At 41.3% G+C, this 72,089-nt stretch overlaps 1 protein-coding gene across 1 annotated transcript; it reads right to left on the bottom strand.

Annotated features, from left to right (window-relative positions):
- Positions 1 to 24,896: 24,896 nt before the first annotated feature.
- Positions 24,897 to 28,603, bottom strand: POU4F2 (POU class 4 homeobox 2). The gene is made up of 2 exons (XM_040331748.1): positions 27,428 to 28,603; positions 24,897 to 27,069 (listed from the first exon to the last, which is right to left on the bottom strand). Exons 1-2 carry the CDS (start codon positions 27,662 to 27,664, stop codon positions 26,146 to 26,148), a joined length of 1,161 nt encoding a protein of 386 aa, XP_040187682.1. The 5' UTR covers positions 27,665 to 28,603; the 3' UTR covers positions 24,897 to 26,145.
- Between the last annotated feature and the right edge of the window lie 43,486 nt (positions 28,604 to 72,089).

The raw sequence follows: 72,089 nt of genomic DNA, 5'->3' as shown, positions 1-72,089 counted from the left end.
GGAAGAAAGAAGCCTTCTTCCTCACATCAAAGCAGCTTCTCACCCAGATTCTCGACCACTGGGCTGGAGAATCTGGGACAGATATATTGGTGTCCTTTTATGAAACTGAGATCAGCTGCAATCCTGAGTCTCACCGCTGATCTCAGGTCATAAACAGTTTATGAAGCTTAGGTAATCAGCTGAGAACATGTTCTCCACTGATTATCTCAGCACAGTGAGAATCTGTAACTCACTGTCACAGAAACGGCCAGTTTATGAAGGTGCGATCTCAGCACCTCACTGGCGATCTGTGACAGAATTCTCACTTTCTGATTCACCATCTCAGAGGTAGAGAATCAGAGAGAGAGAAGCCGAAGCTGGCTGAGTATTGTGGAGGAAGAAGGAAGTGTTTTGACTTCCATGCTTCACACACAAGCAGCCCTGCAGTCAGAACACATCTTCCCCACTAATACACACCCCCAAATGAGCAGGTTAGGAATTTATAGTGTATATATATATATATATATATATATATATATATATATATATATATAGTTACATAGTTAGTCAGGTTGAAAAAAGACACAAGTCCATCCAGTTAAACCACAAAAAATAAACAAACAAAATAAAAAACACAGTACAATCCCATACACCCAACTCCATACCCACAGTTCATCCAGAGGAAGGCAAAAAACCCCAGCAGAGCATGAGCTCCAATTTGCTACAGCAGGGGAAAAAATTCCTTCCTGATCCCCCGAGAGGCAATCAGATTTTCCCTAGATCAACTTTACCTACAAATCTTAGGGCCAGATTCACATAGCCCGGGCGCAGTGTAACGTAACCGATTTAGGTTACACCGCCGCAAATTTTCTGTCTAAGTGCCCGATCCACAAAGCACTTACCTGGAAATTTGCGGCGGTGTATCCTAAATCCGTTGGGCGGGCCAATTCAAATGGGGCGGCTACCATTTAAATTAGGCGCGCTCCCGCGCCGGACGTACTGCGCATGCTCCCGATGCAAATTTCCCGACGTGCTTTGCGCGAAATTACGACGCGCCGACGTTTTGTGAATCGCGACGTGAAAAAAAGACTTGCACCGGGAAAAAAAAAAAATGTAAAACAAATTCAAAAGCGACGCGGGAAAGACGGGTATACTTTTACATGGTGTAGTAAGTTTACACTTTGTAAAAGGTGCGCTATCTTTGCGACGGCAAACTAACACTTGCGGCGACGTAACGACGGGAAAAAGTTCCGTGGATCGCTGTAACTGCTAATTTGCATACCCGACGCTGGTTTACGACGCGAACTCCCCCCAGCGGCGGCCGCGGTACTGCATCCTAAGATCCGACAGTGTAAAACTATTACACCTGTCGGATCTTAGGGATATCTATGCGTAACTGATTCTATGAATCAGTCACATAGATAGAAACAGGGATACAACGGCGTATCAGCAGATACGCCGTCGTATCCCTTTTGTGAATCTGGCCCTTAGTACTCAGTTATATTCTGTCATTTAGGAAAGTATCCAGGCTTTTCTTAAAGCAATCTACTGAGCTGGCCAGAACCACATCTGGAGGGAGTCTATTCCACATTTTCACAGCTCTTACTGTGAAGAAACCTTTCCGTATTTGGAGATGAAATCTCTTTTCCTCTAGACGTAAAGAGTGCCCCCTTGTCCTCAGTGTTGACCGTAAAGTGAATAATTCAACACCAAGTTCACTATATGGACCCCTTATATATTTGTACATGTTGATCATATCCCCCCTTATTCTCCTCTTCTCAAGAGTGAATACATTTAGTTCTTCTAATCTTTCTATACACATCATTATATAGCATATATATGTGTGTTTGCTTTATTTCTATGTGTATCTATCTCTCTCTCTCTCTCTATATATATATATATATATATATATATATATATATATATATATATATACACACATATATATATTATTTTACCTGCTTTCAAATGCTATTATTAAAGTCATTTTTATTTGATTTTTAATTTAAAATGTAAACCCTAAAATATGGTTTTACCCATGGACTGTTGTATTACAGTTATACGGGTTTATATTTGTATACTTTATTAAAAAAAAATTAATGATTATAAATGTATTTTTCATTTATATGAATGGTGTATAGCTGCATTACATATGTGGGATTCCATTCATTTACTATACACCATTCACATTTAAATAGGCACATGTATGAGCTTTAAATATTGATAAAAAGAATGTTTTTTAATAATTAGGTTAATGTATATTGTTTGGTGGGAATGTAACTTTATTATTTTATTAATATGTGGTGTATAATGTGTGCTGATTCGTGTTCAACTTTTGTATTTTTCTCTTCCTCATACTGTAATCCCGCTACATCACGCAAGATTACAGTGAGAGAAGCAGTTCTCAGGAGTTTCCAGCCGTTTGTAGATCGCTTCTAATCTCAACATGAGAACCGATCTACAAAGCTTGATAAACAGGCACTCAGAGGAGAGCGATCTCCCCTGAGAATGCCTGAGAACTGAATAGCGGTATTTTACTGCACTTTCATAAAAGGACACCTAGGTACAGAGATGGGCAGTGAGATCCTCAGATCTCGCCTTCATAAACTGGCCATCTGTGTAAAAGTGAATGACAGAAGGGTGTGTCCTGTGATGAGAAGTGAAGAACAAGTTCTCCACTCCTCATCTCAGCTTCATAAACTGGCACACCTAAGAGATCAGCTGGGTCAGGATTTCAGCTTTTCTCTGTTTCATAAATGGATACCTATATATGCCCCTTTGCCGCTGAAGAAGTCCCTGCCCATAGAGGACGTAACGCGTACGGAGGTAGGCTTGTGGCGTCACCCGCGGCTATGACTTTGCTCAATATACACACTGTACAAATCGGCACCGATCGTGGTGCCTTCATTGTGAGTGTTTTTTTACCTTTATTACGATTAAATCGTTTATCCAAACGGAGAGCACTATGTTTTGGCATTTGTTTATTACATGACCTGGGATGACCGGTTTCTCTGTGACGTCTCTACTACTGCTGGATTTGCTGATATTTACACATAAAGCGCATTTGACCCTCCATAATCAAAGGGTCCAGGTGGTGAGGTGAGAGGCCATTTCATGTGGTGGTGGATGTGTGTCTATCACGTGTGAAGTTACCTACACAGTCATCTGTCTGTCTACATTGGCACTCACTGGAGGTGTACTGCGATTTTATGGACTTTCTATTTATCTTTTATTATTTTATTTGAGCGCTGCACCACCTGTATTTATGCCCCTTTGTGGTCCGCATTGGAGCCTTTCAATTAAAGTGCCCCAATTGGAGAAGAGGGGTTTGGCTCTCTATTGGAGGAGTTGTCCATTATCTGTAAGAATACATGTCTGGTGGTCACTTGGTGGCCGAGTAGTTCTGGTGAGCGCATATTGAATTGTTGCACTTTGGGTGGAGAACCTTTATGAAGATTGGAGCACTTTTATATACCGTATTTGCCGGCGTATAAGACGACTGGGCGTATAAGACGACCCCCTAATTTTCCAGCCAAAATGTTGGTTTTGGAATATACTCGCCGTATAAGACTACCCCTTCCTACTAGTCATGCCTCGCCTCACAGTGCCACCATTACATGGCAGACTGTGCCACTACATGCCAGACTGTGCCCCATTACATGCCAGACTGTGCCCCATTACATGCCAGACTGTGCCCCATTACATGCCAGACTCGCTGAGCAGACGTGGGGGGTTTTCTGCCCTTGGAAATCAGTTATTCCACTGTTCGGTAAAGTATATCTAAAGCCCTTACCTTATCCTAAGACATGCAGACATGCAGAATCGCGGCCGTACGTTTTTTCAAATGCCGCGCCTAATACGTCTTCTGTGATAGGCGGAACACTCAGCTTCCCAGGAGGCACTGTGTTCAGTGTTCACCTATCACGGAGGCCCTCTCGTCCGAGGACGAGAGGGCCTCCGTGATAGGCGGACACTAAACACAGGACAAGAGGGCCTCCGTGATAGGCGGACACTAAACACAGTGCCTCCTGGGAAGCTGAGTGTTCCGCCTATCACGGAACAGAAGACGTATGAGGCGCGGCTTTTGAAAAAACGTACGGCCGCGATTCTGCATGTCTTAGGATAAGGTAAGACGACCCCCGACTTTTAAGAAGATTTTAAGAGGTTAAAAAGTCGTCTTATACGCTGGAAAATACGGTATTTTATTTCTTAGGAACACAGGGGGTAATCCACAAAAGAGATACGATGGCGTATCTACTGATACGCCGTCGTATCCCTGTTTCTATCTTTGGAACTGATCCACAGAATCAGTTTCCAAGAGATAGACAGAAGATCCGACATGTGTAATTGAATTACACTGTCGGATCTTAAGGATGCAATTCTAGGCTGGCCGCTAGGTGGCGAGGCCATTGCGGCCAGCCTAGAATATGCAAATGAACACTTACGGCGATCCACGAACGTTCCGACGGGCCCGTCGCGCTAATTCTACGTCGTTTACGTCGAGTTACGCCGTGTAAAAATAGGGCTGAGTCCTATTTGACTAAGCCCTATTAAGTATGGCCGTCGTTCCCGCGTCGAAAATTCAAACTCTACGTCGTTCGCGTAAGACGTCCGTGAATGGCGCTGGACGCCATTTACGTTACCATCTAAGCAAATGACGTCGGAGCGACGTCTGTTAGCGCAATGCACGTTGGGTAATTTACCCGACGGAGCATGCGCAGTACGTCCGGCGCGGGAGCGCGCCTAATTTAAATGGGAATCGCCCATTTGTATTAGGAACGCCTTGCGCCGGACGGAGTTAAGTTACACAGCCGAAAATTTCCAGGTAAGTGCTTTGTGGATCGGCACCTAACTTGGGAGATTTGCGGCAGTGTAACTTAACTCTGAAAAGTTACGTTGCGCTCGGCGGCTGTGGATCTGGCCCACAGTGATTTTGGACACTCATTTTGGACACTCATTTTTGTTTTTTTCCTTTTTGTTTTCTTTTTATGGACTCGCTTTATCTACATGGACCTTTGTATATGATATATTGTATTGATTCGTGTGCACTTATTTTTCACTAAATTCTGTTGCAATTTGCAGGTAGTGCCCTTTTTCATTTTCTAGTAATAGTACACAGATGTAAAAAAACAAAACGTACATGGGTTATAACCCTCCCTTACTCTATCCAAGGTAAAAAAAAAAATACCTTTAGATCTACTTATAACTGAACTTGAGGAAAACTATTTTGCCTGCTATAACATGTTGAACTCTTTTCAGCCAGTCTTGTGATTTAGGAATCCCTGCCAGACAGTACAGTCTGTTTCTGCACTCCTTGAGACCTTTCTACAGACCACACTGCAGCCGAACACCACAGCCTGGTCTACAACTATGCCAGCCTCTGAATGAACAAGTCGGTGCTCTGCTTTCTCCTCCTTTTAAGAGGTTATTAGATGTCAGTGTTACTTTCTAAGGCAGAAGAGCCCAATTGTCTTACTGTCTTGCCCCTTCTTCTCCAATTGCTATTGTGCAGAGAATTACATTATATCAGTTAATAAGGATTGCTCCACCTAAAAAAAAAAAAAAAATTCTATGAATCCATAACTTGATTAAATGGTGGGTCCTCTACTAGTCTGCAGTTCAACCTTTAAGATAACCTATTCCATCCCTCACCTTCATTATTTTATGGCACAATTGGAGTAGCCAGAATCTGGAGCAACTGTGTATTGAAACCAATCAGCTTCTATATTTCATTTTTAAGGTTTAAAGTGGATGTAAACCCGATTTTTTTTTTATTTATTTTTTTGCTGTCACAATGTAGAGTATAAGATTTCCTATTATCTGTGCCCAGTCTTGCCACAAATAGTTAATCCAGCTCTGAGCAATCCTCTTTATATTGTTCAGTGAGATAAACGGACAAACAGGAGAAAACTTTTGTCCGTTCTTCCCCCTTGCTGTGAATGTTGACAAGGGGCGTGTAGAGGTGGTCAGGGAGTCTACTGACATCATGACTCCACCTACCGAGCTCCAGACAACAGATCCACCCACAGAATCTGCAGTTTTTCAGTTCTTATAACAGACAGAGGGGAGACATTTGACAGGTAGGGATACATGCAGGAGGCATCTATATCCTTATAGATCAGCACTATGGCAGTAGAAAGGATGAGAGTGGCTTTACATCCACTTTAAACTGGCTAAGCTGAAGAAAGAAGCTGTGCCATGCACAGCTGCTCCAGATTCTGTTTGCTTCTGTTTTGATAAATTCCCCCCATGATCTCAACCCTGTCCTCCAGAACCCCCAACAGGCCATGTTTGCAGGTTTTTCTTTATCTTAAACAGGTGCTTTAAATCAAAGACAATGGCTTGGTATTTTGTACAGCTATTTTATTTAAGAGAAATTCCCAAAACATGGCCTGCTGGGGGTACTTGAGGACAGGGTTGAGGACCACTGATCTATTTGGTTTCCACAAGCTAGTGCAGGCATTTAAATTGTACTTCCACTTTTGCAGTCAAATGTGAGAAGCCTCCAATATTTGTTAGTTATGTTTTCCTATTTAAACAGCATACCTAAAAATAATATAAAAAAAAAAAAAAATCTTACCTTTCTATTTGTTTCTTTGAAGCAGGATTACACACAGGAGTCAGTTTTGTCTTATTAACGTACAATGCATGATGCAAGCCAGTGCCAGATTAGCACTCCTATGGGTCCCATGCTGTTTAAAGGCCCCACGACAACAAATTCAATTATATTTGATCTCAAAACAAAAATTACAATGTAGCTTTTTTAAATTGTTTACAAAAGATAGAAAATAGAATCGGCTCAATGAAATGAAAATATTCATTAAAGACTCTATAGAGAAAATTATCTATTAAAGTAATGTACTCAACAACAACTTAAAGCGGGAGTTCACCCAATTCCTTTTTTTTTTTTTTTTTTCCCCTTAGATTCCTGCTCGTTTTGTCTAGGGGAATCGGCTATTTGTTTGAAAATATGATCCGTACTTACCCGTTTTCGAGATGCATCTTCTTCCGTCGCTTCCGGGTATGGGTCTTCGGGAGCGGGCGTTCCTTCTTGATTGACAGTCTTCCGAGAGGCTTCCGACGGTCGCATCCATCGCGTCACTCGTAGCCGAAAGAAGCCGAACGTCGGTGCGGCTCTATACTGCGCCTGCGCACCGACGTTCGGCTTCTTTCGGAAAATCGTGACGCGATGGATGCGACCGTCGGAAGCCTCTCGGAAGACTGTCAATCAAGAAGGAACGCCCATTCCCGCAGCCCATACCCGGAAGCGACGGAGAGGATGCATCTCGTAAACGGGTAAGTACGGATCATATTTTAAAACAAATAGCCGATTCCCCTAGACAAAACGAGCATGAAGCGAAGGGGAAAATGTGTAAGGTATGGGTGAACCTCCGCTTTAAAGTACGTAAACCATAGACATCAGGTTCACATTGCAATAAGATCTTCTTTCAGTTGTCAGTTTATAAAAATGTTTGGGGCAACCTATGTATTTGTAACGTACAATAATGATGGTCATCTCTATCTGGTGTTCAATGTCCACACTACTTAGTTCAATGTTATCCCACTAGAACTTGAGCACGATAAACCTCCAGAAACCTGCGAGGGGGCCCCAAAGTTTTGACTGCCTAGGGGCTTCCACAGAGTTTGCTTTGATATCTTTTATGCCTTTTTGAGTCAGGCAGTGTTGAAATCTAGTTTACAACTGATAATGAAGATCTGCTAGCACAGTACAAGAAGTTAGGCACTATTATGGTAAACATTAACTCCACAGCACTCTCCTTAACCTAGGGGGAAGATAGATGGCTGATTAAGGCAAGTAAAAAGTACTTACAAATGTAATCAGCTAATAATAAACACTTTTTTTTAATGTATGCTATGTGAATGGAAGAAAATAGAGATGTTATCTCAGCTTGCCTGCAAAAGTGGTAATCCAGTGTAAGGTAATCTGATGAAGCCATGTGATGGGGCATAACCGGTAAGGATCTGATGGACCAGGAAGAGCCTGAACACTGCTGTCACTGCTGCTTTGTTTTTATTTGGATGTAAGTTTCTACAGCTTTATTTATTAAAAATCCCTTGCTGTACTTCACGATGGAGTGTCTCTTTTGATTTTACTGGGGCTCAAATCAAGGAGAGAACTTGTGAGGCTATCTGTGCCCGTGGAGACAGACAGTAGCTGGGAATCTATGTGGAGGAACCATCCCTGGACCTAGCCACACTCATACAAGTCTGCATATACCTGCCTTATTTTCTGTTCACTTATGTTTGCACTTTGGGACTATTAGCATTTATTGCACATTATTGTCACTTATCACTTACTTTGTTATACATTATATTATTATCTATATTATTTATTTATTGAACTGTATGCGCTGATCACTCTTTTATCAATTATTTTGTTCCATAAGATATGTTCTCATTTTAGGTTTTCTGGTGTTAGTAACAGTTTCAAATGGAATGCGTACACAGAGCTAGTTTTCTGCATTTTAATTGGACACCACTGTTCTTGTCAGGAAAAACCCGTCGTTTTCCCTGATGAGATTCTTGGCAAGAATCTTATCCCGCCGGAGTGTACAGACTTTCGTTTCAAAAGAACCGCGGTTCTCTTGAAAGGAAAGAACGCGGTGATGTTATCGCGGACGACGAGCATGCGCTTGTCACATTCGATGCCGTCGCCGCCATCTTGCTTCACCCTACCTATGCCGTGGAAGCTACCGCGCATGCGTCAAAGTCATTTCGAGCATGCGCGGGTTTTCATGGCAACAGTTAAGTATACACACTCTCGGGTTTCTCGTCGGGAAACAGGCCGACAAGAATCTCGACGAGAAAAAGAGAGCAGGTTTTCCTTTTTTCTCGTCGAGATTCTGGCCAGATTTCCTGACGAGAAACCTAAATGCCTTGTACACACGAATGATCTCGGCAAGTAGCCGTTTTCTTGCTGGTTTTTGCCGAGAAAACCGGTCGTGTGTACGAGGCTTAACATTGAGAACCTGTACAAGTACAAAGGTTTATGCTCGATAGTAAAAACATTTTTCAGGATTTATAGAATGCAGAAAAATGGGGTAAGGATTTAGAGCTTATTCACATGAGTGTGTTGTGGTAACACATGCTTGTTTAAAGTGCACTATTGCACAGTGAGATTTGTGATAAGCAGCACATTTATGTGTAATTAGCTGACAATTTGTAATTTGTACCCAAACCTACAACATTTTTTTAATGCAATGCACCACAACAAATTAATCATACTGGAGTTGAGTTACTAAAAATAGAGAGTACAAAATCTGGTGTAGCTGTACATGGTAGCCAATCAGCTTCTTTCTTCAGCTTCTTCAATTAAGCTTTGACAAAAAAAAATGAAAACTGATTAATTACTTTGCACAGCTGCACCATATTTTGCACTCTCCAGTTTTAGTAAATCAACCCCACTGTGTTTGATGCATTACTGTTTATTGCAGTATTGTGTGGTACAAATGCATATTTTAAATGCTCATTACCACATTGTACTGGTCTGAACTGGTCCTTAACCACTTAACCCCCGGACCATATTGCTGGTCAGAGACCAGAGCACTTTTTGCGATTCGACACTGCATCGCTTTAACTGACAATTGCGTTGTGCGACGTGGCTCCCAAACAAAATTGGGGTCCTTTTTTCCCCACAAATAGAGCTTTCTTTTGGTGGTATTTGATCACCTCTGCGGTTTTTATTTTTTGCGCTATAAACAAAAATAGAGCGACAATTTTGAAAAAAATGAATATTTTTTTACTTTTTGCTATAATAAATATCCCCCAAAAATATATAAAAAAAACATATTTTTTCCTCAGTTTAGGCCAATACGTATTCTTCTACATATTTTTCGTTAAAAAAATCGCAATAAGCGTTTATTGATTGGTTTGCGCAAAAGTTATAGCGTTTACAAAATAGGGGGTATTTTTTATGGCATTTGTATTAATAATTTTTTTTTACTAGTAATGGCGGCGATCAGCGATTTTTTTTTCGGTACTGCGACATTATGGACACTTTTTTTTTTTTTTTTTTTAATTTTGTGCGTGTACTCGAGAGAGGAGCCAGACTGCAGGAGTTGGGAGTAGGCCCAGAGGCAATCTGCCACCTTTCTCCATGCCCCGGGTGGCAATGGTGGGTGTGTGGGGGGTCCTCCCACACAGCCCGCCCTACCTGCTCCGCTTTGAAGCCCAACGGGGCAGAGGGACTCCCTATAAGAGAGTGAGAGGATCTAGCCCGCTCAACCAGCCCCGTTAGTCCTTCGCCTCTCTTTTTAGAGACCGCATGGTCAAAGTGCATGCATGTTAACCCAATTTCGAGTGCGTGTAAGTGTGGTGGATTTTTTGGGAGGGGGGTGGGCGTACTAAGCACAGGCTTACCTCGCATAGCACACCCACCGGGAGCCGGGCTGAGACCACCAAACTCAATTCACATGTAGCTGAGACCAGGATCCGAACCCCTAGCTGCAGAGGTGAATGGCTTGTCAGCGCAGTGCCAATCGCGTTGAGCCACCGCAGCTCCTAAAACACTTTTGACACATTTTTGGGACCATTGGCATTTTTATAGCGATCCGTGCTATAAAAATGTATTGGATTACTATAAAAATGCCACTGGCAGTGAAGGGGTTAACACTAGGGGCGGGGAAGTATGTTCCCTGGGTGTGTTCTAACTGTAGGGGGGGGGTGGCCTCACTAGGGGAAATGACCTGACAGGACCGGGAGCTGTGTGTTTACACACACAGCTCCCGGTCCCCGCTCTGTAACGAGCGATCACGTGTGCCCGGCGGCGATCCGGGGTCGAACGGGGGGCGTGCATGCACCCCTAGTGGCCTGCACGAGAGCCGACGTATAGCTACGGGCTCTCGCGCAGGGGAGCCAACCTGCCGCCGTAATACGACGGCGGCTGGTCGGCAAGTTGTTAACCTCCCTGGCGGTATGATTATGTCTGGAACTTTGTACCAAAAGCGGTACAATTTTTTGCATGAAAATTTGGTGATATGTATTGTAGGCCTGTAATTCTTAAATCTGTCCAAACAAGAGTTTAGTAGACATCCCGGGTATGATAAAGTTTGAAACACAAAATCATAAATTATAATATAATAAATAACTATAAATAATTATAACAAATAATAATGTAACTATAATAAAAAATTATTCAATAATGTAATCAAATCAAAATCACTGAAATGTGCTCAGTTGTATAATTGTCGCTGTCATTACTTTCAGTGTCTGAAGATGAATTTCCCCACAAATCACTATCGCTCAATTCTGCAAGTGATTCTAATTTATTATCGCTGTTTTCTAGCTGCTCTAAAAGCACTTTTGACATAAAGGGACACTTTTTGGTTTCTATGGACAATCTACAGTTTCCAGGGAGAAAAAAGTCTTTATTATATAATACTGCATGCAGGACACTGGACAGACCACTAGGGACAAAGGGGATGTGTAATTATTTCATACAGTACTGTAATCTGTAAGATTACAGTATACTGTATGTGTATTATGTGTTTCACTTTTTGAATTTGTCGCCGAACTCCGTCCCCATGCGTCGTAACGTCGCAGGGAACAGAGCTCGGCACTGTGAATCAAGCGAGGAGACACATCGGAGGAGCCCGCACACACAGCAGGGACGCATCGCAGGATCCAGGGGACAAGGTAAGTAACTTCCCCCTGTATCCTGCAATGCAATCCCGAGTCTGGCTCAGGGATACTGCTTTTGGTATGAAAAACTTGGGAATACCGCTAAGGAGGTTAAAAGCTAGTTCCACCCAACACACATTTCATTTTGGATGGACACCAGTACCGCAAATCAGCTGCTACCTTTCCTCTTGAGGACTCAACTTTGTATTGCAGTAGAGTTTTTAACATTGTAGAAAATCAGTTGTGGGGACCTGGTACTGCAATTTACAGGGAATGGGCAATCAAACAGAACTAAAAACTGGTTTGGCTGAAGTTGGCAGACTGCAGGTGATGGCGCAGAGGGGGTAAGACTCTATAGGTCTGGTAAGATTCTATTTAGATTTTTTTCCCCTTATGATTACAGTAAAACCTTGGTTTGAGAGTAACTTGGTTTGAGAGCGTTTTGCAAGACAAGCAAAATTTGTTAATAAATTCTGACTTGATATACAAGCGGTGTCTTGATATAAGAGTAGAGTTATGTCACAACTGAGTATAAAAGCCTTTTAGTGTAGCAATATGGTTACATTTAATGAAGGTACAAAATTTAGAAACTCACCCGGTTGATGATTAAAACTGGCACATCTAAGTATGCAGGCATCCGAGGTAAAGCTGTCCACATAGACCGTTCTCCTCCCTGCCATTGATGTCGTCCCTTTCACGAGTGGTTCAAGCCTTGCTTTCAGATCGCTCTACTGCAGGGTAGTCTTCCCGATCACTATTGCAGACTAAAATCAGTGAGAGTCGGCGGTGAGGAGGACGGTCTCTGTGGATCACTTTACCCCAGATGCCTGCATACTTAGATGTGCCTCAACCATGTGGGTTGCTAAATGTTGTACCTTCTTTATATGTAACAATATTGCTACACTTAGAGGCGCCTCTCTTATCTTTTATTATCTGTAGCTCCTGCTGGATTTTGCGTCTAATCCCCTTGTGAAGGCTTTCATTTGTGGATGGACATTTTATGGTTACACAACCTATATGCTATATTCTTTTCATCTGGACTATAAACTGAAGGACCTATGAATAAATGGTTGTGGAACAAATCATTTGAGTTCCCATTATTTCTTATGGGAAAATTTGCTTTGATATACAACTGATTTTGATTACAAGCATGCTTCCGGAACGAATTATGCTTGCAATCCAAGGTTTTACTGTAATTCTATTTTTTTTGGCAACTGCTGGTAAACAAATGGGAAATTACTTCACTCTGACTGTAGCCTCCCTAAAACAACTGGAAGCACTGAAAATTGAATAAAATTGTTTCAGCCAAGAAAATTAATATCCACAAAATCGTAACCACAACAGTTCTACTTAATACCTGCTAGCGTGTTAGAGCTCAGTTTTCACTAAACTTATTTCACTGACTCCAGCACACATATAAACCCACTGCCAACATGTTTCTAGTGTAAATACTTGTTAGCCTGGCAGACTGGTTCCCACTTCTTACCTATTCATTACTGCAGAAATAAGCAGGCAGTCAGAAACAGTCCCTATTCTATATATCTGAGCTGCAGTCACATCCCAGTGCTGCTGGAGGGAAGGCTGGGGGGGGGTTAAATCAATAGGGGTAAACAACAGATGTTTAGAAATACAAAATACAAATAGATAGTAGTGAGATAGATACAATAAGATAGACATCAATACAAATTGATAGATAATAGCTAGATACAAAAATACAATTAAATAGATATAAATAAATGCAACTAGACAGATAATAGCAAGGTAGATTAGATAGATACTGCATACAGTAGAAAGATAGATAGAATAATAAGAAAAAAAAAAAGAAAGAGAGAAAGAAAGAAAATGCAATAATAGATTGATAGATAGATAGATAGATAGATAGATAGATAGATAGATAGATAGATAGATAGATAGATAGATAGATAGATAGATAGATAGATAGATAGATAGATAGATATGAATGGATGGATGAACAGATGGAGGGATGGAGACAGGACCAGGTCAATTGATACAGTAGATAAATAGACTGATACAAATAGTGATATTTAGATGATAGATAGATAGATAGATAGATAGATAGATAGATAGATAGATAGATAGATAGATAGATACTGTAGATAGATATGAGTGGATGGATGAACAGATGGATTGAGAAAGGAGCAGGTCAATAGATAAAGTAGATAAATAGACTGATACAAATGGAGATATTTAGACGATAAATAGATAGATAGATAGATAGATAGATAGATAGATAGATAGATAGATAGATAGATAGATAGATAGATATGAATGGATGGATGAACAGATGGAGGGATGGAGACAGGACCAGGTCAATTGATACAGTAGATAAATAGACTGATACAAATAGTGATATTTAGATGATAGATAGATAGATAGATAGATAGATAGATAGATAGATAGATAGATACTGTAGATAGATATGAGTGGATGGATGAACAGATGGATTGAGAAAGGAGCAGGTCAATAGATAAAGTAGATAAATAGACTGATACAAATGGAGATATTTAGACGATAAATAGATAGATAGATAGATAGATAGATAGATAGATAGATAAGAATGGAGGGATGGAGACAGGAACAGACCAATAGATACAGTAGATAAATAGACTGATACGAATAGAGATATTTAGATGATAAATAGACAGATATATGGATAAATATATAGATAGATATGAATGATGAGAAATAGATCATCTAAAACATCTAGAAAAACAGATAGATATTGAATAGATAGTAATCCATTTCCTTTAATAAAACAAATGGACACAAAGTGCAATAGAAACACATTCTCAATCAGCTTGCACTGTATGTGCTGTCCCTATGGAAAAGCGGCGCAGCTCCAGTTATTAACCCCTGGTGTACTGTCACAGGCATGCTTCCTGAGTGAGCATATATATTTAATAATAAAGCCAGTAAAGAACAGAGAGAGAGGAGATGAGCAGTGTATGGAGCCCCCTGCCCCAGGCCACCCCATCAGTGATCTGACTCCTCTCCAGCCAGGGATGGCCGTGTACAGATCACACACAGGGGATGGGCATACACACATAGAAATGGTTAAAGATGGAATTCATTCCAGCAATGGTTAAAGGAATACATTCCTGGCAAGGATTACATTTATATAGAAATCATATATGCTGTACAAATCCTTTTGGTGGAGAGCACATATTGTATTGTGTTTTGATAAATTAAGACTGGTATACAAAAGGCATTCTCTTACCATAGCCTACTTTTGCTTTAAATACCCTATACTATCAGTTTCATGTGATTTTTTATTTTTCCCTAAAGCATTATTAAACCCAAAAGAAATGTTTTACTATATATCAGTTTAGCAGTTTTTAGATGTGATGGCTGTATTAGTTTACGTTTTTAGGGTTCTGTCTTCTATTTTCATCTGGTGAGCTGACCAGTAAAGCCCCGTACACACGATCGGAATTTCCGATGGAAAACGTCAGACGGACTTTTTCCATTGGAAATTCCAACAGTGTGCATGCCCCATCGGACTTTTTTCCATCGGAAATTCAGAGGAATTCCGTTGGAGTTTAGATAGAAAACATGTTCTCTTTTACTCCGATGGAATTCCGTCGGAATTCCAATGTGATTTTGGTCAGTCAAAAGTCCGACCATGTGTATGGGGCTGAAGTGTGTGTTGTTTTTCAAAAGAACAAGCTCTCTTGCCAGATGTATCAGTTATGAGGATGACACAACCCATTTAACACTGAAGCCTCGTACACACGACCGAGAAACTCGACAGAATCCATCAAGAAACTTGGTGGCAGAGCTTTTTTGCCGAGGAAAACGGTCGTGTGTAAGTTTTTCATTGAGGAAACTGTCGGGGAACTCGACGAGAAAAAAAGAGAACAAGTTCTCTTTTTCCTCGACGGGAGTCTCAATTTCCTCATCGTGTTCCTCGTCAGGCTGGTTTTTGCTGAGAAACTCGAGCGTGTGTATGCTAAGAAACCCGCGCATGCTCAGGATAAAGTATGAGATGGGAGTAAAAGTAGCATTTGTAATGGAGATAACACATTTTTCACGCTGTAACAGACTGAAAAGCGTGAATCGTCTCTTACCAAACTTTTACTTAACACGCAAACACATGAGATTAGCAAAAGCAGCCCCAAGGGTTGTGCCAGTGAAATCGAACTTCCCCTGCCATTGTATGTGCTGTAGTCACCGTGTTTGAGAATGAGGAGATTTTGTCTTGACAGTGTGTACGCAAAGCAAGCTTGTCGAGTTCCTCGACAAGCCTAACAAGGAACTCGACGAGGAAAACGATGTGTCTTTTCCGACAAGTTCCTCGGTCGTGTGTACGAGGCCTGACAGTGGCACTTACAATGATTAGTTTTATTGTAAAATCTTTATCCTAAAAGGAAAAAAAAAAAGATTTGTTGTAACTGCTTATAAAGTGTTAGCTGGAGCTTCACTTAAGTTTGTTGGTGTATCTACATTTGCTGGTACATCTAACATGCTGCCCTAAGATGCTCCCTGTGCTCGTTCATCCAGAGTGTGGACACTGTAATACAGGGGGTGTGTTACTGGCCAGATCACCAGGTGAAAACAGAAGGAAAAAATAAAACTGATGCAGCCACAATATCTAATGATTGGTGAGCTGCAATATATTACATTTTTATGTTGCATTTAATACTTCTTTAACCACTTCCCTACCGCCTCATTGTGAAATGACGGCGGCAGGAACCCCTTCCTGATCCGGGTGGACGTCATATGACGTCCTGCGTTCCCGGCAATCTAGGGCGCGCGCACCCGCGGCGACGCTCGTGACCCGGTGTGGGTGCCCGGCAGCCGCGATTGGCGGTAATCACGGCAGGAGTGTGGATGTGTGTGTGTAAACACACAGATCCACCTCCTGTCAGCGGTGAGGAGACCAATGTGTGTTCCCAGTACAGAGGAACACACATCGGTCTCCTCCCCTTGAGAGTCCCCTCCCCCCTACAGTTATAACACATCTTAGGACACATATTAACCCCTTCCTTGCCCCCTAGTGGTTAACCCCTTCCCTGCCAGTCACATTTACACAGTAATCAATGCATATTTATAGCATTAATCGCTGTATAAATGTGAATGGTCCCAAAAACGTGTCAAAAGTGTCCGATGTGTTCGCCGCAATGTCACGGTGACAGTAAAAAAAAATGCAAATCGCCGTCAATACTAGTAAAAAAATTAATAAAATAAAAATGCCATAAATCTATCACCTATTTTGTAGACGCTATAACTTTTGCGCAAACCAATCAATATATGATTATTGCGATTTTTTTTACCAAAAATATGTAGAAGAATACGTATCGGCCTAAACTGAGGGAAAAAAATGTTTTTTTTTTTAAAAATTTTGATATTTATTAAAATTAAAAGTAAAAAATATTGTGTTTTTTTTTAAATTGTCGCTCTTCTTTTGTTTATAGCGCAAAAAATAAAAACCGCAGAGATGATCAAATACCACCAAAAGAAAGCTCTATTTGTGGGAACAAAATGATAAAAAAATTGTTTGGGTACAGTGTAGCACGACCGCGCAATTGTCATTCAAAGTGTGACAGTGCTGAAAGCTGAAAATTGGCTTGGGCAGGAAGGTGTGTAAGTGCCCGGTATGGAAGCGGTTAAACTGTATTGGCTGTTTGTAAAGGGAACATGTTCATTACTTTTGGCCAATCAATCCACCCCTTTATATAAATATAAAATATTGCAAAATTATTAATTCTACCTATTCAGTCAGGCAGGGGGCAGGTGATCTGACGATATGGTTCCGGCTATCGAGATGATTCCTGTAAGGACTGCGCAGGAGCAATGCTTGCCGACGGAAATCACTGAACCTCCAGGGCGACGTGGAATTTGAGGTAAGTGGCCAGTTGGCCTCACGTCCTCGCTTCGCTCGGCCTCCTGACTCTTTTTTTAACATCCTCCAATCCAAGGGGATGTTAAGGAATGAGCCTGGATGCCGGCCGAGGCTCGGAGATTTCCGTCGGCAAGGATTGCGCCTGCGCAGTCCTTACAGGAACCATCTCGATAGAGGAACCATACCGACAAGTCACCGGCAAGGTATCCATAAAAAAAAGTCTGTTCTCTTGGGAGTAAAAAACGTTCATATAGAGCATATTTTTCACAAAGTTTAGACAAGTTTAGAAGAGTTTTACATTTTTTCTGCCAGTGACCTCCAATCAGAAACGTGAACCAGAAGGGCTTTTTTTTTTTTTTTCCAGCCTTTAAATGTTGATCTCAAAATATGCCTGTAATTGTCATTTATTTCATATTTCAGCAATGTACATGGACACCTAGGATAACATTCAGCTGCTCCTACAGGCAGAACACAAAACTCCTGTAGAAGCCATGTTTTTTTAAGCCAGTGTGAATGGAGCCTAAATATGAGCAACCATCATAATTGGTCTCTGAGTGTACAACAGTAAACTGAAATATGATTGGCTCCTGCAAGGTAATAGATACATAATTGCTGCATTTTGAACTGCTTTGCTGAGATTGTAATACATTGTAATTGCAGATTTCAATATGTTTGGTGTTTTTGTAACTTCATATTCACAGCAACCATCCCCTTTAATGAGACCTGCCTATTGCTCAGTCTTGCTCCTCCTGCATAGCTGCAGACACCACTAGTGGGGCTACCTAGTATTACCTATAGACAGAAACAAGGGGGCTACCTAGTATTACCTATAGACAGAAACAAGGGGGCTACCTAGTACTCACCTGCAGACACCACTAGTAGTGTGACTACCTAGTATTACCTATAGACAGAAACAAGGGGGCTACCTAGTATTCACCTGCAGACACCACTAGTGGGGCTACCTAGTATTACCTATAGACAGAAACAAGAGGGCTACCTAGTATTCACCTGCAGACACCACTAGTGGGGCTACCTAGTATTACCTATAGACAGAAACAAGGGGGCTACCTAGTACTCACCTACAGACACCACTAGTAGTGCGACTACCTAGTATTACCTATAGACAGAAACAAGGGGGCTACCTAGTACTCACCTGCAGACACCACTAGTAGTGTGACTACCTAGTATTACCTATAGACAGAAACAAGGGGGCTACCTAGTATTCACCTGCAGACACCACTAGTGGGGCTACCTAGTATTACCTATAGACAGAAACAAGAGGGCTACCTAGTATTCACCTGCAGACACCACTAGTGGGGCTACCTAGTATTACCTATAGACAGAAACAAGGGGGCTGCCTAGTACTCACCTACAGACACCACTAGTAGTGCGACTACCTAGTATTACCTATAGACAGAAACAAGGGGGCTACCTAGTACTCACCTGCAGACACCACTAGTAGTGCGACTACCTAGTATTACCTATAGACAGAAACAAGAGGACTACCTAGTATTCACCTGCAGACACCAGCAATGGGACTACCCCGTGCTTACCTGCAGACATCAGCAATGGGTCTACCCAGTGCTCACCTGCAGACATCAGCAATGGGTCTACCCAGTGCTCACCTGCAGACATCAGTAATGGGTCTACCTAGTGCTCACCTGCAGACAACAGCAATGGGACTGCCCAGTACTCACCTGCAGACATCAGCAATGGGACTGACCAGTACTCACCTGCAGACATCGGCAATGGGTCTACCCAGTACTCACCTCCAGACATCAGCAATGGGACTACCCAGTGCTCACCTGCAGACATCAGCAATGGGTCTACCCAGTGCTCATCTGCAGACACCAGCAATGGGTCTACCCAGTACTCACCTGCAGACATCAGCAATGGGTCTACCCACTACTCACCTGCAGACATCAGCAATGGGACTACCCAGTACTCATCTGCAGACATCGGCAATGGGTCTACCCAGTACTCACCTGCAGACATCAGCAATGGGACTACCCAGTACTCACCTGCAGACATCAGCAATGGGTCTACCCAGTACTCACCTGCAGACATCAGCAATGGGACTACCTAGTACTCACCTGCAGTAATCAGCAATAGGACTACCCAGTGCTCACCTGCAGACATATCCAAACCTCGTCGATAGTTTGTGCAATATAGTCGGTTTTATAGGCATACGACCAATTAATATTACATTCGTCCTCTTTTACACAAAAAAAAAAAAAAATCTAAAAGCAAATCCTTGCTGCATACTATCAGGGCTATGCATTATTAACGAATTTCTAATTAGAAGCCGTCGAATGACTTGCTGTATCTTATGCACACATGTGTTCAATATAACATAACACAACACAACAACATTGCCATCCGATACACAAAAAAGACACTGAGGAGTCTCGGGTGTCACTTTATGACTGTGCTTTCCTAATTCTAGATTAAAAGCAAAGGCTGCTTTTCACAGGGTGTAAATGTACAGTTAAAAATATTCCTTCCTGGGGTCCCCAGACGATGCTCAGCCAACCCCAAGCTTCATTAATTTTTTATCAACATCCCAGACTGTGAGGGGGGGGGGGGGGAATGGGGGTGGGGTGGGGGGGGGCAGAGGGGAGCGTGTTTTTCTAATTGTAAATGAAAATCTTATACTGCCTTTCCAGTATAGATTATCACTGGGTGAACGATTATATAAATCATACCAGATTTACCTAGGAATACATAGCTACTATGCATTTCCTATTAACAAAAATAATTATAAAAAATATTATTATTATTATTATAATATTAATAATAATAATATTAATGCCAACTATAGTATTGACGATGCTAATAATAGTAATAATAATACATTCATGATCAAAACGATTTAAAATAATAGATAATAATAATGATGATAGATATTAATAGATATTATTAGTAATAGATAATAATAAATAATAATTATAATAAACAGTGCATAAATTATAAATACAAATTGAATGAATAAAAATAATAAAATTACTACTACTACTACTAATAATAATAGTAAAGTAATGATAACAAATCATTTAAAAATAGTATAAATAATTATGAATATGATACTACTATCACCGATAATAATAATAATAATAATAATAATAATAATAATAATAATAATAATAATACTAACAGCAACATATTATACAAAAAAAAATATTCGAAAACGTAATAATAGCAATAATAATAAAAACAATTATCAATAATTAAATGTAAAAATAGAAAGAAAGACGTCCACACGATATTAATCACTCCTTTTTGCATTCCAAAGGAAAGCTAAGGTGAAGGGGCCGTTCCTGGTTTGCCTGTATTTATTGGAATGAAATGCCCAGCTTTGAAGGCAAAGTGCCCAGTGTGTGCCTTCCTCCATCTCTACTCCCCGTTATCACACACCACCTAATTGTATGTGCAGCCTGTGAACATAAATTGGAAGCTGTCCCACCAGGGAGCTGCCATGTGCCTCTAGACTGGAGATGTCAAGCAGAGAAAACTCACTCTGCAAAGTTAATTTCTATTCCCGAGGAGGATTTCACACTCCAGCTCATTGTGACCCGCACTAATTAGTAGAGATAACTAATGATTACTTACTTATTCTCTGTAATTATCTGGATTTCATAATTCACTGTGTAATTTATTAATTCGCTCGTAAAAGTGTTTTAGCGTCTTATTCATCTACAGGGAGAAGGTAGGATTGCCTGACATTGCACAGGAGGATCATCTGCAGGGAGCACAGGGACAGCGACACTGCACAGGAGGATCATCTGCAGGGAGCACAGGGCAGCGCCATCCCAGCATTTGTTCAAAACAGAAGGATTTTTATTTAATGAATAAACAAGAAACAACTGTGTGTATATAAAAACAAAAATTCGTTATAAAAACATGAAATGTGTACCTAATAAATCTGCCTGTTATTTCACTAACTATTGCAAAAGTATTGGATCAACAGGTGTTGTGGGATAAGGCACCTGTAACTGAAATTATCTGGAGGGCAATTGGATGGTAATTCATTTCCTATCCAACCCTGACAAATATAAACCACCCAGCACCGTCTGTGGGAGGGAGAAAATGGTGTGTTACAATCGCTTATTATAATAACAATAATAATAATAATAATAATAATAATAATAATAATAATAATAATAATAATAATGCTACCCTGGGTACACAGGCTCTCTAAAGGAAACAGGATATTGATAAATCACGTTAACCTTTCCTGGCCCAGTTTGTAGTCACAACCCTTTAATTAACATAACGCCCCTCCTTCCACCCAATCTGTAGCTCCTATTACTAAACGGCTCACAGGCAATAACCTGGGCACGATTTATAAAATATATAAACGTGTGCAGGGAAACAAGTCTGTATATATGTATGCAACAACTTCATATGTCTCTAGGAAAAATTATATATATACATATATATGTGTGTGTATGCAACATTCTTCATATCTCTCTAGGAAATATATATATATATATGCAATAACTTCATATCTCTCTAGGGAAAAAAATATATATATGTATGCAACATTCTTCATATCTCTCTAGGAAATAAATATAAATATATATATATATATATATGTATGTATATATATGCAATAACTTCATATCTCTCTAGGAAAATATATATATACACACACACACACATATATATATATATATATATATATATGCAACAACTTCATATCTCCCTAGGAATATATATATATATATATATATATATATATATACACAATAATTAGATTATGTTTGTATGTGTATATTTATATGTATAATATGCATATTCCTAGATAAATATAAAGTTATATTATATATATATATATAAAAAAATAAACACACATATATATGTATATATATATATATATATATATATATATATATATATATATATATATATATATATATATATATTATACATATATACATAGATAAACTTTATGTCTCTCTACATATCTAATCTTTCTATCTATCTATCTATATACATACATACACATTATCTTTATCTTTACCTTTATCTCTCTCTCTCTCTCTCTCTCTCTCTCTCTCTCTCTCTCTCTCTCTCTCTCTCTCTCTCTCTCTCTCTCTCTCTCTCTCTCTCTCTCTCTCTCTCTCTCTCTCTCTCTCTATATATATATATATATATATATATATATATATATATATACAGATGTACACTATTTTTCTTCTTTCTTTCTATGGATAAATACAAAAGCATACAAGTATAGATGTATAGATGAATACAAGTATGTGTGTTGGAAAATGCAGCTTTTGTGTCTACACAAAAGCCAACACGTGTATAGTCAATATATGGCAGTGACAGGCTCCTGATGATAAGGCCGCCATCCCCAGGCCGGCAATTGTAATGAAAGCTGTAGGCACACAGACTATCCTACACACAGACTATTATTCTACATTCCATCATAGGCTCTCATCACATTATACAGTCGGATGCAGGCAGAGCCATGGACAGCAACCACTGGGCAGCTATAGAGAAGTACGGAGCTGTCCTTGGTGCTGAACAGCCACCGGCTCCCTGCTCCAGCCCATTGCCATACCTATACTTTCTTAGATCATCTGTCAAACCAATCAATTCCTTCAATTATAACAGAATATTTAGTAATTAAAACGCTCAATGAGCAATTAAAAAATAAATTTAAAAAAAATTCTAATTTACTATCATACACATACTGTGTATGATAGTAAATTAGAATTTATTTTTTATTTTTTTTAATATAAGATAACGAAATCATGTTAAGATTTTTCCACAGCACCTTCCTTGCAAATTAGTTCTGACAAACAATTTCGTTTCGGTAAGGCTGTCGTATAGCAGGATCACCCAAGAGACTGTCTTCCTCTACAGGCAAATGTTTTACTATGTGCTTCTTCTTCATTTTATTATTATTATGTTAAATCTGATTCAGCAATGAACTGACATCACCATCGCAATGCACTGATAAGTCCCACTAGTGACCTGACCACAAGTGATAGGGAGATCGATATGTCTACAATATAGTTCTGGAATAGCTTGTATAATTGTATTATAGGAGTACAGTGGGCTGTATGCAGGGAATAAGCCCCCAGTGATGGGAAATAGGTCAGTGGGGGTCTCAAACACCAATCAATAAAATAGTGCGATTAAACTTTCAGCTTGGGGACTGTTTAATACCCCTGGGACCCCATCATCACCATCAGTATGATTCACATTCTTTGGAATAACAGCCCATCGATCCAGCAATTAGTTATTTACAGTATTTTGACTACATAATGACATTTCTATTTACATCTAGTATTTGAAAGCAACTATAGTACCGACTTAAAAAATACAATCGCATATTTGTTTCAAAAGAAAATCAAACTGTCTACAATGTACAATTAAAAAAAAAATGCAATACACTAGTCAATTCAAATCAGCTCATTTACTAAAGAAACCTAGACTTCATCTCACACACAAAAAATGATTGAGGGATGTTTAAGAAAAATGCACATTTCTCCAATTTGGGTACGTTTAAGAAAATGTACATTTCTTTAATTTGGAGTAAGTTTAAGAAAATGTCAATTTCTTTAATTTTGAGTAAGTTTAAAAAAAATGTACATTTCTTTAATTTTGAGTAAGTTCAAGAAAATGAAAATTTCTTTAATTTTGAGTAAGTTTAAGAAAATGTACATTTCTTCAATTTGTAAGTTTAAGAAAATTTACATTTCCCCAATTTGGGTAAGTTTAAGAAAATGCACATTTCTCAAAATTTGAGTAAGTTTGAGAAAATGTACATTTCTTTAATTTGAGTAAGTTTAAGAAAATGTACATTTCTTTAATTTGGGTAAGTTTAAGAAAATGTACATTTCTTTAATTTGAGTAAGTTTAAGAAAATGCAAATTTCTTTCATTTTGAGTAAGGTTAAGAAAATGCAAATGTCTTTAATTTTGAGTAAGTTTAAGAAAATGTACATTTCTTCAATTTGTAGGTTTAAGAAAATGTACATTTCTCCAATTTGAGTAAGTTTAAGAAAATGCACATTTCTTTAATTTTGAGTAAGTTTAAGAAAATTTACATTTCTTCAATTTGTAAGTTTAAGAAAATGTACATTTCTCCAATTTGAGTAAGTCTAAGAAAATTCACATTTCTTTAATTTGGGTAAGTTTAAAAAAATGCAATTTTTTTCCGAAATAATTTGGATTTCTCCAAATTTGAGTAAGCTTAGGAAAAGGCACCCTTCTTTAATTTGGGTAAGTTTAAGAAAATGCAAATTTCTCAAAATTTGGGTAAAGTTGAAGAAAATGCAAATTTCTCAAAATTTGAGCAAGCTAATTTCTTTAGTAAATCAATCCCCGTTACATTACAACTGTTAAAACATATATTTTTTTTTTATACAAAATCAAGAAAGAACTATTTGCCAAGCAGCTGTCAAAACCTTGTATTTTAATGAAAGACTTTTTTTCCACAACATTTGGAATAACTTAATACATTACCATAATAAATAAAATAAAAACGTCTATTAGCAAAACAACTAAAACCAACCTTTTTTTTACGGGACAGAAGACCTGAAATAATCTCAGAACAGCAATACAGCAAAAAACCTGTCAGAACATATTTATAGATGTGTTGGTGTGTGTGTGAGTAAGTTCACTATTTACACTACGGATACTTGGAGTGTGTGGATAGGTGTAGCCCCCCAATAATGGTTGGGGGGGTTTAACCAGAATTAGGCAGACCTATACTTCCATGACAAAGAGGATAAGAGGCTCTATGGCTGCCTGAGTTGTGTCTAGGGATGCCCATTAAATATGTAAGGCCATCTAGCTTCATTCCAAGATCAAGGTCCTCATATAGGAGCCAGACAAAGCTTTGTGTCTATTAGCGGTCGTTATTGTCACCAGCTATGGAGAGATCTGTCTATGGAAATGTACAGATGTTTTTTTTATATGTATGGGTAATGGATCGAATTGTGGAACTTTTGTTTATTAAACAACGACGTGCGTTCAAACTTTGGGAAACACATTAGTGAACCTCATTTTTTATTTTTTTTTTAAACAGGAGCAAGAAGGTACTTGCTATTTAAAACAACACAGAATAATAAACCCATTGAACTTCTGCTAGTAAGTATTTTGATTGTAAAAAAAATAAAGAAAATAAAATAAAGAAAAAAAGAAAAAGCAAAAGTGACACATCGGGGGCGATCAGATCGAAAGCCAGCATCACAACAGGAACAGATATACTTATCACGTTAAAAATATAATATGTGTGTATATATATTTCTATGTACCATCTGAAGGAGACGCTGCCAGGGAATGGCATGGCTGTCAGCGCCCTTGGAACAATCAAGTCCCCAGCATTTTTTCAGCAGTCACTTATTCTTGTGATCCTTAAAAATATTTGTCATTTAAAGGAGGGGGGGGGGGGGGGGCAAAGAATAAAACATTTCTTACTTGTGTAGTCCTGATCCTTTAAAACTGATCTGGAGTCACCAAGAGTTTATTGTTCTTGACAAAGACGTGGGGGGCATTAGGATGGCAAAAAAAGTGAGCCCCCCATTTTTTTTTTACATATTAGACATATATCTATTTATATATTTAAAAACATTAAAATCTGTTCTTTTGTTTTTGTTTTTTGTTTGTTTTTTTATAAAATTGCAGTGAAATCCCAAGCAAAGTCTATATTCCAGCTGAGTATTTCATGCGTTTCTGTTTTTGCCTCTGGTTGCAGAACCAGACTCGGACCACGTTCTTTTTGAGGTCCAGTTTCTCGGCGATGGCGGCGATCTTCTCGGAGGAAGGACGAGGTTGGATGGAGAAGTAGGCTTCCAAGGAGCGCTTCTCGGGGGCGGCGATGGACGTCCGTTTGCGCTTCTTCTCGGCACCGTTGAAGAGCTCGGGCTTGGTGAGCTTGTCCCGGTGAGACTTCTCAGCCTCTTCCAGCCAGGCTTGCAGAATGGGCTTGAGGGCGATCATGTTGTTGTGGGACAAAGTGAGGGACTCAAAGCGGCAGATGGTGCTCTGGCTGAGGGAACCTACACCAGGGATCTTGAGGTTGGCAAGGGCAGACCCTACGTCCGCCTGGGTCACCCCGAGCTTGATCCTTCTCTGCTTGAACCTTTCAGCAAAGGCTTCCAAGTCCCTGGGATCGGCGTCCACGTCGCTCATGCATCCCATGTGGGAGGGTAGCCCATGGGCATGTGCCATGCTGAGCGCCGCCTGGTGCATGGGGTTCATGCCAGACATGTGTGGGTGAGCTGGAGTGGACACCACCGAGCCATCAGGTCCTGTAATGGCCCCTAGTGTCAGTCCTGGGGTGATGTGGTCTAGAAGTTCTCCTTCCAGTGGCTGGTGGTGGTGATGGTGGTGGTGGTGGTGATGGGAGCCAGAAGGGTGGGAGATGGGCACTGAGGAGGAAGAAGAGGCAGATGTGCAGGGGATGGTGTTCATGGTGTGGTAGGTAGCGTCCGGCTTGTAGGGGCTGTGGTGGGGTGTGTGGTGGTGGTGGTGGTGTTGGCTCTTGCACTGAGACACTATATCCACAGCTGCCAAAGCTTCAGCACGGGCCAGCAAACTCTCATCCAGACCTCCAAATATATTGCTCTGCAATGTCAAATAGAAAGCACACATTACTGTCTGCTGGGAATTCAGCGATTAAAACTTTTCTAGAATGTTAAAAAAGCCCCTGCTACAGAGAGTGGAAGAAAGGGAGAACACACGCCTAGGCACACGCTACACAAGATACATGCAACATCCCAGGTCATAAAAATTAATATGAAAGGCAAGACCGGCTGAATACATAAGTTGAGGCAAAAGAGAGAGAGAGAGAGAGAGAGAGAGGGAAGGGGGGGAAACATTGCATGTGTTGGGTGATTTGCTGTGCAGACATGAAAAAAACATCAAGCAGATAAAGGGGGCTGTCAAGATGTGCCTTAGAGCGGTGATTATGCAGAGTACATACCGGTGGGGTTGGGAGACAGGCTCTTCTCATCGCCTCCGAGCTGCTGCTACTGCTGCTGTTGGCGCTACCACCTCCTCCCCCGGCGCTGCTTCTCACACTGCTGATGCTGGGGGAGCTGGTGGCCGAGGAGGACGAGTGTGGGGAAGAGGAGTGCAGGGCAGAATATTTCGCCTCATCCTGCAGGCTGCTGTGAACCATGCTGAAGTGCTGCTTGCTGTTCAGAGACATCATCATCATGATGGCTGATGATGGGGGGTTCTGGACCAAAGGGCTGCTGGGGGTCCAGATACCCTCTGGATAACGGACAGCTTGAGCTGGCTTCTTCCAATATGCCACGGTTATGGAGCCCCAGAGCTGGTAGCAGCTTCCCTTCCTTGCTCCTGCTCCCCCAGTTTTGTCTCTGTCCCTAGGAGTAGCGTGCCTTTGCCTATCCCCCTCCTCCCCCCTAGAGAGTAAATACAAGATCTTCTAAGATTTTTTTTTTTCCTTCCCTTACTCCTCCCATCCAGGGGCTCCCTCACTCCTGGTGTCAATGTTTGATAACGGAATCTGTGGAGCTCTTCTTCCTAACCTCCTAGAAGACTAGGACTGCTGCAGCCATGTGTCCCAGGCCAGCTGGTGCCCTCACAGGTTGTGCCATGTCTCCTTTAAGTCCAGTGTGCATCTAGTGCCATGGGCTCCCTAACCTAAGCTTGTCCCTACGCCTCCCAGGAGCCTGGTCTTCTCTTGTGCTGCACCGATGCTGCTCCAGCTGTACACCTTGGCCTGCCAGGTAGTCTGTGAGTGGAGGAGGTATCAGTGTGGATTGGATTCCAAGCACATCCAGCCTCTCTCTTCTATGGCTTCAGAGCTCATCTGTGATTGGATAGCCTTGTGTGTGTGTGTGTGTGTGTGTGTGTGTGATGGATAGACACTGTAGAGTCTCTGTGTGTCTCACAATAGATGTGTATGTTCTCCACCCCTTGTCATTGTTTTGTCTCCCCTATTACCTTTTTCATTCTATGTTCTCAATCAGACTTCTGTAGAATATTTTTGATGTATTTGTGCTCAGTCCTATCACAGAAAAGGGAGGGGGGGCTAGAAATGTTCTCATTTTAGCAACACACTTCTTGGTGACTAATGTCATGGTCCCCTGCCTGATTTCTATAGCCTGGGGTCACATATGGTGGAGTCTCAACACGAAGGGAAGTACTGGGCGCATGAGCACTCACTCCACACTCCTGTCTTTAAATAGCTGCTCACACCTGATCTTTTTTTTTTTTTTTGCCCCCCCACATCCATCCAATTTGCTATTTTTAGATCATGCATTTAACGTCACAAGGAATTTTTTTTTTTAGCCCCCCCACATCCATCCAATTTGCTATTTTTAGATCATGCATTTAAAGTCACAAGGAATCCAGTGCAGCAATTCCAGTGATCACAAAGTACAAGATGACCCCATGAATGGGTCACCAGTAACAGCTCCTGCCTTACCCACCCAACTACAGTTAATGCAGCCCCCCTAATTTATAGATTTATAGATGGGCGTCTTTTCTATTTAAATCGTACCAGAAAAAAATTATCTTTTTTTTTTTTTTAGCCCCCCCACATCCATCCAATTTGCTATTTTTAGATCATGCATTTAACGTCACAAGGAATCCTGTGCAGCAAATCCAGTGATCACAATGTACAAGATGATTCCATGAATGGGTCACCAGTGACAGCTCCTGCCTTACCCACCCAACTACAGTTAATGTAGCCCCCCTAATTTATAGATGGGCGTCTTTTCTATTTAAATCGAACCAGAAGAAATTATCCTTCTTTTTTTTTTTAGCCCCCCCCCCCCCCACATCCTTCCAATTTGCTATTTTTAGATCATGCATTTAACGTCGCAAGGAATCCAGTGCAGCAATTCCAGTGATCACAAAGTAAAAGATGATCCCATGAATGGGTCGCCAGTGAGAGCTCCTGCCTTTGCCCCCCACTTACAGTTAATGTAGCCCCCCTAATTTATAGATGGGCGTCTTTTCTATTTAAATCGTACCAGAAAAATTGATTTTTTTTTGTTGTTTAAGGAAATCCCCAAATTGCATTGTGTAGCCTTCACTGTCGCCACCTCGTCGCAATGAAATAAATCAAAGTTAAGAGCTTGAGGATCATTTAATTATGGTGCGAATAGCGCTGTGCACCACCTCCAACAACATCTCTAAGCAAATTATGGCCGGGCCAGGAAGGAATTATTAGATTGAAATTTCATTTAGGCTGGGGAGACACAGCACTTCAATATGTAATCTGTTATGCCTCATCTGATTTGTATGCTTAATTCGCTTTGACGAATTTATTAGTTTTCATAATAGTGCTGGAAAATGAGAGACACTCCAGTCTGTAATACACTGCCTGTGCCATAAATTCCATGTCAGCACTCAGGATCTTTTATTAATCACTGCCAGCCTAGTCCATCATACACCAGCTCTTTAAGTTGATAAAACCCCTCTGTTGCTCTTGTAAGAAGCAGATTAACACAGTCGTGTTAATTAGACTGCATTGTCAGTGATAATGGTTGCAACTTGAAATTATGTTCTAATTAACAAGGTTTGTGTAATTTGCCTTCTCTTCAAGGGACATTCTCTGCTGTAATTATTATATAATGTGCAGTATTTAGTGTGACTGTAATAAATCTGATTTGCTGAGCACACACAGGGTATTGCATAGGACTCAGTATACTCAGAGTATACTCAGCACCTCTCTATGCTTTCCATCAGAGCTGGAGGCTCATTTGTGGCTGGGTGATGTATCTACAGCACCAGGACTGGATGGACCTAAAAGATGTAGAGGAAGGATCCTTGCACTGATGGGCCCTCTAGTGTTGTTTGTCTAGTTGGTGTACTTTCCCAACTCTACACAGGTAAGATCAGCACTGTGTTTCTGTATTTTAATGACATCTATTTTGGTAATCATAAGCATACTGTATGCAAACTCATTAGGTTAGACAATTAAATCACCAATTATTCTGCTACTGCTGTCACTTGATATTTTTTTACAATTAACTTATTTTTTTAATTTATATATAAAAAAAAAACATACATATGTCTAATGGTGGCCATACACGCTTCGATTTTATTATCCAATCGATGTGCAATTCGATCGAAACACCTGAATAGGTATAACTTCCCTTCTGATCGATTTAGATCTGATTTGATCGAACAGAGACGATCAGCCACATTATTGATCATTTTGCATCGATTGGCAGCAATGAAATAATGAAATTGATCATATTTCAATCAGTCAGATTATTAGATGTGCGATCGATAGCTTGCAATCGTGTCTTGACTATAGGTTATTAGATTGCATGGTGAAATCAGAAGTGCGATCGATAACTTGCAATCGTGTCTTTCGAAACGATTGATCGAAAGTCAAAGCGCTGCGCAAACTGTTGGCGCTATATAAATCCTGTATAATAATAATAATAATTCCTGGTGTGTGACGTATGAATGAGTTGCCCACTGTAGATTAATTATACCCATTGGGAGAGATCAATTGGAAAAAAATCGATCACTTATCGAAGCATGTATGGTTTCGATTGGATTCGATCAAACTGAGAGAGTAAGCCAGGGCAGAATATTATCGATTTTTTTTGGCATTGATAGGCAGCACTAAAATGCTTTGGTCATGAATTTGATCATATTTTAATCAGTCATATTATTAGATTGCATGGTGAAATCAGAGTAGCGATCGATAACTTGCAATCGTATCTTCCAACTATTGATCGAAATCCAATTTTTGGTGTTTGGCATATCAACTGAATGGGTTATATGCTATAGATTAATTATATTTATCAAGAGAGATCCATTGGAAATTAAATCAATTGTTGATCAAAGCATGTGTGGTCAACATTCGACTCGATAAAGATTGGATTCGATCAAACTGAGTGAATAAGCCAAGACAGAATATCATTAATTGATTTGAAGGGCAGCACTGAGATGTTTTGATCATGAATTTGATCATATTTCAATCAATCACATTATTAGATTGCATGGTGAAATCAGAGAATCGATAACTTGCAATCATATCTTCAAACTATTGATCGAAATCCAATTTCTGGTGTGTGGAATATCAACTGAATTGGTTGTGTGCTATAGATTAATTATATTTATCGGGAGAGGTCCATTGGAAATGCAATCGATCACTTATCGAAGCATGTATGGTCAATATTAGACTGGATTTAGATCAGATTTGATCAGTGAATAAGCCAGGGCAGAACATTATTGATTGTTTTGCATTGATGGGCAGCACTGAGATGCTTTGGTCTTGAATTTGATCATATTTCAATTAATCAGATTATGAGATTGCATGGTGAAAACAGAAATATAACTTGCAATCGTATTGATCAAAGTCCAATTGCTTATGTGTGTGGCATATCGATCGAAAGAGTTGTACATTATAGATCGATTATTCCTATTGGGAGAGGTTGATTGGGAAAAAAAACCTATAACCTATAAATTATTGAAGAGTGTATGGCCACCATGGTGTATTATCTAATTAGACAATTTATTTCAATCCTTCACTCTATTAGGTTAGAGATTGGTTGTCTTTGGAAGACATCTTAAGTTGGCCATACATTATACAATTTTCTTATTCAATCTCCTTTATATTTACCTCCAATTATGAAGTGCAAGGGCCTGCCCTGCACACAAATTAAAAACATTTAGGTTTGACCTATGATGCTGAAGTTGGCTCCTTATTCTGCTATATGATTGACCTCATAGTATATGGTTCTGGCAAATCAAAAGAAAAATAAAACAAGAAAACTGTATAATGTATGGCCAGCATTTTACCCATTCTTCAAAGTTCTGAAAAGAAATGTGAAACTGCCTTTAGGCTGGTAAAGGAGTTCAATTACTAAAGGAGTGAGGTTGCTCAGCAATGTGTAAAAAAGGTGAACCTGTGATGACTTTACTACCCAAGCATTTGCAAATCATTTTAATATAATATAATTGGGTATTTAATGTGAACACAACTTCACCAGCATTCACTGTACAAAGTGAACAATAAAAATGTTAATGCTGCAGGCACTGTGATGAGCACTGCTAATACATCACAAGGCGCTGATAGCTAGGAATCGTTCAGAAGGGAAGCGATAGATCGGGCTTAATGATCGCTCATACAGAGCCCACGTGAGATGATGTCATGCCTCAATCATCTGAATTCTCAAATGCTGTCATCTGATTTCTATCCTGCTTATTTCCCGAAAACAACAAAATGCACGTTACTTTTTTTTTTCTTCCAGAGCTTAATTACTTGCTGAGATGTTTTAATGTATTCTGTCGCATGGGAGAATTGGGAAACGCTTATCGTCAATTTGCATTAATCTTGATCTTAATAGCAAGTGACAACAGATCTCCAAAATGCTAAACTCTTGTCACTAGTCTGTGCGGTAAATACGGCGCTATAATAAATTCATGAAATCCTGCAAACTGCTGAAATAATTGACTTAACTTTAGTTGGTGTGTTGTGATGAGCTGAGCCATAAAGGTTCATAGTCAGCTCGTTTCCCTGGGTTGGATCAGCTTCATAGCTCGATCATCTATGGTTTGCAATCACACCCCTTACTCTCTGTATTAGGAAGACCAAAGCAGGCTTGTATTTTAGAAAGAATCCCTTGAATTCCCATAGGAGTGATAATTATTTAACACAACGTCTTTGATGCCCTATGGAATTGGCAGAAGCTTGCCTTACCTAATGAGATTTCTTTACTTGAGAATCTAGGGGTAAAGGAGGATTGCAACAAAACTGATTTCACCATTGGTGGATTTTCACTAAAGAGGACACCAGGGGGTTAATTTACTAAAACTGAAGAGTGCAAAATCTGGTGCAGCTTTGCATGGTAGCCAATCAGCTTCTAACTTCAGCTTGTTCAATTAAGCTTTGACAAAACAGAAAAAAAAACTGTAAGCAGATTGGTCTTTATGCACAGCTTCACCAAATTTTGCACTTTTAATAAATCAACCCCAATCACTTTTCCTCATTGAGCTGCTTAGGCAGAATGTAATAGAAAAATTAGGCTCCATTCACACTGGATTAAAAATTGCTGCTTCTGCAGGAGTTTTGTGTTCTGCCTGTAGAAGCAGCTCAATGTTATCCTATGTGTTCATGTACATTAAGATGTGAGGCTGCATTCACACCTAGGCGTTTTATCGCCTGAAGCGCGACGCTAGAATACGCTGGAGGGGAAAAATAACATTGTTCTCTATGGAGATGGTTCACATCTCCATGCCGAACGCCTGAAGCTGAAACAAGTCCCGGACCCTTTTTTGTTGCGCGTATCGGGCGGCTTTGGCGTTTCCCATAGCCGACAATGACCACTACAAAAACATGGTTAAAAACGTCGCGTTTTGTCGCGGCAAATCGCGGTACAAAACGCCGCAATTTGTCGCGTATCGGGCGCCTTTGGCGTTTCCCATAGCCGACAATGACCACTACAAAAACATGGTTAAAAACGTTGCGTTATGTCGCGGCAAATCGCGGTACAAAACACCGCAATTTGTCGCGTATCGGGCGGCTTCGGCGTTTCCCATAGTCGACAATGACCACTACAAAAAATTGTTTAAAAACGACGTGGTTTGTCGCGGCAAATCGCGGTACAAAACGCCGCAATTTGTCACGGCAAATCGCGGTACAAAACGCAGCAAATCGCCTACGCCTAGGTGAGAATGCAGCCTTAGGCTCATGCACACTACAAAAACGTCTGTTCTCTCTATTGAGTGAGGCTCCATGCACACTGAAAAAACGTCTGTTCTCTCTATTGAGTGAGGCTCCATGCACACTGAAAAAACGTCTGTTCTCTCTATTGAGTGAGGCTCCATGCACACTGAAAAAACGTCTGTTCTCTCTATTGAGTGAGGCTCCATGCACACTGAAAAAACGTCTGTTCTCTCTATGGCTGCATTCACACCTAAGCGACAAAACGCCCGACGCGGGACGCTTCTGTCGCTAGAGGGGAGAATTCCCATTGCCGTCTATGGAGATGGTTCACATCTCATAGACGCGCAACGCCTGTCGCCTGAAAAAAAGTCCCGGACCCTTTTTTTCACGCGACAGGCGCGTTTTCCCATAGACAGCAATGGGAATACTTTAGAAAAAGAAAAAAAAAAAAAGATACATTTGTAATCGCGGCAAATCTGCCGCTACACGCGTACGTGGCTGTCGCTTAGGTGTGAATGCAGCCTATTGAGTGAAACGTCCATATAGAGCATATTTTTGTACAAAGTTTAGGCTCCATGCACACTGGACTCAAAAAACGTTGATTCTACAGGCGTTTGATGTTTTTTTTTCTCCTGCCTCTAGAAGCACTACTATTGTGCTCTATGTGTCTTTGCACATTATTGACTGCTACAGGCGTTTTCTGTCAGGGACGTTCAGAGGCAGGAAAAAAAACCTTCTCTATCGCGTTTCCTGGAGGAGTTTAGGAGCTGTAAAAACGTCAGTCTCTCCTAAACTCCTCTTATCTCTTCTGAACGTCAAGTGCCAAAGTTTTTTATTAAAAAACGTCATTTAAAATGACCGTGTGTGGGGAAAACGTCATTTTATGTCTTCTGAAAAACACATTTTTTTTTTTCGAAAATGCTTCAATTTTTTTATGTCGTTTTTCAAAACGTCGTTTTTTGTGTCATAAAAAATGATCGTGTGTGGGCTTAAACGATGTTTAAAACGACTTTTTTAAACCCGCGCATGCTCAGAAGCAAGTTATGATGCGAGCTTGAATGGAACAGAGTGCCGCCGTACGTGCTGAACGTAACCGCGCTTTGCTAGAGCATTTTGAAAAAAATGATGGTGTGTAGGCAACGTAGTTTTTAAAATGAAGTTTGAAAAACGTCGTTTTTTTTCATGAGAAAAAACATCGTTTTTTCATGAGAAAAAACGTTTTTTTTTCATGAGAAAAAAACGACGTTTTTTAAAGACAAAAAACAACCGTGTGTACGCGGCATTAGGCTCCATGCACACTGGGCTTAAAAAAAAAAAAAGTATGTTCTCTTTGGAGTAAAAAACGTCCATATAGAGCATTTTTTGGTACAAAGTTTAGACAAGTTCAAGAGAGTTTTAAATTTTTCTGTCTCCAAGCTCCAATCAGAAACGCGAATGAGAAGGGGTTTTTTTTTTCTGCCTCTTAAAAACTTCTAATTCAAAATATGCCTCTTAACATCCTAATGTGCATTGACACATAGGATAACATTGAGCTGCTTCTACAGGCAGAAGGCAGTGTGCATGGAGCCCTAGAGGCAGAAAAGAAAACTTTCTGGTTCATGTTTCTGATTGGAGCTCACTGGCAGAAAAAACGTAAAACTCTCATAAACTTGTCTAAACTTTAAACAAAAAATACTCTATATGAGCGTTTTTTTAATCCCAAGAGAACAGACGTTTTTTTTTAAGCCCATTGTACATGGAACCTAGTTCTAATATGCTTTGATTTATTTTTTATTTATTTATTTAGAGAATATGTTTCATGAATGTCTTTTGCATTTGTATTGTATACCTTTTTATTTGGGGTATTTGAATATTATTTGTGTGCTGTCACTTTAAATATGTTCTATAGATGATATGATTTTTTAGTTTTTATTTCATTCATGTCTTTTGCATTTGTATTTTATACCTTTTTATTTTGGGTATTTGTATATTATTTGTGTGCTGTCACTTTAAATATGTTCTATAGTAGTTAATGTAAAAACAAAAAAAATATTTCATTTCTGTCTTTTGTATTTGTTTTTTTTATATACCTTTTTATTTTGGGTATTTATATATTATTTTGTGCTGTCACTTTAAATATGTTCTATAGTAGTTAATACAATAGTGTTTTTTATTTGTTTTATGAATGTCTTTTGTATTTGTATTTTATACCTTTCAATTTTGGATATTTGAATATTATTTGTGTGCTGTCACTTTAAATAGTTTCTATAGTAGTTAATATATAACAGTTTTTTTTCTTAGCTGTCTATTTATTCTTTCTGAGAAGAAATGGGTCCAAGACAGTTAACAGCAGCAATGTTTAAACACCCTTGTGCCCCTAAAGACAACATTAATCCCCCTCCCACCCCCAAGTGCATTTCACTGAAAGGGCAACATTTTACCAAAATACTTAAATTTTCACTAAAATGTCCTTAAAATAATCCCTGTCATTTGCTTTTATTCCTTATGTGGTCCTCCTATTTGGAAGTCCCAGTTAGTGGGCTGGCAAGTCCCCTAATCTTAAAAACGAAGCTTACAGCATGGTGTGACATCCAGAAAACTCTGAAGCAGCTCTACATATCACAGGGAAATCCATGTCTTATGTAAATGGTAATTATGTTCCTTTTCTTGTTTTTCTTTCCTGTGAATAAACATATGCCACATAAAGAAAAAATATTCAAAAGGGCAATGATGGGTTATTCAGTATAAATCTGAAAGCCTTAACCCTGGTTCACATTGGTGCGGCTTTGAAATCACGCTGCTTCAGCGCAATGTCAAAGCCACATATCAGCGCAATTTGCACTGCTGATTTCATTTATTCTCTGCCCCGTGTGCTCCAGGCGCCCCTCTGGTCCCCTGTCCTTCTCCTCCGCCCCATGTGCTCCAGCTGCTCTTCAGGTCCCTTGTTCTTTTCCTCTGCCTCATGTGCTCCGGCCGCTCCTCCGGTCCCCTGTCCTTCTCCTCCGCCCCATGAGCTCCAGCCGCTCCTCTGGTCCCCTGTCCTTCTCCTCTGCTCCATGTGCTCTAAGTGACTGAGTGAGTGAATAACTTATATAGCGCTACAAATGCGAACTAAATCGCCTCAAGGCACTTTGAATCCAGTGGCGTCCTAATCCTTCAGAAGAGGTGTTTTTTTCCTGAAGGCCCGATAGTTTTCTTCCATGTGGATGTCCGGCCGCTCCTCCGGTCCCCTGTCCTTCTCCTCCCCCCGTGTGCTCTGGCCACTCTTCCAGTCCCCTGTCTTTCTCCTCTGCCCCGTGTGCTCCGGCCGCTCGTCTGGTCCCCTGTCCTTCTCCTCCGCCTCATGAATCGGTTATGTGGTCACTGTTGAAGCAAATAGGTAAGTTCTGGAAGTGCCACTAACTGATTGGCTATGCCTGAATGCTACCTTTTGGCAGGAACCACATGGCCGTGGCACTGATCACTTGGCTATAGGGAGGCACAGAGCTCTCTGACATTTTTTTGTTTTCTGTAATTTTGAAAGTGTAAATGATGGAATTAAAATCTAACTTTTTTTGACATATTATAAGAATGTCTAATCTGTAATTTGATGCCTTTTGGAGATTTTTCCATCTTTCCTTGGCTTCGTTATGCACATTAATACAAATTTTTACCTGGGGTGCCCAAACTTTCGATCCCCACTGTACCTGTATGAGAGGGTATCCCTTTCCCTTTGTATTGCTTTCTTTGTGTGAAATCCTTGGTGTTTCTGTCAGTCACTCTGCTTTCCTATTAAAAACTGACCATACTGATCATTGGAGGAGAGTAGACTGAGCTCCCAGCATAGCTAGAGAACTGACCACGTTGTCCTCTAATGCTTAGACTTGTTCTGACAACCCCCCGCACAGCCTTTTATTGGAAGTTCAATGTGTTACTGCTTCTCTTCCCCCAGCTCTTATGCATCTGAGAACAGAGTGAATGTTAGCACATATAAAAAAAGGGAAAAAAGGTATTTATAATGTTTTTACCATATTACCATATATATGGTCAGGCAGCATGTGAGTCACTTTATATTATTAATAGAAATGTGCATGTAAACCCTGACAATGTTTTATTATTGAAATATATTGCAATAGTCCTGCGAGTCACCACTCCTATAGGCTTAAATGTAATCAATATAAATAAAGCTGCTAGTGTGAAACACCTCTCATAAATTTGTGCCAAATTAAATGAATAAACAAAACGCAGCGCTGAGAAACTTAGTAGTGCACACACCACTACAAAAAACTGGTGAGTGTCCAGTTAGTGATACAAAGTGATAAAAATACCAGAAAATTAAATGTACAGTGCAAATCGCATAATCATGCCACACAGTGCAAATCGCATAATCGTGCAACACAGTGCAAAAACATGCATAAATATAAAAAAATGGTGATAAACAATAAATCCTAAAGAATGAACATATATTGACGCACAAGTCCTTGTATAAATATTATTTAAGTGCTCCAGTACATATAATAAATACTCCAAAGTGCTTCAGTGCATGTGATATTCAAATAGCAGCATGCCTGGAATGATAAGTATGAAGCCCCATACACACTATCAGTTTTCCTGCTGGTTTTCTCTTCAGGTTTACCAAAACCATGTAGTACAAGGACCTGCCTGATTGCATTCAAATTGAAACGCTTAAGGTTTGACCTCATATTAGATGGTTTTGGTAAACCTGAAGAGAAAACCATTAGGAAAACTGATAGTGTGCATGGGGCTTTACAGTTCATAAAACCACACAGCCCAGTGAGTGATCTAAAAAGCTGTATCAGAGTACTGTCACACAGGTGCTCCCCCAAAGTAATGGATGCTCACCTCAGAGCGTGCGACCTTGCAGCTAAGCTTGGTCTATGCACGCTTATGAACCACACCTGGGTTCTATTGGGCAATCATGGGATCCAGGTCTCCTTAGTATATGTTCCAGATCATAGAAGATAGAAAAAAACTTGGATGGTTCAAGTAACATTTTTAAAGGTTTATTAAATAAAAAAATCCCCTGCCGGGGTACTCACACAACATGGGTGAGGAAGTGAACCACTCTAAAACAGGCCCGTAATGATGTACAGAGATCTGGATATGGTAAAGTCCTCTTTAGCCTCACACAGACTATCCTGCTGTCCTGTCCCCTCCCCACCCAACGTTTTCTTATTATCCCTCTTCTGGTCTGTTAAATATACAATTGAAAGTGTATTTTTTATATATCTTTTCAACAGAGCACTTGTCGATCTTCCCAGAAATGTTGTCAGTTGAAATCTTTCTGTTAATCTATCTGCCCTGCACTCTTGGTTACCCAGTTACCCCCCATGCAATGCACGTTCAAGCTAGCCAGGGGTGTCAAAGTAATCCTTCTATGGCCAGTCCCTACTCTACTGTGCAAAGTATCAACAATTTACTTTCTTATAGCATACTTTATTAGACATATAGTGCTAATATGGGGCAAAAAGACACACTGGGATTGATTTACTAAAACAGGAGACTGCAATCAGTTTCCAGGTTTTTTGTCAAAGCGTAATTGAAGAAGCTGAAGTTAGAAGCTGATTGGCTACCATGCACAGCTGCACCAGATTTCATACATAGTTGCCACCAGTCACGGATTTCCCGGGACATTCATGTGAAACTGACTGATGTCCCGGGAAGACTTTGTCCCGGGGAGAATCCCGAAAGATTATCAATGTCACTGGCAGAAGCCAGCCTAGTAGACTCTGCATTGTAAAACCTTGCAGTAGCACTGGGGTAACACGGGTTAATAGGAGAGCTTTCTCAGATCCTCCCTCTGCCTCCTCCTCTCCAATGAATTTAGCATGCAAGGAAGTCAGGTGGTGCTAGCCTCTCAGTCATTGGGAAGGACTCGGAGGGGGGGGCATGGCCAGTCTTGGAGAGGTGAAGATGAATATGGAAGGCCGACCTGAGCTCAACTGCAGCACGTGTGTATCCAAGCAGTGGTATGTTTCTACCATGCAGTTTGTGCTCTCTCTGCAACAGCCATTCAGGCTGGGTTCCCACTGCTGTGCAGAGTGACTCGCAGAAGCGGGTCAGGTGTGTTCGTGTTCATCGTTTCAGGTCTGAATTTGGTCTAAATTTTTTGCTGAATTCGGACCTGAAATGGACCAGAAGACCCACAGGACTCTTCTATAAACCGCTCCGCAGACATCCCGGAGCTGTGTGAACTGGCTCCGTTGAGAGCCGATCACAGTCTACTGACACAAATTGGAATGGGGGAAACCGCATCCAATTCACACCAGTGTGAACCCAGCCTCAGGGACACACACCCACACCTTATCTCTGTGTATGTACTGAGCAAACTGCACTGACCTCTGTAGTGTACTTAACTCACTGACATTCCTCCCGACCCCATACACAGAACATTGTACACATTCTTTGCCGTGTGAGAAGCCTCTGCTGTCAGCTGTGTCCTCAGCCGCTGACCATCTCTATCATGTCCACAATCTCTGAACCCATCTCTTGTAGTAGTTTGCAGTCTCTGGTATCATGTCCACAGTCTCTGACCATCTCTTGTATCATGTCTGCACACTCTCTGATCATCTCTTGTATCATGTCTGCTGTCTTTGACTATCTCTTGTATCACGTTCTCAGTCTCTGATCATCTTTTTGTATCATGTCCGCACACTCTCTGGCCATCTCTTGTATCATGTCTTCAGTCTCTGACCATCTCCTGTATCATGTGCGCACACTCTCTGACCATCCGTTGTATCTGTTTGATGGGATCTGCCTGGGAAGGTGGTGTTTGGCGTATCTTTATCTGCTGATTTTTAAATTTTCTGGCATACACATATTGCTATTGTGGTGTAGGATCTGGGTCTTCTTTCTTTCTTGCTTTCTTGCTTTCTTGCTTTCTTGCTTTCTTTCTTTCTTTCTTTCTTGCTTTCTTTCTTTCCTCTCTTTCTTTCTCTCTCTCTCTCTTTCTCTCTTTCTTTCTTTCTTTCCTTCTCTCTCTCCATCCCTCTTTCACCTCAGACTCTATTTAACCACACTCCCTTTAGGCCATTCCCGATATATAGCATAGCTTAAACCACACCTATTTTTTGCAGAAACGCGCACCATATTCTTCCACTTCGTCTAGACCATGTCTACAACTGAGTGCTCCACCCCCAATTAAAATTATACTCCACCTACAAGCAAAAACATTTTCCTAGATTTTTTTTGAGAATGTTGGCAACTATGTTTGCACTCTCCAGTTTTAGTAAATCAACCCCAATTGGGGAACAGCTACAGACTCAGGTCTGATCCCAGACCTGACCTATGCACTATGCTTACATTTCTGTAGCACATGAGGTGCTACAGGGCTGTAACCACATGTTAACACTAAAGATTCTAAATGAGCCCTAAGCACACTGCTGTAACCCTTACATATTTCAGGGAAGTAGGGGTTCTTGGTTGCATATGTATATTGCAATACATGTTCAAACGTGGCCACCTGTGTTAAAGTGATCACTTTCTGATCATTCCTTACTCTACTAAGTGTACAGCAGTGTGCATGAGGTTAATTTATTACCTGTACATCACAGCCTTTATGGCATTTGTTCAATCATCACAGATACAAACATGCACAATGTTTTGGGCAAAGTTAGCCCTTCATCAGCCCAACCCCCTTATAAAGAGCCAACTTTGCCCAACCATTGTGCAATTTTTTATCTGTGATTATGAAATACATAGGATAATGTCAGAATGGCTGTAATGTACTTCCAGTTTTTTTTTTTTAACTGATACATCATTGTAATAATGTTTTCACATCATAGTATTTATTTCCAGACTGTGCAGAGAAAATATGCACATTGTTCTGTTTTTCATGTTATTTTTTATTGTTGGCAGCAATTCTCTGCACTAAGGACCAGCCACTGTGAGGCCACGTATTTGTGTACAGTAGGGGAAAGAGAGCGCCGCTCCAGATGAGTGCACCTTGGTGGTAAGTATGGACTCAGAAAAATCCAGTGGGTGCAGGCAATGCACGAAGCATAAATAGAAGCAAAAAGGTATGGACAGCCGCACTCCGATAAATGTAAAAAACAATAAAAGCCTTTAATCCAGTAAAAAAACACTGCACAAACAGATAAACAGCAAACGGTGGGATGATATATCTGACGCGTTTCACATTGTTATACAATGCTTAGTCATAGCTAAGAACAACATAAAAAACAATCTCATTTATAGTATTCCAAAGAAAAAAGAAAAAAGTCATGTGGTGAGTAATTGGTCCGAACTGATTGCAGTAATCCCATACATCAGGAGAGAAACTACACCCATTAGAACCAGGTGGAAAGGAATTCAAAGATCAGCTGACGAAAAGCAAAAAAATTATTATGATGGATAAAAAAGAAAAACCGTAAAAAATTAAAAAACACACAATTAAACATACGTCAATGAAAGTAAAGTGACAACAATCGTAGCATCTGCTTATGTAACCAGATATAGGTGTGAATGTGAAATGGAGTAAATAATAAAAAATAGTAGTGAAACCATCCGATTGATATGATGTGTTTGTATGTGGAACCCCAATATCACGATATATGTAAAAAACGTATTTGTGTACAGCTGGCGCCAAGTGGTTAAATCGAAACCCGAAAACAAAAATGTACTACAATGCCGTTTACAATCCTTAAATGTGGTGGCTGCATTTGTTTTTTTAATAGAAACAAGAAAAAAGCCGCGCCACCAATAAAAGTCTATTGAAATGGGAGGTTACGCAGTGACGTCACCACGCTGAGGAGGAGGGCTCCTGTATGCCGGCCGGCAATGTTTTATCCATGCTGATTTCAAGTGCTCGTTTGTGAGTATATTTTATCTTTTTAAATAAAAGCTAAAGTTTACAGAGTTACGCTATGTGCGCCTCTCTTTTTTGTTTTACCTGAACCGATTGGAGCTGTCAGTCATCACGTTCCAGAGATAGTCTGCTCCCATTTGGAAACTTCCAAGGATTTTAAAGGCCGCGGCTGGGTTATAGCCATCTGTCCGTATTGCTTGCCTTTTGGTAAGCGGCTCTTTTTTCCGGTGGAGGGTGCACTTTTGTTTTTATGTGTCACTTGGTGGTGTGGAACGTAGGAAGTGTTTCTGCAAGGATTTAATCTGCATACCCCATGGACATAATACTGACAATCTATTCAATTATGGATGTTTTCAACTATCAAATTTTCAGAGACTGTTGGTTTCAATAGACTTTTATTTGTGGCGCGGCTTTTTTCTTGTTTCTATTGTCAATTTGTGTATCGCACGCCAGCTGCTGCTTGTAGTATAGAGGTTAGGAGGGTATTAGCGCGGTTTTTGTTTTTCTTTGTTTTTTTAAGCTGGCCAGTACCACACTTCCTGTCTTAGGGTGCCTCTTCTATCTATGGAGCAGCAACAGAGCCATCCTTGGAAAGCAGCACCTGTCTGGAGAGGATGGTGTAATGCCCTGTACACACGATCGGATATGTGATGGAATCTAATCACTACGACGTGCTGAGAAAAATTAAGTTCAATGCTTCCGAGCATGCGTCGACTTGATTCTGAGCATGCATGGATTTTTCTCAGATGAAGTTCCACACAGACGATCGTTTTTTTCTATCAGTTTTTTATCCATAGGAAAATTTTAAAACGTGTTCTTTTTTTTTTCACCGATGGAAAACAAACCGGGGCGCACACACGATCGGTTTGTCCAATGAAAACAGTCCATCGGTCCGTTTTCATCAGACAAACCGATCGTGTGTACAGGGCTTTAGATGGACTAGTAGATTTAGATAGACTTTACATAAGGGACTAACATACTAAAGCCTAACTGCAGCTAACACCTTTAAACAGTTACAGAAACAGATTTGCTTACCTTTTGGGAAAAATTATTTATATAAGTGAATATAGGCTGACCCTTGTAGGTACCCCTGTCAGTGTTAAATGTTATAAACCAGTGGTCTCAAACTGGCGGCCCTCCAGCTGTTGCAGAACTACAAGTCCCATCATGCCTCTGCCTGACGTCTGAATCTGAGTCATGCTTCTGTCAGCCTTGCAATGCCTCATGGGACTTGTAGTTTTGCTACAGCTGGAGGGCCGCCAGTTTGAGACCCATGGTCTAAACCTTCTAACTGCCACTTTCTCTGCAAAGTTCTGCAAAGTTCTGCCGGTCTGTTAAAGGAAGTTTATTTATTTTTATTTATTACTATTTGTTTGGGAAGCGTGCATATACCACCGGTCGGTGGTGCCAAAGCACTTTGTGACAAAATAGCCTGGATGTTCTGGCGAGGGGAGCATAAATAAAAGAGAAGGGAGAAAAAGACAAGAAATCAGCGAAGAAAAATTGGCCTAGGATTGAAATGCTTGGCAGAATAGCCAGGTCTTCAGCTTCTTCCTGAACGTATATAGGCTTCGGGAGATGCGAAAGTTAAGCGGGATTTGGTTCCAGAGAGTCGCCCCCGCGGAGCCAATCCGTTTTCCTCCTATAGAAATTAGCCTGTCAGTATTGCCAATGAGTACAGCTTTATCGGCTGAGCGAAGACAGCGTCTAGGTATATAGTGTGGAGTCAGATCTGATAGGAACTGTGGGCCCAGCTGGTGGTAGCCCCTGTAGATCAGACAGAGGATTTTAAAATCGGCACGTTTTGTAACAGGGAGCCAGTGAAGTTCTTTGAGCACAGGGCTGATATGGTCTTGCTTTTGGGGATTGTAGATAAGCCTGGCTGCTTGATTCTGCACCAGCTGCAGTTTCTTAGACCATTTCATTGGAATGCCTAGTAGGACTCCATTTGAAAGGTCAAAGCGAGAAATAATTAGTGCCTGGACTAAGCCTTTCCTCTGGTCTTGGGTCAGGAGATGTTTTGCCTTGCGGATAAGTCGTAGAAAATGGGAGGCTCTCGAAAACGATTGTCTAACCTGGGAAATCATACTTAGTTTTTCGTCAAGGATAACCCCCGGGACCGTCACCTTATCTTTCGGATTTGGTGTCAAGCCCAACTCAGTGGGCCAATTTTGAAGAAAGTAGGTCTTGCCTTTTCCAACTATCATGACCTCTGTTTTGTTAAGTTGAGATATAACAGCATAAAAAAGTTACACATGAGACTCAGAAAAACGTAAAACTGGTGTGTTAATGCTAGTGACAATCGGCATCATGTATATAATTTTTACTTTTGTCTTTAGTACCACTTTAATGTACCTATAGGTGTTAGTTGGTCATCAGCTGTCAGGAATGGGTAAAAGACATTATTTTGGTTTTACTAGACATCTTCAGTCAGTGGAACTCGAAGAGGGTGTATAGGTCAGGTAAGTTTTAACTCTGGTAATAAAGTGAGATAAGCATGCATACATTGACAGGAATTATTATAATTTCCTCATTGTTTGTGCTGTTCTTTGCAGAAGAGATCCAAGTACTGTGTATATAGCTATATGCCTTCAGTTATTATAAAAGTCTTGTTATGAATTAAGATTTGGAAATAAAACCTAGAAGCTGATTGGTTTATATGCAGTTGCACCAAATTTTGAACTCTCCAGTGACCACTGTGGTCAGTTCAGTAGCTATTCTGAGAACTCTGCTTCTCCTCCCCCCCCCCAGCTTATGCAGCTGAGAACAGAGGGAACATGATCACTTATAAAAAAGGAAAAATGTATTTATAATGTTTTTATATCTATACAAAAATGTTTTACCTTTCATTTTTATTTTTAACCGAATAGGTTGTTTTACAAGGTGATCGTTTGCAATCACTTTAAATTCATTGTTAGGGTTTACATACACTTTAGGCAGTCATTGTTTCATAGTTATGTTCATTTAAAACTATTTTGTTTTCTTTTTGAAGATTAGTCTTAGACCTTTACCTGCATGTCATTTGAGTGCTCTGCTTTTCCTTGTCAAACGATTTTATTAAATACACAGTAATTAACAAGTTTGTCAATCACACTTATAGAAATAGAGATAACAAACATTAGCAAGTGAATAAAATATCTTTCAAGTGGTAGAATCTAAATACAACCTGAGGAGTTGGTAAGAGGTCATGTGACAATATGGTCAATCTTACTTTTTTTATAGTACCAAACGTAATTAGTTGCTAATGAGTTTTGAGGGTACAGGTCATATTTATTTAAAGAGTGAGCTGTAAAATTAAGGTGAGAGGGGAGGAAAGTAGAAGAAAAAGAAGGTAGAAAGTTGGAGAAGTCCACAAGGTCGACTCAGGCGCCAGTGATGGACATGGTTTGGTTGATTAAATGAATGAATGAAACAGCTACCATGAAAGGAGGACCGATTCATCAGGATGGTGGTAGGTAATATTTTCTCCATGGGTACCATATCTTTTCGAATTTGGTCTAGTTCAATAACCATCATTTTGGCGTAGGATATGACGGTATTCATTCAATGCTTTATCTCAGCCAACACCAATACAGGGGACTTCCATGCCTTTGCCATCATTTGTTTTGCAGCTGTGAGGAGTTGGACTAAAAGTTTGAATTGGGAATGTGTTAAGCAATCTGGTTTCAAATTAAGTAGTGCAGTGAACGGGTCTAGTCGTACCAATATCAGAAACATTTTGGAAGCAATTTCAAAGATCTCTTTCCAAAAGGTTTGGGCTATCGGACATGTCCACCAAATATGAAGGTGCGTACCTACTTCCGAACAACCCCAAAAACATTGGGCTGAGTAATTAGGCGCGTATTTGGCTACTCTGGAAGGTACAAGGTACCATCGGGTCAGAACTTTGTAATTAGCTTCCACCGCAATAATGTTAGGTGAGGCTGATTTACTGTAGTTATTGACCAGATCCCTGACCAGTCTGCTATTTCAAGGGTTCGCCCCAGGTCCTCCTCCCATTTCTGAGCGTAGGTTGGTTTAACTAGATTGGGATTGACTAGAAGTTGAGTGTAATGGGATAACATCATACCTCGAGAATGGGGGTATTTTTTACATACGGATTCAAAATTGGAAAGATGGGTTAATGAAATTTCAACATTGATAAAAGGTGTAAAGAAGTTTTTAATTTGAAGGTACCGGAATAATTCTAATTGTGGTAAGTCATAAATCTGATTGAAAGTTGGGAACGGAAGAATTGATTTAGAAGAGACAAATTGGTGAAGCCTCAGAATTTCCAAGGATGTCCAAATTTTAAATGATTTGGGGGAGATCCATGCAGGATAAAAAGCTGTTTTTTTTTTTTGAAGGATAGGAGTGGGTTGTGTGGTGATTGCAGATGATGTTTAAATTTAAGTTTATCCCAAGGGATATAAAGTATTTAGTGATGGGGTTAAGTAAACCCCGGCGGTCTTTGGGTTGAAACCATAAGAGGTTAGAAATTGATAATGGGTCACATTATGATGCCTCTATTATTACCCATAAGGGAATTTCCTGTGTTGCATGATATTTAGAATAACTAGCAAGATAAGCGGCTTTCTATTAGGTTGCAAAATTGGGAAACCCAAAACCTCTGTTAATTTTAGGAAGGTGTAACGTGTGAAAAGGTATACGTGGTTTGGAAGCACCCCAAATAAATGTTGTTACCCTTTTCTGTGCTAGTCTCAAGTAATAGGAAGGAATTGGGATTTAAATATAATAGTTTGGGCAGAATCGTCATTTTTGTTGCATTAATCTTACCTATATATGATAATGGAAGGTGTGACCATTGTTTCAATAGGCTTGTGATCTGTCTCAGAAGTGAAGGATAGTTAGCTGTGAATAGATTTGTGTAAGAAGCTGTCAGGTGTATTCCAACATTTGGAATCGATTTCTCTGCCCAGGTAAAGGGGAGAGCATTCTTAGCTGCAACCAATTCCGTGTTGGAGAGGGATATATTAAGGGCCAGGCAATTCTTAGGGTTAATTACAAGGCCGGAAAAGGCTGCAAACCTATTGAGAACGGGCAGGAGATTGGGGCCCAAGACTTGTGGAGATGACAGAAACAGCAGGATATCATCTGCAAACATACAAAGTTTGTGCTGATATCCCCCAATCTCTATACCCGTTATTGCAGGGTTGGTCCTGATTTGTTGGGCTAGGGGTTCTATTAAAAAAGCAAATAGAAGGGGGGTAATGGGCATCCCTGAAGTGTGCTCCTTTCTATATTGAAGGAGTCTGACTTGTATCCTGCATATTTTATGTACACCTTAGGTTTATTATAAAGTGCTGCAATCCATTTTATAAAATGTGGGCCAAAACCCCATTTCTGTAAGGAGTAATGTAAGGATACAGAATAAAAGGCCTTCTTGATATCAAGAGAAAGAAAGCATGAAGGGATTCGGCGCGTTTTAGCTATATGTGCCAGAAGTAATGCCCTTCGCACATTGTCACCAGCTTGTCGAGTCGGCATAAAGCCCACCTGGTCCCCATGAATTAGATTGCCTATTATTCTGTTAAGGCGTTTTGCTAAAAAAAATTCAGGAGTTTGATATTTAAGTTTAAAAGAGAGATGGGGTGATAATTTGTGAAAGAAGTTTCATCTGACTGGGGCTTAGGTATCGTACACACAATAGCCATTAAAGATTCCTGTCTAAAGGAGTGTCCTTCCAGTAATACATTAAAGGCCTCAGCTAAGATAGGTGAAAGAGTCCCTGTGAACGAACGATAATATAAAGCCGACTATCCATCTGGACCTGGTCTTTTATTCATTTTTAATTCTTTGATGGCATTCGCTACCTTTTCCGTTGTGATCGATTTTTCTAGTAAACTCCTTTGGGCTTGAGATAATTCTGTCTGGGTTAGATGGGAAAAGATTTGTGGCCACGTACAAGGATGCTAGATGGGAGTAAAATTTATGTACAGTTTTGACTGGGTTACTAGTGTATATATTTTTTTGATAATTTTAAACGGATTGGTTTGAATGATTTGTTTACTGATTTCAGTGCTTGTGCCAGGTATGTGCCTGGTTTGTTGGATTTCATATAAAATCTATGTCTAGAATCTTGAAAGATTTGTCAACAGATTCCGTGAGGAACAGGTCATATTACAAACAAGTTTTTTCCAATTTATTTTTTGTTTTCAGAGAAGGGCTTTTCCGGGTGGGATGTAGGGAGATTTATCAATAAATGGGAGGAGGACCTGGTTAGAATTCCCACACATGATAACTGTACCCATTTTATGAGTGGTCACCACCTGAAAGAGGTGTGAGAGGAAAGGTGTGGGCTGTTTGTTAGGAGCATAATATGATATCACTGTTATCGGTGTATCCATAATATGTCCTATGAGGATTAAGTATCTTCCTTCCGGGTCTTTGATTTTGGATTGGAGTGTAAATGGTGTGGAGCAGTGGAATGCTATGAGAGTTCCCCTTTGTTTGATGGCAGCTGAAGCCATATATATTTGTGGGTAAAAGGGGGACATAAATTTGGGAGTGGAGTTTTCGATGAAATGTTTTTCTTGTAAACATACTATGTGTGCTTTTCGTGCATGAAAAGTTTGGAACGCTTTGGTCCGTTTCTGTGGTACATTAATACCCTGAACATTCAGGGTGAGAATATTTAACCATGGTAGCGGATTAGGGAGATAAGACTTACCAAGTATTATGCAATCCTGGCTGGTAAAATCGACCTGTGTGGACATAGAGAAGGAGAAAGAAGAGAAGAATCCAGTGGAGTCTGGAATAGAGAAAAAAATGAAAACATTAAATTTTGAATTAACATAGAAAAATTGTCCGTGATAAGGGATAAGAATCCCTATCAGGGAAAAACTGCCTACATCAAACTCCCACATATTAAGGGTGGGCGAACGAGGGAGGCAAAGTAGGGCACACGGATCTTCCGCTTGTAGGAGAAAAGCCCTAAAATAAGAGCATTGTTAAGATGCATATATGGACCGCAGGGCATTAAATGTATGCAATTCTGTTTATTTCGGTATGACTACAGGGGGGTATTACTAAAAGGTGCATATGAGATCAGTTTCTGCCCAATCTAAGAAATCTAGGGAAGGAAAGGGGTCTGGGAGTGGGGGGGGGGAAAGGGGGTGGTTAGTTTTATATGGGGCTATAAGGGTGTGGATGAGGATCAGGGTTCATGACTACATGGAAGTAATAAAACTGACCAAACTGTAGTCAGAGATATCAACCCATTGTTATACCTTAAGTATCCTAGGAACAAATTAACTGCAGAGTCAGAATACTTACGGTACTAAATAACTAGCATGTGGTTATAAACATTTGACCAAGAATTTTGACCAATGAAAGAGGTCTGCTATACTTCAGAAAATTTGGGACTAGGTTGGACAGTGATACCCTATAGGATAGAAGATTAGGAGATTTGTTCTGTAGGTATTTGGTCCTCTGATCATCCCAAATATGACTAATTTTCTGTGTGGGCCATCCTCATCACTACCAGCAAGCACCATACCGAGACACAGAAAATTATTGGTATTCAATATCTATGAGATATTAGAGGGTCTAAAAGAAATATAGGGAAAGCTAACTATGGTTAGGTACAGTTTTTTTTTAGGAAGGAAAGCATACAAATTCAGAAATGGGCCCCATTTGGCCACATGGCTATTTTAAAGACCAATCACAAAACAAGTATATAGAAGAGAGTTCTTTGGAACCAAAGTGAATGGAATCCTATGTTGTCAGTCCATGGAGTCTTCCTGGTCCAGAGGAGGTGAGGCATAACGACTCTTGTGGGAATGCTGGTTTGCATTTTTCCCAGCAATCTGAAAGGCGCTGTTTGGAGATGAGAAGAAGACTGTTCTTCTGCATGATGGAGAGGTATTAGATGAGGCTTCCACCAGGTGCCATTTCAGGAGGGTTTGCTGAAGCTCTTCTGCTGATCTGCATGTGTATTTAGAGCTTTGATAGACAAAACGAATAAAGAAAGGGAAGCCCCACTGGTACGTAATGTTATGACATAGCTCCATTAGCTGAGGTTTCATTGCACGCCTTTTAGCTATGGTAAGTTGGGATAAGTCAGTGAACAGCTGATAGTTGTTTACCTGGAAGTTTAAAGCTTTTTTATCACTGACGGCCGCCAAGAGTTGTTCTTTAGTCTGCGCGTGGGGGACCATTTGCTTTTTTTGGCTGTGAGGACCTGGTGTACTCTGTCTAATTCCAAGCGGTCAATTGGAATAGCCGGTTGAAGTTCTTGAAATAATGCCGTGATAGTAGATTGCAGATCAGTGACCGTTTGAGGGATACCCCTGATGCGCAGATTGGAACGTCTGGCACAGTTTTCATAATCTTCCAGTCTATATAGAAGTTTTCCTCTTTCAGATTCTCCATTTCAGTCATATAATCTTGTGCTGTAAATTTTTTTTTGTTTTCTTATTTATTATTATTGATTTTATATTTTTTTACACTGAAATAATAAAAAAAAAATGTATCACTTTTATTCCTATTACAAGGAATGTAAACATCCCTTGTAATAGAAAAAAGCATGACAGGTCCTCTTATATATGAGATCTGGGGTCAAAAAGACCTCAGATCTCATATTTAGACTTAAATGCAAGAAACAAAAAAAAAGGAAAATTTGTCATTTAAAAAAATGACAACAAAAAAATTGTCTCTTTAAGACGCTGGGCGGGACTGACGTTTTGACGTCACTTCCGCCCAGCAAAGCTATGAGGACAGGTGGGGGCCATCTTGCCCTCACTCGAGTCCTCACTGAAGAGCCAGCAGCATCCGATCTCCTCCGCCGCTACCGACGGCTCCGGTAAGCGGCGGAGGGCGCGGAAGAGCGGCAGGAGGGGCCCTCTCCCGCCACTGATAACGGCGATCTCGCGAAGAATCCGCCGCTGAGAATCCGCCGCGGAGACCGCCGTTATCGTTTACACGCCCGCCCACAGAAGAGATGGATACCTCGGTTGTGGCAGCAGCTGCTGCCGTTACCGAGATATCCATCTTTAAAAAGAGGACGTATATATACAGTGGACGGGCGTTAAGTGGTTAAGTGTGTGCACTGCAGACTGCAGTACACTGTAATCACTGAACTACATTATCTCCATCCCTTCTCTCCCCCCCATCTGTCTCCCTCCCCCTCTCCTGTTCTTTTAAAACATTCACAATTTACTTTCACTTTCAGTTAGGCAGATAATATACGGTGCAAATTTCTTTCCTACATCCACAGATTGCAGGAAAGAAACTTGCATGATTCCCCCATCAACGGACAGTGATTATCACTAGTGGCTATACAGCAACCACTAGTGATAATTATAAGAGAATCTGCTCATTAATGGTTCAAATCTCAGCCAGTTTCTGCTGAACCAGCTGATATTTAAACTGTCTATGGCTGGTCTTAGCTCTTAGGCAGCCCATACATTGATTAGCACTGTGGAGTGTCGGCTTCCTGGCGTGATTGGGCATGTGGGATTTCAAACACACCCGAGCCCATCTCTATTGGTTGTAGACAGTTGAGCTCCCTGCAGGTTGCTTAGCAGCAGTGGACCCTTCTCTGACATGCTGATCGGGATGCAATCCAGGTGATGCTCTTAGTCAAATCCTAGTCATAAATATCAGTGATTTTATTGATCAAAGCCCACACTTTACAGGCATAGAGCCCACATGGCTGCTGATCATACGGTTGATTATATTTATGTGGTTGTACTCTTGATGCTAATAAATACTGTGTTTATTAGATCTGACTGGGAGCATCACCTGGATCACATGCCGATCAGCATGTCAACAGAGAGGGTTATACAGCATTACTGCTGCTAGGTGACCAGCTGGGGGCTCGGCTCTCTATAACCAATAGTGCCAGCCTTCCCCTGCATGCACCCATAATGTCACCAGCACTAGGTCCTAATAGACTGCCGCCGCTGCCAAGGAGACAGATGCCAGACCAGCGCTGTAAATAGCAGGGACAGGACAGCTGGGGATCCCCACTGTGGCAGAACACCAGGGCTCGGTGGCAAGACAACCTTTGCAACCCTGATAGTTCTCCCACTGCTTTGGACCCTTATATTTTCTTGGTGTGCTGGTGACATATATCTCTTGTTTTCTGCCACCCTGGGGGGCCCCAGTATAGTAGGAAGGGAGCTCACTGCAGAACATGTGAAAGGGCCCATAGTGGGATCGTAGTAAAGGGCCCCAGGATATAGATATATATATATATATATATATATATATATATATATATATATATATATATAATTGCATTTTATAGTTGGCCCCCCTACTTTTGTCCCTGTCCCCCCATGTGCCCCCCCTAAATATGAAAGCTGGAGACGCCACTGTCTCTGTCCCCTCTTTCCCCCTCTCTCTGTTTCTCCCCTCTCTTTATCCCTCCATTTCTTTCTCCCCTCTCTCTGCCTCCCCCTCTCCCTCCCCTCTCTCTCCCTCTCTCTCCCCCCTCTCTCTCCCCCCTCTCTCTCCCCCTCTCTCTCCCCCTCCTCTCTCTCCCTCTTCCTCTCTCTCTCCCCTCTTTTCCTCCCCTCTCTCTTTCCCCCTCTCTCTGTCTCTCCCCTCTCCCCCCTCTCTCTCCCTCCCTCTCCACCTCTCTCATCAAAAGCATTGGGACACCTGCCTTTACATGCACATGGACATTAATGGCATCCCAATATTAGTCTGTAGGGACTAATTCATCCCAAAGGTGTTCTATTGGGTTAAGGCCAGTCAAGTTCCTACACCCCAAACTCGCTCATCCACAAAGCAAGATACATAAAGACATAGATGAGCGAGTTTGGAGTGGAGGAACTTGACTGGCCTTCACAGAGTCCTCTACCCTATAGAACACCTTTTTGATGAATTAGAGCGGAGGCTGCGAGCCAGGCCTTCTCATCCAACATCAGTGCCTGACATCACAAATGCGCTTATGGAAGAATGGTCAAACATTCCCATAGACACACCCCTTAAACCCTGTGGATAGCTTTCCCAGAAGAGTTGAAGCTGTTATAGCTGCAAAAGGTGGGCCAACGCAATATTGAACCTTACGGACTAAGACTGTGATGCCATTAAAGTTCATGTGCGTATAAAGGCAGGTGTCCCCATACTTTTGACAACATGTGTATATATATATATATATATATATATATATATATATATATATATATATATATACAGTGAGGAAAATAAGTATTTGAACACCCTGCTACTTTGCAAGTTCTCCCACTTGGAAATCATGAAGGGGTCTGAAATTGTCATCGTAGGTGCATGTCCACTGAGAGACATAATCAAAAAAAAAATTCCAGAAATCACAATTTATGATTTTTTAACTATTTATTTGTATGATACAGCTGCAAATAAGTATTTGAACACCTGTCTATCAGCTAGAATTCGGACCCTCAAAGACCTGTTAGTCTGCCTTTAAAATGTCCACCTCCACTCCATTTATTATCCTAAATTAGATGCACCTGTTTGAGGTCATTAGCTGCATAAAGACACCTGTCCACCCCATACAATCAGTAAGAATGCAACTACTAACATGGCCAAGACCAAAGAGCTGTCCAAAGACACTAGAGACAAAATTGTACACCTCCACAAGGCTGGAAAGGGCTACGGGGAAATTGCCAAGCAGCTTGGTGAAAAAAGTTCCACTGTTGGAGCAATCGTTAGAAAATGGAAGAAGCTAAACATGACTGTCAATCTCCCTCGGACTGGGGCTCCATGCAAAATCTCACCTCGTGGGGTCTCAATGATCCTAAGAAAGGTGAGAAATCAGCCCAGGACTACACGGGAGGAGCTGGTCAATGACCTGAAAAGAGCTGGGACCACCGTTTCCAAGGTTACTGTTGGTAATACACTAAGACGTCATGGTTTGAAATCATGCATGGCACGGAAGGTTCCCCTGCTTAAACCAGCACATGTCAAGGCCCGTCTTAAGTTTGCCAATGACCATTTGGATGATCCAGAGGAGTCATGGGAGAAAGTCATGTGGTCAGATGAGACCAAAATAGAACTTTTTGGTCATAATTCCACTAACCGTGTTTGGAGGAAGAAGAATGATGAGTACCATCCCAAGAACACCATCCCTACTGTGAAGCATGGGGGTGGTAGCATCATGCTTTGGGGGTGTTTTTCTGCACATGGGACAGGGCGACTGCACTGTATTAAGAGAGGATGACCAGGGCCATGTATTGCGAGATTTTGGGCAACAACCTCCTTCCCTCAGTTAGAGCTTTGAAGATGGGTCGAGGCTGGGTCTTCCAACATGACAATGACCCGAAGCACACAGCCAGGATAACCAAGGAGTGGCTCTGTATGAAGCATATCAAGGTTCTGGCGTGGCCTAGCCAGTCTCCAGACCTAAACCCAATAGAGAATCTTTGGAGGGAGCTCAAACTCTGTGTTTCTCAGCGACAGCCCAGAAACCTGACTGATCTAGAGAAGATCCAGTGTGTGCAAACCTGGTGAAAAACTACAAGAAACGTTTGACCTCTGTAATTGCAAACAAAGGCTACTGTACCAAATATTAACATTGATTTTCTCAGGTGTTCAAATACTTATTTGCAGCTGTATCATACAAATAAATAGTTAAAAAATCATAAATTGTGATTTCTGGAATTTTTTTTTTTTTATTATGTCTCTCACTGTGGACATGCACATACAATGACAATTTCAGACCCCTCCATGATTTCCAAGTGGGAGAACTTGCAAAATAGCAGGGTGTTCAAATACTTATTTTCCTCACTGTATAGTTGCAAGAAAAAGTATGTGAATACTTTTTCATATATATATATATATACTGTATATAGGTCTGTGTGTTTTGTAAGGCAAATAAACATCCATGGGTAAGAAAAGCTGACAAAAATACGTTATAATATAGAGTTTTTCCTTAACCACTTTTTTTTTTCAATAAAATTTTTATTGGTATATTTAATAATACATAAACAGAAAACAAAGTAACAATCGTAATTGTTCAGAAACATGTAATGAATAAGCATACTTAGGATTGTATAATTTAGTAGGCATACAAGTAGAAATATCAGTCGATTGAGTAAGAAATAAAGTAAGTAAAAGGACTGTATCAACTTATCCTGGAAGGAACTTCTGCTTGTTATATAATACAATTTGAGAAAAAAAAAAAAAAAAAAAGAAACATCAATACTAACTCATGGAGAAGAAACTTTTTTAAAAAGCAGAAATGTGCAACAAAGTAACCTAAACGTTCAATAATTGTATTAAATGACACAATAGGTCACAGAGAACTCAAAGGTGAACAATAATGGCTATGTGTTACCTGCTTACCAAGTTTTTCCAGGGGGCCCATGAGATAGTGTGCTTAGGTAAAGTAAATAAAGACACAGCCATCATTTTCTCGTACGTGTAGTGGATATTAGTTAAGTCAATGGCATCCAAGATATTAGGAGGATATGGATCTTTCCATTTTCTGGTTATCGAAAGTCTGGCGGCCATAAGTAGATGAACTATCGAGCACCTTATATTTGCTGAAAAATTTTCGATACCCAGAGAAAGCAAAGCCAAGGCTGGGTCTGGATCAATCCGCTTTTCAGATAAATCAGATATAATTCCGAACACCTCCTCCCAATATTTCTTAAGCATAGGGCAACCCCATAAAGTATGTAGGAGATCTCCTCTGAATCCACATAATCTCCAACACCTGTCCGACTGCTGTCCACCAAATTTTGATAAAACATCTGGGGTATAATACCACCTCAACGTGAATTTAACAGATAATTCCCATAGTGTAGTGCAACTAGAGGTAGATTGATTTAGTTTGCATGCGACAAGCCATTGGTCATCTGTGTACGATCGGCCTAGATCTTTCTCCCATTGAACATGTGATGAGGTTTTAGAGAAGCTCTGTTTTTTTTGGAGCAAATTGTAGAAAACGGAGATTCCCTTTTTTCTGAGTTCTAGTGAAGTTAAATAGGACCACATTACGGGATGTACTATAGTAGTATTAAAGTGTAGTTTGCTTATACATTTTACTATGAGTGAGTAATGGGGTTGGCACCAACTGGGTAAATCGAAGTCGGATTGAATAGTTTGGAATGTTTTAACCTCTCCTTTGTAAAAAAGGTCATGTATGTGGTTAATACCATGAGTTCCCCAAATATCCAGTGGAATGTGTTTCAAAACTAGGCTTAATACGTTCAGTGGGGCATGCACTTTAATGGTAGATTCGGAGGGGTCCACGGATTTTAGCACTTTAAGCCAAGTAGTAATTGATAACTGCATAGTGGGGGGTAGAAAGGTAGGGATTTTAATCCCCAGCTCGGCACCAAACAACCACAAAGAAGCAGAGCCATGGATGCAGAAGGAGGTTTCAATTCGACCCCATGCTGTTTTGGGATAAGGTTGAAACCATTCCTTTAGTTGGGACAATATAGACGCATGAAAGTAATCACGGAAATCGACATAACCCACTCCACCCCATTTTCTATGTCTGATTAGTTTGTAGTGTGCGCATCTCGATTTCTTCCCGTTCCAAACGTATTTGGAGAGAATTGATTGTAAAGATTTAAAGAAGTGAACCGGGATATGTATAGGTAAACAGCGAAACAAATACAATATTTGTGGGAGGTGTAACATTTTGAATGCCGATAATCTGCCCCACCAAGATAATTCATGTTTGCCTAGATTTGTTAGGTCAGATATCAATTTTTTTTTTAGAGGAATATAATTCTGTGTGAAGAGAGATCTAGTAGATCGGGTTAGTTGTATCCCTAGGTAAGGGATGCTGGTTTCTGCCCATGAATAGGGGAACTGAAGCTGGAGTAGGCCGTTAGACACAGCGTCAATTCCTATATCCATGGCATAAGATTTGTTTTCATTAACTTTATAAAAAGAAATATTACCAAACCAGGCCAATATCTTTTGAACCTCTGGCAAAGAAGAAAACGGGGAGGATAGCATCAATATAATATCGTCTGCAAATAAACTAATTTTATGTGTGCAATCACCGATAGATACACCTGAAACTTTCGGACTAGATCTAATGTGTTCAGCTAAAGGTTCTATCATTAGATTAAATATCAAAGGGGACAATGGGCATCCTTGTCTGGTGCCGTTAGTGATATTAAATGGCTTAGACAGCATGCCAGAGCAAAAAACTCGTGCAACGGGATTAGAGTATAAGGCGAGAATTGCATTGAGAATAAAGCCCTCAAAACCAAACTCCTGTAAAGTAAGCGTCAGATAGGTCCAATTGACCCTGTCGAACGCCTTCTCTGCATCTAAAGATAGGAGCAGAGAAGGCGTTCCAGTAGCGTTGATACTGTGGATAATGTCAATTAATCGTCTTGTCGCGTCGGAAGATTGTCTACCTCTAGTGAAACCAGTTTGATCTAGATTAATTAAATTAGGGAGGAGGTCAACAATTCTATTGGCAAGCATTTTTGCATAGATTTTCAAGTCTACATTTAGTAGGGAAATTGGGCGAAAATTTTGTGGGGAAGTCGGGTCTTTACCTGGTTTAGGCAGGGTGACAATAAGCGCAGACAGCATTTCTTTCGGGAATGTAGACTCAGATGCGGAGTGATTAAATACTTCTCGTAAGTGGGGTAGAAGTAGTTGTTGAAACGTTTTAAAATATTCAATGGAATATCCATCCGGACCAGGAGCTTTTGCCTTAGGTAAAGAATTAATGGTAGAGAGAATCTCAGCATTATTAAACGGACTATTTAAAAGTGTAAGTTGGTCTACCTCCAATTTGGGTAATTTGATGTGTGATAGGAATGACCGAATCTCATCAGTGGAGGGATGATGAATGTTGATATCACTGGAGAGATTATATAAATTACTGTAGTAGGAACTGAATGAGTCAGCAATGAGTTGGGGGTCAATAATTTTATCTTTCGAGATTGGATCATAGAGATGAGAAATTTTTGTCTTTAGCCTATGGCCCTTTACCCTATTAGCTAGGAGTTTGCCTGCCTTGTTATTCGCAAAATACGAGCGTGCCTTCAGTTTCCTGAGATTAGAATCATAAGATTCCATTAGCACAGATCTCAATTCATTTCTAATTTCATATATCTTGGATTTGAGAAAAGTAGAGGCCTTAGATTTATTTTCAGTTTCGACATCTGCTAATTTTTTGGTGAGTTCATCAATTTTAGATCTCCTCATCTTTTTTGCCCGTGATCCAAGCTGAATGAATAGACCACGAACAAAGGCTTTATGAGCGTTCCATATTGCTACCGGATCGGGCACAGAGCCAACGTTGTCCGAAAAGAATTCAGTCAATTTTTGAGACAAGTATTTTATATTATCGGGTTGTTGTAGTAAAAAATTATTAATGCGCCATAAATATGATTTGTTATTGGAATTGACGTTTTTAAGCTTAATGCTGATTGGTGCGTGATCCGACCACGTAGCAGTATGGATGCGAGATTCCAAAACATTTTGAAGCAGCCACTTGTCGGAGATGAACATATCAATACGGGAGTATGTGTTGTGGCGCTGGGAGTGGAATGTGTAGTCCCTCTCGGACGCGTGACAGCATCTCCAAATGTCATATAACTCGTTATTTGCCAAAAAGGCAGCAAGAGGGGAAGCAAATCTTTTAGCATTTGAGGAGGTATCCATGTGTACGTCTGGTACCAAGTTAAAGTCGCCACAAATCAAAAGATTACCTTTTTGCATGTCTATAATTTTTTTCATAGTGGCCTTGTGGAATTTAATTTGCCTTAAATTAGGTGCATATAAGTTAACTATTGTATATAAGACATTATCCAATGTACATACCAAGATAAAAAACCTTCCTTCAGGATCAGCGTATTCATTTAAAAGCGTGAAAGCCAATGTATCTCTAATAGCAATTAACACACCCCTCTGTTTGCGGGTGTAGTCTGCTTTAAAAGTATGCGGATAAGAGTTATGGCGGCACTGAGGAGCGCTGTCTCTAGCAAAATGCGTTTCTTGTAAGCAAAGAACATCGCAATTCAAAGACAGCGCCGTTTTCCACACTGCGGCCCTCTTAGCCGGGTGATTCAGACCATTTGTATTTATAGAGAGAAAGTTTATAGACATCATGTAGCGATGAATGTGTGCTGTGCGAGTGATACTTACAAGATGGGGTTACCTCTAGGCGAAATGGATCAATGAAAAAACGAAAGATGTCCAGAAGTATGCACTGTCAGGGAACACGGAATCAACCAGTCGTTCTGTGACAGCTGCAAATAAAAACTAAAACAGAAACAAAATCAAAACAAGAAATTAAATAAAACAAAACAACAAAACAAAATAAAATAAACCCAAAGCAAACAAACAAAACAGAATGGCCACAATAATAGAAGTGGCAACAAATTCATATCATGAAGTCGCTCAGCATAAGTCATAAAAGACAAATCGATATTACGTGCACTTTGTGGAGCGACCTAGTGCCTACAACGTAATATCGAGGAGGTCGGGTGAATTCAATAACCGACCTAGAGGAGGGGTAATGTTCAACAGGCAAGAGTAATATAAAAGAAAAATAGCATGTCGGGTATTAGGGGGATGTACTGACAGCATAAGAAGTTGTAAAGGACTATAGCAAAGGATAGCATAAGGAGGGGAGAAAAAAAAGAAATGCATCAAAGTGGGAGATCAGTAGCTTTTCATCTTCCCCTGTTCGCACGATAGTTAACCGGATGTTGATTGTCGAGGCTCCTTCCAGGTGGGTTTCTGCCTTCTCTGGAGGTAAGAGATGGGGTAATACCCCAGGAACGTAGCAATAGCAAACCATCCTTAGGATTGGACACAACGATGGTTGAACCATTGTGGGTGATAATCAGCGTAGCAGGATGCTTCCATTTATACAGAATCTTGTGGTCACTCAAAGCTTTGGTAGTAGGTTTAAGTTGTCTTCTCAAATATAGAGTGTGTTGTGACAGGTCTGCGTACATATGAACGTCTTTGTAAGGACCAGGAAGTACAGAGAGGATCCTAGCTTTCGCCAGTAGCTTTTCTTTCGTGGGGTAGAAATGTATCCTCATGAGGACATCTCTAGGAATAGTCGCTTCCATATTTTTGGGTTTGGGAATACGGTGAATCCTATCAATCAATCTTTCCATCTGGGAAACTTCCGGCAGCAAATTGGCAATTAATTCATCCGCATATGTATTTAAACTGTTGGGGGGGATTGTTTCAGGGACCCCCCTTAGTTTAATATTGTTTCTCCTTGAACGGTCCTCAAGGTCAGCGAGCTTGGCCTTAATTTTATCGTTGTCGCATGACAGGTCTCTATAAGCTTCCATAAGACCAGTAACATCATCTGACTGATCGTCTATTTTGTGTTCAACATTGGCCACTCTGTCATTTAAACCCCGCAATTCATTAGAAAATGAGTTCATCATTTGTGAGAAGCTGGACATGAGAGATGTTTGTAGTGAAACTAGCATTTCTTTCATGGTAGTGTCTAGTACTGGCTGTCCCACAGTGGGATAATTTGTGATTAGCGATGCGTCACAGGGTTTAGCCAAGGCATGCTGCATATGTGACATACCTGGTATCAGAATAGCAGCTGCGTCATCGATCCTCCTCCTTGATTTAGCTGGGCTGTGTGATGAAGGGCTATGCAAGGGGGAGCTTCTAATGATGGAAGATTGTTGTACTTCTTGCCACTGAGCCTCCTCATCATCAGGCAGATCGGTGTATGACGCAGGCTTCTGACTCACAGCTGCGGTAACTGCGTCATCATTCAGTATTGAACCCACAGCGCCCGGCATTGCTAATAGGTCTGCTGGTTTTTTGTTCAGACCTTTGTCTTTTTTCTTCCGTGGAAGCATTGAGCTTGTCCCGCGGGTATTCGCCGACAATTACCGGCTGATTTAAAAGTCCAAAACGATCTATTTGCCGCTGAATCCCCGGTTCTCCGACGGAGCTCACAGCTCAAGCGTCCATCACTATCGCCTCTTTCCTTAACCACTTAACGCACGTACAGGCAGATGCACGTGCCGGTACGTCCCTGCCTTGACGTGGGTCGGGGGTCGATCGGGACCCCCCCCCCCGGTACATGCGGTGGTCGGTAATCGTCTGGGAGCGAATTTAGGGATGAGGGGGTGGCTATTCGTTTCTAGCCACCCCCTCGCGATCGCTCCCAGCGAATCATCTGCCGCCTCTGCCCGCGCTGCCTGTGTAAGTGTAAACACAGGCAGGGGGAAGTGATGTCATCTCTCCTCGTGTCGGTCTTTTCGACCGACGCTTGAGGAAAGAAGACATCAGAACTGTGAGTTGCACTTTACAGTACACTGACACAGTCACACATAGGCACACAACCCCCCCTGTCATCCCCCGATCACCCCCCCCCCCCAGCCCCCTGCCACAGTGTCATTTATTTTCTGATCACTGCATTTAGTGTCATTTGTGACAGAAAAAAGTGTTAGTGCAGTTAGCTTTAGGCCCCTTTAGGTCCAGGGTAGCCCCCTACCCCTCCTAATAAAGGTTTAACCCCTTAATCACCGACCTAGTTAACCCTTTCACCTCCTATTGCCAGTGTCACTAAGCGATCGGTTTTCTGATCGCTGTATTAGTGTCACTGTTGCCGCTAGGTAGCTAGTTTTTTTGAGGTTCGCCGCCAGGTTTCTATAGCGTTAGGTACCCCCATAAATAAAGGTTTTAACCCCTGATTGCCCCTAGAGTTAACCCTTTCACCAGTGATCACCGTATAAGTGTCACTGGTTAGCCAGTTAGTTATTTAGTTATTTTAGGTTCGGTTCCATTGAAAAAATATTCAATGGACTCAACATGCCTCTCAGCAGTTTCATTGGGGTGTCTACTTTCCAAAATGGGGTCATTTGGGGGGTTTTTGTATTGCCCTGCCATTTTAGCACCTCAAGAAATGAGATGGGCAGTCATAAAATAAAAGCTGTGTAAATTCCAGAAAATGTACCCTAGTTTGTAGACGCTATAACTTTTGCAAAAATCAATAAATATACGCTTATTGCGATTTTTTTTTACTAAAGACATGTGGCTGAATACATTTTGGCCTAAATGTTTGACTAAAATTTAGTTTATTCGATATTTTTTACTTTTTTGTTATAAGAAAAATCTATTTTTTTCAAAATTTACGGTCTTTTTCCGTTTATATCGCAAAAAATAAAAATCGCAGAGGCAATCAAATACCATCAAAAGAAAGCTCTATTTGTGGGAAGAAAAGGACGCAAATTTTGTTTCGGTACAACATTGCATGACCGCGCAATTACCAGTTAAAGCAGCGCAGTGCCAAATTGTAAAAACACCTTTGGTCCTTTCGCTGCATATTGGTCCGGGGCTTAAGTGGTTAAAGATTTGTTATTGTACAGCAAAATATTCAAGTGTACACTAAAAACAGGTATAACTTGTTATGGGAAAGCTTGATGTCTTGATATACAAGTAGTGTCATGTCACATGTGTGTATGTGTGTCTGTGTAAATACAGTGTGTGTGTGCCTGTGTACATACAGTGTGTGTGCCTGTGTACATACAGTGTGTGTGTACATACAGTATGTGTGTGTGTGCGTGTCTGTGTACATACAGTGTGTGTGCGCCTGTGTACATACAGTGTGTGTGTGTGCCTGTGTACAGTGTGTGTCTGTGTACATACAGTGTGTGTGCCTGTGTACATACAGTATGTGTGTGTGTGTGTGTGTGTGTGTGCCTGTGTACATATATGTGTGTGTGTATTCATGCAACATGAATACCCCATTTCATAAAGCTCAATTGGCTACAATGCTGTGAACCTGACATACCAGAGACAAGGCATTTTGCCTTGTCATGAAGTGGGACTGTGCTGGAATAGCCACCCACCACATCTGGTGTGAATATACCGTAACCACTTGCCACCCACCCACAGTAGGTTTATTGAAGATGGGCGGCACAGACAAACTAGACAACATACCCGTACATCGCCACCTGTCTTCCGAGTTTTTGGGGCATACATGCATGCCCCCGGCCAACCCGTGCTGTGGTCAACAGGTTTCAACCAATGATTTTGTCAGAAACCTGTGTTTACAAACACACAAAACTCTGTACACAGTGATTTGGCTTCTCCCCGAAATCAACTCTGAGTTCAGGGAGAAAAAGCAGCCGAATCTGTTCATAAAAGCAGAACATATTACACATATTACATTTGATAGGCACACAGTTAACCCCCTGATGTCAACCTCTTCCCAGCCAGTGTCATTGCTACAGTGTCAGTTTATAGTATTATAGCTGATCACTGTATTAGTATTACTAGTTATGTCAGTTTCAGCTAGTGTACCTCCCTGCGAGGGTCTGTAAGCACCAGATTGCCGGAAAGCCAATCATAGTCCCACTTTAAGTCTTTGATCACTGCCATTACCCGTGTAAGGGGTTCCCCCAAAGGAGCAGCTGATTTGTTGTTGGGATCGGCGTATTAAGTTACCTTGGTGTGACCTAGGGGTGCAGCTGGAGAAACAGGATAGTGAACGAAGGTCCAGACAGTGGATAAAGGGTTTTCCAATGCTTTATTTCCAGGCCAACATGGCCAACATCAACATCAAATAGGAAGAACAGGTTGATGAAGAAAAAGGAGAACTTTGCAGTATCAGGCCTGGATATGAACCGAACAGTCCTGCTCTCAGTAGTATCAGATTGTGGTTCGTCGCCACTCTAGCCAGAGTGGGTGAAGTGCCCCCGGACAGACCCCTACCATAGGCCTGGCAGCCGAGGTGTCACTTTAGATTTCTGGGAGGAACAGGTCTCTCTCACAGGCCTGGCTCTAGGGCCTCTGCCACAGGCCTATTACTTTAAGCGAGCTAAATGGATGAATGGAGCGAATCCTCCCAGTAAGTTTTAGCATAGGTCACCGGATGACAGCAAGCATACCTGTCAGTATTCCAGTCACCAGATCCCCGATTGGTTTGTTCAAGCCCTGTTGGACAACCTGCCTCCGGGTTCCCCTCAAGCCGACCCCCCAATCGAACGGCACCCAGCCTGGGATCCTCTCAATAGAACTGGGGACCCAGTAAGTCACTGGAGTCCCCTTTCACCTCCGGATGAGGTTCTGTGTAGCCTGCAAATTTGGCCAGGTGGGCCGCGCCGGCGGGGTCCATGGATGCGCGCACCCTAAAGGTGGATGCCGCACCTGGAACCGGGACCCCGCAAAGAGACTTTGAGCACATGACATCTGTCACAGATATACTCTCCCCCAGCATGTCCCACGAGGGAAAACTCCTCTGATTGGCTGCTGGGGAAAACATGCTCCGCCAGAACCCCTCTGGAGCCAACTGCCGGCCAGGGATGGTACCGCATCCCTGGAGCACAGACTGACCCAGTGGACATTTCTGGAATGACAGAAGTCTCAATTTAGTAAATTGTGAATGGGAGCAAAATAACTCTCCCATTCCCCACTAACTTTAGTGTAGCGCCCATACTGAAAGTAAGGGGGTGCTACACCAGTATAGCATCTATAGCTGCATACGTTCCAGTATATATATATATATATATATATATATATATATATCCATCCCATAGTTGATAGACGCTATAACTGTCACACAAATCAATCAATATACACTTATTGTGATTTTTTGATATGTAGCAGAATACATTTTGTCCTACATTTATGAAGAATTTTTTTTAAATGTTTTTAATTTGATATGTTTAATAGCAGAAAGTAGAAGATATTGTACTTTAATTCTTAGGAGTAGGTGCGTAAATTGAGCAGGCTTGTAGGGGCCCCATAGCATTACTTTGCCCAGGGGCCCATGATGCTATTAAGAAGGCCCTGCTTGCACGTAAGAATATTATAGGCAGCCCACCCCCTTCCTGAGGAAACATTTCTCCTCTGTTCTCCATCTGAGAACAGAAGTTCTCAGCTTTATAAACAGGCTGCAGAGGAGATAGTTTAGTCCTCAGCAGTTCTCAGAGGAAAACTGAGATAAAAATGAACGTACACCATAGTACCCCTTGCTACTCATGCACAGAAATAAATAAGTAATAAATAAAAACACAGACACCATAGAAAAGTACTTTATGGAAAAAACTAAATGTAAAATATCCATTGGCTCCTGCTGCTGTCAATCAAATCTAATGACATTGGCTCCGGGGGGCCAGGCTGAGTCTGGCATTCTGTGTCTATAGACACAAATGCTGGACTCGGAAGCATGCCCACAAGGTAACCCACCAGGGAGAGCGCTTCTCCCTGAGGGTTTACCGATGCGAGGAGGAGCCATGAGCACTCCTGGGGGACCCCAGAATACAAGGTTCGGGGCCACACTGTGCATAACGAACTGCACAGTGGGGGTAAGTATATGTTTGTTATTTAAAAACAAAAACAAAGGTTCAGTGTCATTTAAGGCATCCCCTGAGTCATTTATTTATTTTGTTGCGTTAGTACAGGTCCCCATAGCAGTGACAAGCTATCAATGTACTTTAACAAAAGATTGCAAATTGGCCATAAAAAAAGTCAGAAAAACATACCAAATATTTTGCTCCCATAGACTTCAATGGGGTATGCTGTTGGTATATTCTGGGCTTGGTGATTTTCCACTGGGTTCGAAAAACAGGGACAATGGAGATACAACAAAGTATAAAAAAGGTGAAAACAGTATTGTATTAAAAAAGATGGCAATTGTTAAAGATACACAATGCTTCAGCAAACTAAGGGCAGCCATACATAATTAAAACAAACCAAATTTCGACCCATGTCTAGGCAGGCTGGTTGTACACTAGTCAATCAATACAACCAGCCTGTTTGAATTCTACCAAACTATTAGTGCTGCCGGCTATAGCTGCAGGCAGCACTGATCATTGTATTTTGACAGCAGGGAAGTCTCCCCGCTGTCAGAACTCAATAGCACAGCAGGAGTGATTGCTCCATTCACCTCGAATGTGTGGATGGGAAAATAAGATCATGCCGAACTAATTTTTTTTTATTAATGTATAGCCAGCCTAAATTAAATCAGTTAGCAAGCATTTACATCCACTTTAAGCCTTACCAAGCTATTGGAAATCATTATTTGTCAGTTTATGAGAAAGTGCTCCTCTGAGACAACATCACTCTGGATTGCCCTATATTTAATGCCTGAGCATTATAGCATCCTTGGAAGTAATTCTAGGCACCTTGAGCTTGGAAAAATATTATGTATTGCCTTTCTGCAAAGACCAAAAAAGCACACCACTTTAGTATAACAAGAGTTAAATCATATGCTCAGCTAACTAAACTTGATTTAAAACAGAAAACTAGCGATGATTCTGCCATAGTCTTACTACTCCCACTGCAAAGCAATGTGACAAAACCCATCTCAGACACAGAAAGTGAAGAGACTTTCCTTTCACATCCCATTAGAGTTGTGGGCACAAAAATGGGCTGCCTAAGTAGCATTACCGCACCCTCTTTTCTCTACAGTCCTTGGACATCTGGGGAAAGTCACTGTCACTTCTTATGTAGTGCTATTCTGATTTATAATTAAATTTTAAAGCAAGTATTCATATTTTACGGCCTCTAAAGTGAGCTATGAAATTTTAATCCATTAAGATATTTTCTGAAAGGAGGGCAGTGCTTATTTTTACCTTTACATAACACTGGGGAAAACTCAAATCACTTTTCCTTTTAGTGTGGTCAATGTATGCTGTTATTACCATCCTCTATATGTTTCCCGCAGATACGGGTATCATAAAATATAGCTAATTGTCCAGATTATTTGTATTTTTTTTTTTTTTTTTTAAACATCTATACGTGAATGATTTAATGTGGATGCATTTTACATTTCTTACTTGGTAAACCATCAAAAAACAGTCAATGAATGTCAGCTCCTCCAATAAATGTAAAGCAACATAATAAACTAACACATAGCATACCACTCCAGTCCATAGAAGCCAAATAAATTGATAATTATTTACTGCTAGAAACACTTTGGTTCACAGGGAAAATCAAGCTGGATTGGTACAGAAAAAGAAGAGACAAATGTAAGGGACATGCTGAGAAATTGTATCCATTCTCACGCAGAAGTTACATGGATATGTAAAAAAGATACTGGGCCAGATTCATCAAGAGATACGACGGCGGATCTACTGATCCGCCGTCGTATCTGTGAGAGCCGACGGTCGGATCTGTGAGATCCCACGGTCGGAGCTATGCGACTGATTCATAAGAATCAGTTCTGCATAGATCTCCCTTAGATCCGACTGGTGTAATTGAATTACACCAGTCGAATCTTAGGCTGTAATCTCCCGCCGGCCGCTAGGTGTCGTCGCTTTCTTTTACACGTCGCATATGCAAATGAGGAGAACTGCCAATTCACGTCCGTACGCCCGCCCGTCGCTCTTTTTCAACGTTGTTTGCGTTCGGCTTTTTCCGGCGGATAGCTACCCCTGCTAATATGAGGGGTAGCTAATGTTAAGTATGGCCGACGTTCCCGCGCCGAGTTTTAAATTTGTTACGTCGTTTGCGTAAGTACGTCGGGAATACGGATGGCCGTAAGTAACCTAGCCGCCGAAAACAATGACGTCCTAGCGACGTCATTTGGAGCATGCGCACTGTGCTTTTTCGCCGGCGGCGCATGCGCAGTTAAATCGGCGCAGGAACGCGCCTGATTTAAATTGTACACTCCCCCTAGCCGCGGAATTTGCATTCCGCCGGGGGGAGTTAGGATCCGACGGTGCAATTTGCGAGGTAAGTGCTTTATGAATCATGCACTAGCCTCGCTAAATTGCACCGGCGGATCGTAAAACAGGTAGATCTGGCGGATCTAAAGATCCGCTGATCTACATGAATCTGGCCCACTGTATGTAAAAAATAAAATAAAAATCAGTTACCCTTTCTCTCATTCATTTTACCTTGCACTAGATCCCCTCGTTCGCCTTCTAGAATCCCAAACTACTTTCCAAGGTATAACCATAGGCCATAAATCTGTAAAAGTCTCTGCTTTTGTGGACAGCCTGCTCCTATACATTTTCAACCCAGAATCCTCCCTTCCCAGTATAATGTCTCTCATTAAATCACTTAGTCTAATCTTAGGTTACTCCATCAATTGGAGCCCCCTTGGAGCAATCTCTACTCTTTTATTTGGTGTGAGGAAAAGAGTAGTCATGCCCAAAACCCATACCCACAACCCCCCATAATCTATACAAGGTTAACATCCCTTATTTCAATATCTCCTATAAAGGCAGAATAAGCTTGATAAAATTGGTAGCTTAAAGGGGTTGTAAAGGAAAACATTTTTTTTTTTCATAATAAGCATCCTTTACCTGCAGACATTCCTCATTTCACTTCCTCATTGTTAGTTTTTGTTCAGAAGTTGCTCTATTTCTTCTCTGTTCTGTTCACTTCCTGCTTGTCTGATTGTTACTCACCACCGTGAAGGGAGGCTTTACTGCGGTGGTCAGTGACGTGCTCGCCCCCTCCTGGGAACTACATCTGTGCGACAGGACGCTCTCTATGTGTTAGAGACTTCAAGGAGGTGTGAATTACTGCATGTGCCGCAATGCATACTGTGAAATGTAGTTCTTACATGAACGAGCGCCGTAAACCAGGAAGTGAATGAGAGAACAGAAACTAGAACACCGGAGGTGATATAGATGAAGGAATTTAATAGGTATTTACTCGTTTTTTTTTTGCAGACATTAATTTTAGGCAAAAATGTAATCTCCTTTAATCTAATCTTTTTTTATACCATACAGGTCCTCCTTTCCTTAAACACTCTGGGGCAGATCCACGTACATCGGCGCATATATAGGCCGGCGTAGCGCATCTCATTTACGTTACGCCGGCTCAACTTAGAGAGGCAAGTACCGTATCCTCAGAGTATTTGCGCCCGACGATGCGCCGGCGCAACGTAAATTCCTAGGCATAATTGAAAGTAGGAAGGAAGTGGGCGTTTTCCATTGAAATGAGCCGTGACCTCATGTAAATGAAGGGCCGAACGGACAGCGCATGCGCCGTGACGCTGACTATGTTCAGCGCCTCTCTGCGCATGCTCAGAACTCGGCCCGGCGTAATCAGTGAGATACGAACTAGGCCCGGCGTAATTAGTGAGATACGCCCAGGGCATAAATACGCCCAGACATGCCCCGTCCAGTGCAAAAGTACATCCGCTTGTTTCCCCCCCTGAAGCAAGGTACTTTTGTTCTTTTGTTTGTAGCTGTTTGTTTGTCTGCTCCAGCAGCTCCAAAGAAGAGAAAGCTCAATTTTACACGACAGGAGAAGGCGATCATTATCAGGGCCATGGCCCAGAATGATAGGTATCTCCATGGGCCAGAGAGTGCCAATACCACCCAGGCCAGGAGGAGGGAGATCCTGGCATCCTGGCACAGATTGCTGATGATGTTAATGTTTTGGGGAGTGAGACCAGGAGACAACGATATGCGTCGCCTGGTCCGAGGTAAACTGGCCAGGATGACCACTCATGCCAGGGGCACTGGAGGGGGACCAGCAACTACCAAGAAGCTTACTCCTGAGGAGAAGGTGGTTGCCCAGTGCCTCCACAGGCATCAAGTGGAGGGAGTTCCTGGCTTTGACTCCATTGAGGAGGCCTTGAGGACAGGTAAGTGAGTTTTATTTCCTATCTGGTGTGTAGCATGTGTGGGGGTGGAAGGGAACATGTGACAAGTGTGTGGATCCTCCAACATGTGAATGTTTTGTGTCATCCACAGATGTGCAGGAGGGTGCTGGGCCATCTGGCCAGTCCACACCATCCCCCGGACATCAGGCTGAGTCAGACCACCTGGCAAGCCCGGAGTCCTCAGTGGAAGGGAGTGGCCACACCTCTCCTCGGGAGGTGGTTGAGGAGGAGGAGGTGACAAGTGGCAATGAGGTGAGGCTCCATTTGGAGAAGTCTTCCCCTGTGGCTGGCACCAGTCAGCCCTCCATCAGGGGTAGCCCCTCCCACTCCTTCCCCAACAGGGCTTCCCCCCCAAGGGTCTCCCCTTCTCCAAGGCCCCAAGCCACATCAGGACCCAGGAAGGTGACCAGGAAGACAAGGGGGGGTGGCAGACGTTCTGCCTGAACATCTCAGGAGGGACCAGGCCCACCAGACCCGCCATCTGGGTGAGGTTGTGAGGAGTATGGACCACATGGCCCAAAGCATGGCCTCCCTAAAGGAAGCTGTGCAGGATGTTGGCTGCAATTCCTCAGCTGTGGTCACCTGCATGGTTGAAATGCAGGCCACCAAAGCAGGCGTGGGTGAGGAGGTCCACGCCCTGACAGAGGCTGTCAGGGTCAACACTGCGGCCATCCAGGCGGGGGTGAGGCTGCAGGAGGACACCAATGCTGTCCTCACCCGCATCGCCCTGGCGTTGGAGGGCAGGCCGCCAGGCTTGCAGAGACCAGGGGATGCTCCTCCTCTTGATTACCCCCCCCCATGAGTCTCCCATGAGGAGCCGGGGCCGTGGCCACGGCAGGCGTGGGGCACGGCAGCACCGTTAATATTTTTTGGATTTTTTTCTGTTCGACTGGTTATGAGTGTTTTATGTTTATTTTTGTATTATACTCAGGTTATGAGTTTTTTTTTTTTTTTTGTAGCCCAAGCACACGGTTAGTAGTGCAGGCTACAGTGTGACTGGTGTTTGAATGTGGGGGTGACATTCCTGCCAGAAAAGGGGTGTCACCCTCGGTCATTGGGGAGAAGTGATCCCCAGGACCAGGGAGAAGTGATCCCCAGGTCCGTGTGAATGGTGTATGAATGTACAGCAACATAATTGGAGCCTTGTCGTGGCGTTGCTGCTCCCAAGTCCTGCATGGTGGACTTGGGCTAATCCAATTTGATGAGGATGTGGGGTGTGTGTGCTAGGGACCACAGTGGTGTGCATGCGTGCATTCTGCTTGTGCCATGATGAATGTGTGGGTTTAACGTGCAAAGATGCCTACTGCGAGGCATCTCCTGACTGCTCTTCCCTCAGAAGACGGGGTACCCTCGGTTAGGGGGGAATGTCTGGTTCGGGGATCAGGTCATCACGTAGGTCAATCTCCAGGCCCTTTCTCACGGCAAAGTTGTGCAGCATGCAACATGCACCGATGATCTGGCACACAAAGTTTGGGGAATACAACAGGGTACCCCCAGACTTATCAAGGCATCTGAAACTGGACTTTAGGAGGCCAAAGGTGCGTTCCACCAATCCACGGGTACGTGCGTGTGCATCATTGTATCTTTGCTCTCCTGGGGTTTGGGGATCCCGGAATGGAGTCATGAGATGGGGTCCAAGTGCATATGCAGAGTCACCTGGAAGGGAAAAGACAGGAGGATGTTAGTCGTGCGTGTGCCCCTCGTGATGTCTGCATCATGGA

Source organism: Rana temporaria, chromosome 1, assembly GCF_905171775.1.
Source record: "Rana temporaria chromosome 1, aRanTem1.1, whole genome shotgun sequence".
In the NCBI taxonomy this organism is placed as follows: domain Eukaryota; kingdom Metazoa; phylum Chordata; class Amphibia; order Anura; family Ranidae; genus Rana; species Rana temporaria.
Note: the sequence above shows the minus strand (reverse complement) of the source record. Positions and strands in the feature narration are given on the sequence as shown.

Bases quoted from the DNA above. Each gene is read 5' to 3' on its own strand.
- POU4F2 (XM_040331748.1), bottom strand. From the start codon at position 27,664: ATGATGATGATGTCTCTGAACAGCAAGCAGCACTTCAGCATGGTTCAC. The intron at 27,070-27,427 runs GTATGTACTCTG...TTGACATTGCAG, and splicing joins CCTGTCTCCCAACCCCACCG to AGCAATATATTTGGAGGTCT.